This window comes from Coregonus clupeaformis, chromosome 6 (assembly GCF_020615455.1).
Source record: "Coregonus clupeaformis isolate EN_2021a chromosome 6, ASM2061545v1, whole genome shotgun sequence".
Taxonomy (NCBI): Eukaryota; Metazoa; Chordata; class Actinopteri; order Salmoniformes; family Salmonidae; genus Coregonus; species Coregonus clupeaformis.
Window position 1 is genome coordinate 38470559 of NC_059197.1, and position 52446 is coordinate 38523004.

Sequence of the window (52446 nt, forward strand, 5' to 3'; positions counted from 1 at the left end):
TTGACCGCTGGCTATGTCCCTTCCGTCTTCAAGAGAGCGAGAGTTGCACCCCTTCTCAAAAAACCTACACTTGATCCCTCCGATGTCAACAACTACAGACCAGTATCCCTTCTTTCTTTTCTCTCCAAAACTCTTGAGCGTGCCGTCTTTAGCCAACTCTCTTGCTATCTCTCTCAGAATGACCTTCTTGATCCAAACCAGTCAGGTTTCAAGACTGGTCATTCAACTGAGACTGCACTTCTCTGTGTCACGGAGGCTGTCCGCACTGCTAAAGCTAACTCTCTCTCCTCTGCTCTTGTCCTTCTAGACCTGTCTGCTGCCTTTGATACTGTGAACCATCAGATCCTCCTCTCCACCCTCTCCGAGTTGGGCATCTCCGGCGCTGCTCACTCTTGGATTGCGTCCTACCTGACCGGTCGCTCCTACCAAGTGGCGTGGCGAATCTGTCTCCGCACCACGTGCTCTCACCACTGGTGTCCCCCAGGGCTCAGTTCCTAGGCCCTCTCCTATTCTCGCTATACACCAAGTCACTTGGCTCTGTCATATCCTCACATGGCCTCTCCTATCATTGCTACGCAGACGACACACAACAAATCTTCTCCTTTCCCCCTTCTGATAACCAGGTGGCGAATCGCATCTCTGCATGTCTGGCAGACATATCAGTGTGGATGACGGATCACCACCTCAAGCTGAACCTCGGCAAGACGGAGCTGCTCTTCCTCCCGGGGAAGGACTGCCCGTTCCATGATCTCGCCATCACGGTTGACAACTCCGTTGTGTCCTCCTCCCAGAGTGCAAAGAGCCTTGGTGTGATCCTGGACAACACCCTGTCGTTCTCCGCTAACATCAAGGCGGTGACCCGATCCTGTAGGTTCATGCTCTACAATATTCGGAGAGTACGACCCTGCCTTACACAGGAAGCGGCACAGGTCCTAATCCAGGCACTTGTCATCTCCCGTCTGGATTACTGCAACTCGCTGTTGGCTGGGCTCCCTGCCTGTGCCATTAAACCCCTACAACTCATCCAGAATGCCGCAGCCCGTCTGGTGTTCAACCTTCCCAAGTTCTCTCACGTCACCCCGCTCCTCCGCACACTCCACTGGCTTCCAGTTGAAGCTTGCATCTGCTACAAGACCATGGTGCTTGCCTACAGAGCTGTGAGGGGAACGGCACCTCCGTACCTTCAGGCTCTCATCTGTCCCTACACCCAAACGAGGGCATTGCGTTCATCCACCTCTGGCCTGCTGGCCCCCCTACCTCTGCGGAAGCACAGTTCCCGCTCAGCCCAGTCAAAACTTTTCGCTGCTCTGGCACCCCAATGGTGGAACAAGCTCCCTCACGACGCCAGGACAGCGGAGTCACTCACCACCTTCCGGAGACACTTGAAACCCCACCTCTTTAAGGAATACCTGGGATAGGATAAAGTAATCCTTCTACCCCCCTTACCCCACCCCAAAGAAAGAAAAAAAAAAACATATTGTAAAGTGGTTATCCCACTGGCTATAAGGTGAATGCACCAATTTGTAAGTCGCTCTGGATAAGAGCGTCTGCTAAATGACGTAAATGTAAATGTAAATATAAGCATTCCAGGTACAAACAGAAATGTCCTCACATCAGAACATTTTTGTGAAGTGATTGTTCAAATTATCTAGCTTCAAATTACTGTCTATTTGAGTCTTTGATGTACATGCTTTACATACTGCATATGTTTCTTTATCCAGTTGTGAAACTATTTCTTCTCTGCCCCCAGGTGTTTTTCAGGGCAGCCCAGCCAGTACTTGCCGATGGACCTGGGGTAAGGAGGGCTGGCTGGGTCCACTTTCTTGGTCTTCAGATCCACTCTGTAGTATTTATCTGGAAAACAATTACAGAGAATATATCTGGTGGATTTCAAGTTGTTCTGTGCCCTTAGGGTGTGTGTGTGTTTAATGGGGGGCTAGGTTAAAAAGCAAAATGCAAAAGCACAATAAAGTGTCCTTCCTGACCTCCCTTGAAGAAGTAGACGCTCTGCACTGGTTGGCCTTTGTTGACAAACTCCCAGTAGGCACTTTCGTCAGCGTTGAATCTGGAGTTATAGTTGTATCCATCTCTTCTCCTGTCCTGTTCGTCCCTCCTCCTATCCTGGTCATCCCTCCTTCTATCTCTGTCTCTGTCTTCGTCCCTAGCATCCGTCCGGCGCATGTCCCACCCTCCAAACATCCCCTCTATAGCCATCCCCGTCTCCGCCAGATTCCGACCGAGATCCATCTCCCTCTCAGCGAATCCTTTCTCCATATCCATCCACTTCTCTGCGAACGCCTGCCCCATAGCCATTTCCGTCCCGGCACCCCAGTAAGACTGGTGTCTATTTCTGCGTCGGCCCCACTGCTGGTCCCACTGCTGTCCATTTTGTTGCCCTTGTTGTCCATAGTGGCTAGCTTTGCACTTGGCTAGCTAACAGTAGCTGCTAGGGGTAAGTCATAACCTACATTTGTGTTTTGTTTTTTACATATTGATAGCCCGAGTCGTTCAAGGAATTTGGGACATGGGTGACTAGTTAACGTTAGTTTGGCTCTCTCTGTGTGTTCGTGCCGTGAAAGGAGGGGTTCTTCTTTGTCTGAAAGCAATGGCTAGCTAGTTTGCTAACTATTCTAGCTAACTAACTGGCTGAATAAGTTGACGACGGACTCGCTCAAGCTGTCGGGACTAACCCACAACGTTAGACACGGACACGAACGATCTGCTTGCGTGTTGATACACTGGTGGTTTGTTGTGGCAGAGTATTGGCGCTAAACCGTGTTGCTGGAGTCCGGCATGCTAGCTGGCTGTGGCGTCATATGACTTGATGCCCGGACGATTTTCACGGAATAATACTGCACCTAGTTAGCTAGCTGAATAAACTGAGTTAGTCTATTCCTAGAAACATTGAACCGCTGTAGTTTACAACAATTATAGTTTCTGAGGTGGAAGTTGGGAGAGTTATATTTGGGAGTTGTGCTGAGGGAGGCCCCGCTCTCTCCTTTCCCAGATGTTTAGTTCATTTCATTCCGATCTCCTCTGCATTATTGTAGCCATTTGCTGCAGCCTGTCAACTATGCCTCTGCCTATCCCTGTTCTCTCCTCTCCGCACAGGCTACACAAACGCCTCACACCGCGTGGCTGCTGCCTCTCTAACCTGGTGGTCCCTGCACGCACCACCCACCTGGAGTTCCAGGTCTCAGGCAGCCTCTGGAACTGCCGTTCTGCTGCCAACAAGGCAGACTTCATCCCAGCCTATGCTACCCTCCAGTCCCTCGACTTCTTGGCGCTGACGGAAACATGGATTACCACTGAAAACACTGCTACTCCTACTGCTCTCTCCTCGTCTGACCATGTGTTCTCGCATACCCCGAGAGCATCTGGTCAGCGGGGTGGTGGCACAGGAATCCTCATCTCTCCCAAGTGGACATTCTCAATTTTTCCCCCTAACCCATCTGTCTATCTCCTCATTTGAATTCCATGCTGTCACAGTCACTAGCCCATTTAAGCTTAATATCCTTGTCATCTATCGCCCTCCAGGTTCCCTTGGAGAGTTCATCAATGAGCTTGACGCCTTGATAAGTTCCTTTCCTGAGGATGGCTCACCTCTCACAGTTCTGGGGGATTTCAACCTCCCTACGTCAACATTTGACTCATTTCTCTCTGCCTCCTTCTTTCCACTCCTCTCCTCTTTTGACCTCACCCTCTCACCGTCCCCCCCTACTCACAAGGCAGGCAATACGCTTGACCTCATCTTTATTAGATGCTGTTCTTCTACTAATCTCACTGCAACTCCCCTCCATGTCTCCGACCACTACTTTGTATCCTTTTCTCTCTCGCTCTCCTCCAACACTACTCACTCTGCCCCTACACAGATGGTAATGCGCCGTCGCAACCTTCGCTCTCTCTCTCCCGCTACTCTCTCCTCTTCCATCCTATCATCTCTTCCCTCTGCTCATCCTTCTCCCTCCAATCTCCTGATTCTGCCTCCTCAACCCTCCTCTCCTCCCTTTCTGCATCCTTTGACTCTCTATGTCCCCTATCCTCCCGGCCGGCTCGGTCCTCCCCTCCAGCTCCGTGGCTTGATGACTCATTGCGAGCTCACAGAACAGAGCTCCGGGCAGCTGAGCGGAAATGGAAGAAAACTAGACTCCCTGCGGACCTGGCATCTTTTCACTCCCTCCTCTCTACATTTTCTTCATCTGTTTCTGCTGCTAAGGCCACTTTCTACCACGCTAAATTCCAAGCATCTGCCTCTAACCCTAGGAAGCTCTTTGCCACATTCTCCTCCCTGCTGAATCCCCCCCTCCTCCCTCTCTGTGGATGACTTCGTCAACCACTTTGAAAAAGAAGGTTGACGACATCCGATCCTCGTTTGTTAAGTCAAATGACACTGCTGGTCCTGCTCACACTGCCCTACCCTATGCTTTGACTTCTTTCTCCCCTCTCTCTCCAGATAAAATCTTGCGACTTGTGACTGCAGGCCGCCCAACAACCTGCCCGCTTGACCCTATCCCCTCCTCTCTTCTCCAGACCATCTCCAGTGACCTTCTCCCCTACCTCACCTCGCTGATCAACTCATCCTTGACCGCTGGCTATGTCCCTTCCGTCTTCAAGAGAGCGAGAGTTGCACCCCTTCTCAGAAAACCAACACTCGATCCCTCTGATGTCAACAACTACAGACCAGTATCCCTTCTTTCTTTTCTCTCCAAAACTATTGAGCGTGCCGTCTTTAGCCAACTCTCTTGCTATCTCTCTCAGAATGACCTTCTTGATCCAAACCAGTCAGGTTTCAGGACTGGTCATTCAACTGAGACTGCTCTTCTCTGTGTCACGGAGGCTCTCCGCACTGCTAAAGCTAACTCTCTCTCCTCTGCTCTTGTCCTTCTAGACCTGTCTGCTGCCTTTGATACTGTGAACCATCAGATCCTCCTCTCCACCCTCTCCGAGCTGGGCATCTCCGGCGCGGCTCACTCTTGGATTGCGTCCCTACCTGACTGGTCGCTCCTACCAAGTGGCGTGGCGAGAAGCTGTCTCCGCACCACGTGCTCTCACCACTGGTGTCCCCCAGGGCTCAGTTCTAGGCCCTCTCCTATTCTCGCTATACACCAAGTCACTTGGCTCTGTCATATCCTCACATGGCCTCTCCTATCATTGCTACGCTGACGACACACAACTAATCTTCTCCTTTCCCCCTTCTGACAACCAGGTGGCGAATCGCATCTCTGCATGTCTGGCAGACATATCAGTATGGATGACGGATCACCACCTCAAGCTGAACCTTGGCAAGACGGAGCTGCTCTTCCTCCCGGGGAAGGACTGCCTGTTCCATGATCTCGCCATCACGGTTGACAACTCTGTTGTGTCCTCCTCCCAGAGTGCGAAGAGCCTTGGCGTGACCCTGGACAACACCCTGTCGTTCTCCGCTAACATCAAGGCGGTGACCCGATCCTGTAGGTTCATGCTCTACAACATTCGGAGAGTACGACCCTGCCTTACACAGGAAGCGGCACAGGTCCTAATCCAGGCACTTGTCATCTCCCGTCTGGATTACTGCAACTCGCTGTTGGCTGGGCTCCCTGCCTGTGCCATTAAACCCCTACAACTCATCCAGAATGCCGCAGCCCGTCTGGTGTTCAACCTTCCCAAGTTCTCTCACGTCACCCCCCTCCTCCGCACACTCCACTGGCTTCCAGTTGAAGCTCGCATCTGTTACAAGACCATGGTGCTTGCCTATGGAGCTGTGAGGGGAACGGCACCTCCGTACCTTCAGGCTCTGATCAGTCCCTACACCCAAACGAGGGCATTGCGTTCATCCACCTCTGGCCTGCTGGCTCCCCTTCCTCTGCGGAAGCATAGTTCCCTTTCAGCCCAGTCAAAACTGTTCGCTGCTCTGGCACCCCAATGGTGGAACAAGCTCCCTCACGACGCCACCTTCCGGAGACATTTGAAACCCCACCTCTTTAAGGAATACCTGGGATAGGATAAAGTAATCCTTCTACCCCTCCCTTACCCCAACCCACACCCCCCCCAAAAAAAAAAAACATTGTAAAGTGGTTATCCCACTGGCTATAAGGTGAATGCACCAATTTGTAAGTCGCTCTGGATAAGAGCGTCTGCTAAATGACGTAAATGTAAATGTAAATATTGTTGTCCATATTGCTGTCCATTTTGCTGATCCTGTTGGCCATACTGTTTGCGATACTGCCCCCACTGTTGGTCCCATGGCTGGCGCCTCCCGTCGTTGCGGTCCCGTAAAGGGGGTAAAGGTGGGGACAGGGGTGCGGCCAGTGGCCTGGGGGTGATGTAGAGTCTGCCTGTCATAACAGCGTCCACTGGGGCCTTGATGCCGATCCAGTCCTTGTTGATGAACCGATGCCCACCATGGTGGTTGGGGACTGCGGGAGAGAGAACGACAGATGAGATGTAGGATCAGTGGCGGCTGGTGTGAAAAATATTCTCGGTGGGGCTGTGCCATCTTTTTTCCTGTAACCATCGCGATATATTTTAACACAAACTGCAGGACAGCAGTGCTCAGTGAAACATTCAGTAATTATTTAATGCCAATATTAAAAAGTTGAGGCATTCTTACACAAAAACATATTACACAAACCCAAGCCTTTCATTTGCATTTAAAGTGAACTTTTCACCATTGGTAGTAAACAGGCAACGCAACAGGCATGCTGTCAGAACAGAGTGGAAAGTGGACAATAACAATGAAATTATTATAAAGTTTATAGGAAATCTTACACTGTATGAAAGGATGTATAATATAGAAATGGATATCAAGTGGATGAACTCAAACCTTTGACTGGAAGAATAGCATACAGTATTTTATGATCATACTAAATGTGACTAATTGTTAATGTGCTCCAGAACTGCAACAATTAATTGATACAAAACAACATATATACAGTAATATTAGCAAAGACACTATTAAGACTTTCTAGAGTACCATATATAACTGGATTTTTTATGCTAAGGTCAACTATATACAAAGAAACATGCGGCCAGAGCTGCTCTGTGTGTGTGTGTCTGTCATCTTATTTGTACAGGAATTTTGCCCGTCTGTCCTTCTGAGTGGCAAACCTCTCAATGACCCTTTGATTAAAGTCAGGAATGTCCCTGACAAGTTTCTTCTCCATGGAGAGCATGGCCAGAGCGTTCAGGCGATCCTGTGTCATGCTGTTTCTCAGGAAGGTCTTGATCCTTTTCAGTGTAGAGAAGCACCTTTCTGACTCAGCAGTTGTCATGGGTGTGGTGATGAGGATCTTGAGGAGGCTGGCAGTCTCTGTGAAAGTGCTCTGAAGGTTGTTCTCCATGAAGAACTGGTACAGGGGCACTGCACCACTACAAGCCTTGAACTCACTGTTCTCATAGATGAGGGACAGTTTGGTTTTGAGCTTGGCCTTGTTCAACATGGGGTACGCCTCCACGGTTGTTTCAAGCGCTGTATCGGGGAACTTCACACTGTGTTGTGGGAACAACTCTCCGTGCAATAGTGTTGCGCTGATGAGGTGCTGGGTGAAGGAGAACCTCTCTTTGGCATGACTCAGGATGGTATCACATACCTGTAAAAGATACATCATCAGCTTTAATTTGCAATTAAGCTATTTTGATGCAAGTGATCCTGACTGACACATGCCTATGTCCAACTCAAGTATATGATTACCAAGGTGCTGATTGTTTCAGGGTTTTGGCTACATACTACCAGGCCTGAAAAAAGTTCTAGGTGGGAAACACTGACAATTACATCACAACTTACCCCTCTATAGCCAACCTCTGTTGTTCTCCCGGGTCCCAGCATCCTCCGTCGCTTGATGGGCTGTTGCTGCTCGTCAGATGCGCTGTCCCCACACAAAGAGGGAATTGAGGCCCTGGGTCCAAAAATAAAGTTTAATTTGATAACTTGCAATCAGACTTCTTAACTCACTGTAATTCCCCCTCAACACACAACCAGTGACTTATATATATATATATAGACAGACAGACAGACAGACAGACAGACAGACAGTGTGTATATACACACAAACTATGTCTAGTAACTGCTTTTAACCTGTGATGTACATAATTAACTGATGTTATTACGTTTTAAAGCCTTTTTTCTATTACATTTGTGAGAGGGATGCAACATAATTTTGTTCTGCTGTTCACTTAGCAATAAAGTTAATATTCAATAACAACTAGGCCTCTTCTAGAAATTGACCTGGTGGACACCTGAATAATTATTACAAACTGTGTAGTACTTTCCTGCATTATTATCAACGTCTGATTGTGTCTTCTCTTTCCTTTTAAAATACTAAAACAAATATAATTGTGACGGCTCTATGATAATCACTCACACAAGCACCAACTGGCAGTGGGTGGAAACGTCAGTCGTCTCCGTCAGCTTGAATGGCGATAAAATCAGCACTCTTTACTTCCTCCAGGATGTAATCCTTAAGCATTGACAGCATACAGTCCAACAGCTCGTTCTGTATCGTCTTTGACGTGCCCTTAAAAACGGTAGCTGTCTTCAGGTGCTCCTCCAGCACACTGTCGAGGGAGGCAACAAAATCCACTAAGCCCCGGAAAATGCCGGGGTGTTGCCTGAGGAGTCAGTCTCCTCGTGCCCACGCAAGGCCAACTCCAAAAGCCCCACAGAACTTCACACAATCGATAATTTTGGATAGAATGTGCCTGTTTTTATCCACCTCCTCATTGTGTTTCCTCACCGCAATCCTGTGGCCGTCATCCAGCTGCGTAGCAATGTTCACCCTTCCTAATACAGCTAGCTTTACAGAGTTGTCCATGTGTGCCCTGGTGTTCTCATGTTTCTTTACCTTCTCTGACAGGTGCTTCATATCCCTCACTCCGGTACCTGTCCATGCTGAATCTGACCCCGCTGTTTAAAAAGCAAGCACGGAAAGCAAAATAAAGCATTAGCATCAGTGCACCCAGCTAGCCAAGCCTTCCTGGTGTACCAGCTACGGGAGAAGCCGCGCATATACTGCTTCCCTTTCTCGCTAGCCTGCTGTCTGATTGAGAGGTCAGGTTGATCTGGGCCCAGCTCTTTCACCCGAATTTCTCTGACAAAGTTCTCCTCTCAAACGGATCTTGGAGGAGAGATTTCACCGAAGTTAGGGTTGGGTCTTGAGGAGTAACGCTTATGCGTGCCATTGTTGTCTAGTAAAATGGCGTCACTGGACCCCGGTCCTTATTTTATCAGGGGCGAGCTTGGGAGTAAAATAATCGCCTCCTTGGATTCGATTTAAGATCGCTTATTGACTACATTTTATGTCATACATTCATATCTTAAATTAGCAATTGGCTTAACGCTACGTGAGACCCGCCTCCTCGGGGCACTTTCTGTATCGCCCAGAGCTGACGAGGCGTTTGACAGGCAGAGGAAAGGTTGCGAATATGATTTTCTATCATATCTTACACATATTACTGTGTGCATTCCATATTTCAAACACACAAATATTGACATACTGATGTTTTTATTATTATTATTATTATTTTTATTTTTTATTTTTTAAAATAATTTTATTTAAGGCGGCGCGCGCTAGCGCCCTCTATCGGCCAGCCGCCACTGTGTAGGATTAGATGGTGGGGCCTAGCTTTAAAACTATTCTTGTTTGTTAAGCAACCATTTTCTTAAAGTAAACATTGTGCCATTAATGATTCCTTATATCCTCTTTCTTCACCTCTTCAATATGCATTGGATGAGAAGGTCCGCAGGTAAGAGAATTGGATCTTCTTCTCCAATGCGTTTTGAGAAGGAGGAATGGAAAGAGGACACAAGAAAATATCATTGAGAAAGAGCTACAGCCTCTTACTGCCTCTGAAGAGCATGTTGAAGAGTTCCTCCCAGTTGTTGTGGTAGATGTCAGTGTAGGCTGTGAACAGAGCAGAGGGAGACCCAGCTGATGTCTTGATACACTCCTCATGTGATGGCTGGTGCTTGAACTCATACTGGTAGTACTGGTCACCTGGGAACACAGACAAACAACTGGTCTGTTAACAAAACAGATTAGAATGGCGCCGGAGGAGATGGCTGCCGTTTTACTGGCTCCTAACCAATTTTGCTATTGTGTGTGTTTTTTCGCGTTAATTGTTACTTATTTTGTACATAATATTTCTGCCACTGTCCCTTATGACCGAAAAGAACTACTGGATATCAGGACAGCGATTACTCACCTCTTACTGGACAAAGATTTTTTCTTTAACGAGTCGGACACTAAGGATTTTCTTCAGACATCTGACAAGGCCCAAATCCCCGTCATTCGCATGAGTAAGGATCCGACGGCGAGTGGGTAATCTGCCTCTACCATCAGTCCAATTAGCCAATGTACAATCATTGGATAACAAAATAGATGAACTATGATCACGGATATCCTACCAATAGGACATTAAAAACTGTAATATCTTATGTTTCACCGAGTCGTGGCTGAACGACGACATGGATAACATTCAGCTGGCGGGATATATGCTGCATCGGCAAGATAGAACAGCTGCCTCCGGTAAGACAAGGGATGGCGGTCTGTGTATATTTGTAAACAACAGCTGGTGCACGAAATCTAATATTAAGGAAGTCTCAAGGTTTTGCTCGCCTGAGGTAGAGTATCTCATGATAAGCTGTAGACACACTATTTACCAAGAGAGTTTTCATCTATATTTTTGATAGCTGTCTATTTACCACCACAAACCGATGCTGGCACTAAGATCACACTCAATGAGCTGTACAAGGCCTTAAGCAAACAGGAAAACGCTCATCCAGAGGCACCGCTCCTAGTGGCCGGAGACTTTAATGCAGGGAAACTTAAATCCGTTTTTACCTCATTTCTACCAGCATGTTAAATGTGCAACCAAAGGAAAATAATACTCTAGACCACCTTTACTCCACACACAGAGATGCGTACAAAGCTCTCCCTCGCCCTGCATTTGGCAAATCTGACCATAACTATATCCTCCTGATTCTTGCTTACAAGCAAAAACTAAAGCAGGAAGCACCAGGTACTCGGTCAATAAAGAAGTGGTCAGATGACGCGAATGCTAAGCTACAGGACTGTTTTGCTAGCACAGACTGGAATATGTTCCGGGATTCTTCTGATGGCATTGAGGAGTACACCACATCAGTCACTGGCTTCATCAATAAGTGCATCGATGAAGTTGTCCCCACAGTGACCGTATGTACATACCCCAACCAGAAGCCATGGATTACAGGCAACATACGCACTGAGCTAAAGGGTAGAGCTGCCGCTTTCAAGGAGCGGGACTCTAACCCAGACGCTTATAAGAAATCCTGTTTGCCCTCCGACGAACAATCAAACAGGCAACGCGTCAATACAGGATTAAGATTGAATCATACTACACCGGCTCCAACGCTCGTCAGATGTGGCAGGGCTTGCAAGCTTTTACAGACTACAAAGGGAAGCACAGCTGCAAGCTGCCCAGTGACACGAGCCTACCAGACGAGCTAAATTACTTATATGCTCACTTCGAGGCAAGCAACACTGAAGCATGCATGAGAGCATCAGCTGTTCCGGACGACTGTGTGATCACGCTCTCCATAGCTGATGTGAGTAAGACCTTTAAACAGGTCAACATTCACAAGGCCGCAGGGCCAGACGGATTACCAGGACATGTACTCCGAGCATGTGCTGACCAACTAGCTAGTGTCTTCACTGACATTTTCAACCTGTCCCTGACTGAGTCTGTAATACCAACATGTTTCAAGCAGACCACCATAGTCCCTGTGCCCAAGAATACTAAGGTAACCTGCTTAAATGACTACCGACCCGTAGCACTCACGTCTGTAGCCGTGAAGGCTGGTCATGAAGGCTTTGAAAGGCTGGTCATGGCTCACATCAACACCATTATCCCAGAAACCCTAGACCTACTCCAATTTGCATACCACCCCAACAGATCCACAGATGTGCAATCTCTATTGCACTCCACACTGCCCTTTCCCACCTGGACAAAAGGAACACCTACGTGAGAATGTTATTCATTGACTACAGCTCAGCGTTCAACACCATATTGCCCTCAAAGCTCATCACTAAGCTAAGGACCCTGGGACTAAACACCTCCCTCTGCAACTGGATCCTGGACTTCCTGGCGGGCCGCTCCCAGGTGGTAAGGGTAGGTAACAACACATCTGCCATGCTGATCCTAAACACGGGGGCCCCTCAGGGGTGCGTGCTCAGTCCCCTCTTGTACTCCCTGTTCACCCATGACTGCATGGCCAGACACTCCAACACCATCATTAAGTTTCCCGACGACAGTGGTAGGCCTGATCACCGACAACGATGAGACAGCCTATAGGGAGGAGGTCAGAGACCTGGCTGTGTGGTGCTAGGATAACAATCTCTCCCTCAACGTGATCAAGACAAAGGAGATGATTGTGGGCTACAGGAAAAAGAGGACCGAGCATGCTCGCATTCTCATCAACTGGGCTGTAGTGGAGCAGGTTGAGCGCTTCAAGTTCCTTGGTGTCCACATCACCAACAAACTATCATGGTCCAAACACACCAAGACAGTCGTGAAGAGGGCACGACAAACCTATTCCCCCTCAGGAGACTGAAAAGATTTGGCATAGGTCCTCAGATCCTCAAGATGTTCTACAGCTGCCCCATCGAGAGCATCCTGACTGGTTGCATCACTGCCTGGTATGGCAACTGCTCAGCCTCCGACCACAAGGCGCTACAGAAGGTAGTGCGTACGGCCCAGTACATCACTGGGGCCAAGCTTCCTGCCATCCAGGACCTCTATACCAGGCGGTGTCAGAGGAAGGCCCTAAAAATTGTCAAGACTCCAGCCACCCTAGTCATAGACTGTTCTCTCTGCTACCACACGGCAAGCGGTACTGGAGCGCCAAGTCTAGGTCCAAAAGGCTTCTTAACAGCTTCTACCCCCAAGCCATAAGACTCCTGAACAGCTAATCAAATGGCTACACGGACTAACTTGAAACCGTTTTTATAGTTTCAATATGTCCAAATTGTGTTTTTTTATCCTAATTGAACATTGTATGAATATTGTATGCATATTACTGTAAATATTGATCACATTCCTTGTACAGTGGGGTATATACAGTGGGGAAAAAAAGTATTTAGTCAGCCACCAATTGTGCATGTTCTCCCACTTAAAAAGATGAGAGAGGCCTGTAATTTTCATCATAGGTACACGTCAACTATGACAGACAAAATGAGGAAAAAAAATCCAGAAAATCACATTGTAGGATTTTTTATGAATTTATTTGCAAATTATGGTGGAAAAAAAGTATTTGGTCACGTACAAACAAGCAAGATTTCTGGCTCTCACAGACCTGTAACTTGGGGGTGGAAACATCATGCTTTGGGGCAGTTTTTCTGCAAAGGGACCAGGACGACTGATCCGTGTAAAGGAAAGAATGAATGGGGCCATGTATCGTGAGATTTTGAGTGAAAACCTCCTTCCATCAGCAAGGGCATTGAAGATGAAACGTGGCTGGGTCTTTCAGCATGACAATGATCCCAAACACACCGCCCGGGCAAGGAAGGAGTGGCTTCGTAAGAAGCATTTCAAGGTCCTGGAGTGGCCTAGCCAGTCTCCAGATCTCAACCCCATAGAAAATCTTTGGAGGGAGTTGAAAGTCCGTGTTGCCCAGCGACAGCCCCAAAACATCACTGCTCTAGAGGAGATCTGCATGGAGGAATGGGCCAAAATACCAGCAACAGTGTGTGAAAACCTTGTGAAGACTTACAGAAAACGTTTGACCTGTGTCATTGCCAACAAAGGGTATATAACAAAGTATTGAGAAACTTTTGTTATTGACCAAATACTTATTTTCCACCATAATTTGCAAATAAATTCATTAAAAATCCTACAATGTGATATTCTGGATTTTTCTTTCTCATTTTGTCTGTCATAGTTGACGTGTACCTATGATGAAAATTACAGGCCTTTCTCATCTTTTTAAGTGGGAGAACTTGCACAATTGGTGGCTGACTAAATACTTTTTTCCCCCACTGTATATGATCATATATTTTGATACATTGAATGTTAATATTGTGAACCTATATTATACATTTTTTACCTCCTGTTTCAGGAAGTGATGTCACTGAGTACTGCCCCTATATATGACCTTCCACCCCCACCTGGGATATGGATGCCTGATGAAGACCTAAGGGTTGAAACGTTGTTATAAATAAATATCACCTGGGAGTATGAGCAGCAGTGTACAGCGTCTTCCTTTCTGTTTTTCATGAATTTACCTATAACTCCAGCACCTGCGGAAAGTACCTGGATGTGCCTATGTTCTTCAGCTTTTGTATATTATCTATGCATAGTCACTTTAACTCTACCTACATGTACATATTACCTCCATTACCTCGACTAACCTGTGCCCCCGCACATTGACTCTGTACCGGTAGCCCCTGTATATTGCCTAGCTACTGTTATTTTACTGCTGGTCTTTAATTATTTGTTATTTTTATTTTTTTGTTATCAACTAATGTTCTTCATTTAAGATTTGGTGTGACCTTTGAAGAAGTAGACCTTCTCTTTGGCGTGGTGTCCAGGGGCTGCTATGGCGAAGGCTGCGTTCACGCCGTCTGGTATCTTCTCAAAGCCCACATTGATATCCCTGGGATAGTCCTCCTCCAGCACACCATCATCAAACCGCCAGTACTTGTTCCCCTGTTGGAGGATTTGCAATTTAAAAAAGATATACCGTACATGTCAAATGTTTGGACACACCTACTCATTCAAGGTTTTTCCTTTATTTTTACTATTTTTTACATTGTAGAATAATAGTGAAGACATCAAAACTATGAAATAACACATATGGAATCATGTAGTAACCAAAAAAGTGTTAAACAAATAGCCACCCTTTGTCTTGATGACAGCTTTGCACACTCTTGGCATTCTCTCAACCAGCTTCACCTGGAATGCTTTTCCAACAGTCTTGAAGGAGTTCCCACATTTGCTGAGCACTTGTTGGCTGCTTTTCCTTCACTCTACTGTCTGACTCATCCCAAACCATCTTAATTGGGTTGAGGTCGGGGGATTATGGATGCCAGGTCATCTGATGCAGCACTCCATCACTCTCCTTCTTGGTGAAATAGCCCTTACACAGCCTGGAGGTGTGTTGGGTCATTGTCCTGTTGAAAAACAAATGATAGTCCCACTAAACCCAAACCAGAAGGGACGGCGTATCACTGCAGAATGCTGTGGTAGCCATGCTGGTTAAGTGTGCCTTGAATTCTAAATAAATCACAGACAGTGTCACCAGCAAAGCAGCCCCACACCATAACACCTACTCCTCCATGCTTTACGGTGGGAACTACACATGTGGAGATCATCCGTTCTCACAAAGACACAGCGGTTTGAACCAATAATCTCAAATTTGGACTCCAGACCAAAGGACAAATTTCCACCGATCTAATGTCCATTGCTCGTGTTTCTTGGCCCAAGCAGGTCTCTTCTTCTTATTGGTGTCCTTTAGTAGTGGTTTCTTTGCAGCAATTTGACCATGAAGGCCTGATTCACACAGTCTCCTCTGAACAGTTGATGTTGAGATGTGTCTGTTACTTGAACTCTGTGAAGCATTTATTTGGGCTGCAATTTCTGAGGCTGGTAACTCTAATGAACTTATTCTCTGCTGCAGAGGTAACTCTGGGTCTTCCATTCCTGTGGCGGTCCTCATGAGAGCCAGTTTCATCATAGCGCTTGATGGTTTTTGCGACTGCACTTGAAGAAACTTTCAAAGTTCTTGAAATGTTCCATATTGACTGACCTTCTTGTCTTAAAGTAATGATGGACTGTCATTTCACTTTGCTTATTTGAGCTGTTCTTGCGATAATATGGACTTGGTCTTTTACCAAATAGGGCTATCTTCTGTATACCCCCCCTACCTTGTCACAACACAACTGATTGGCTCAAACCCATTACGAAATACATAAATTCCACAAATTAACTTTTAAGAAGGCTCATCTGTTAATTGAAATGCATTTCAGGTGACTACCTCATGAAGCTGGTTGAGAGAATGCCAAGAGTGTGCAAAGCTGTCATCAAGGCAAAGGGTGGCTATTTGAAGAATCTCAAATATAAAATTAGTTTAACACCTTTTTGGTTACTACATGATTCCATATGTGTTATTTCATGGTTCTGATGTCTTCACTATTATTCTACAATGTAAAAAATGTAAACATAAAGAAAAACCCTTGAATGAGTAGGTGTGTCCAAACTTTTGACTGAAAGTGTATTTGGAATGGATAAATGTAATGTATATCTGTGAAGTTGGCAATTTATAACAAATGTATTACATTTATAAAATGTACAATAAATACAAACAGCTAGATATATCATTTCCATCTACCAACCTTCTACCATCCTACCAACATTTCATCTTTAGTCTACCCTCTCTAGCCAGGGTATTCATCCCACCTTGAACATGTGGGTATGTCTTGCCCTGGCAGTTGATACGTGTGAAGGCAGCATCTATAGGTCCTCTGATACCCCAGATGTCCTGGATCAGTTTGGGGTAGCCGGGCATCACCGACTACTCATCCAGCTCAAAGAACCACTCCACTAGGAGAGGACCCAAAACAAACACATACATAGAGATACAGATCAACAGAACCTCTCCTTGTGTTTTTCTCTGACCCAATGACTCCCTTCACACCTATAAAGGTGACGGGGTAAGACCCATGAAGACCCTTACCTCTGAAGCTGACGGGGTAAGACCCATGAAGATGGGATGTAGCTCAGTTGAGAGAGCATGGCGTTTGCAACGCCAGGGTTGTGGGTTCGATTCCCACGGGGGGCCAGTATAAAAAAATATATATATATGTATTCACTAACTGTAAGTCGCTCTGGATAAGAGCGTCTGCTAAATGACGTAAATGTAAATGTAAATGTAAGACCCTTACCTCTGAAGGTGACGGGGTAAGACCCATGAAGACCCTTACCTCTGAAGCTGACGGGGTAAGACCCATGAAGACCCTTACCTCTGAAGGTGACGGAGTAAGACCCATGAAGACCCTTACCTATGAAGGTGACGGGGTAAGACCCATGAAGACCCTTACCTCTGAAGGTGACGGGGTAAGACCCATGAAGACCCTTACCCCTGAAGGTGACGGGGTAAGACCCATGAAGACCCTTACCTCTGAAGGTGACGGAGTAAGACCCATGAAGACCCTTACCTCTGAAGGTGACAGGGTAAGACCCATGAAGACCCTTACCTCTGAAGGTGATGGGGTAAGACCCATGAAGACCCATACCCCTGAAGGTGATGGGGTAAGACCCATGAAGTCCCTTACCTCTGAAGGCGTAGACAGAGCCATTCTTGAGCTGCATGAGGGAGTCCCAGGGCCTGCCGCTGCATGACTCAGCATTTGGTTCTACTACCGGAGCCTTGGTGGCCGTCACCACTTCCTCTGTGGTTGTCTCCACTTCCTCTGTGGTTGTCTTCACTTCCTCTGTGGTTGTATCCACTTCCGCTGTTGTGACTGGAGCTTCTGTTGTGACTGGTTCTGTTACTGTTGCTTTCTGGGAGACTGAGATTTTCTGTTGGATTGAGAGTGCCTGTGGGACTGATGGTGCGTCTGTGGCTTTAGCTGTCTCCGGGAGTGGGACTTCCACTGGGACCTGGCCTCTCTGTGGGCCTCTATCTGAGCCTCTACCTGCATGTGTGGCTAATGCTGCTTTGGTGGCTTTAGCTGCCTACGAGAGTGGGACTACCACTGGGACCTGGCCTCTCTGTGGGCCTCGAGCTGCGCCTCTAGCTGGCTCTGTGACTGGGGTTGTCTTTGTGGCAATTGTGGTAGGAGTAGGGGTGGTATTGGGTGTTCTGAAGTGTGTGGGTTGCCTACGTTGGCCCCATGAGGAGCTGGTCTTCAGGTTTGGTCGGGGAGACGGGCGTTGTAGGGGCAACTGGACCATAATCATCCTCTGCAAATTCAAAGGTGTCCCCACGTGCTAAAGGAAACAGAGGTCACATTAGATGAATCACACAATGAATTATAAGCACAATATGATGTGAATGTTGAACATATGCAACTCATCACCATGTTAATCAGTGGTGCATTATTCAATATGACCTTTAGAGGTTGTTAAAAGGGAAATCTGTAGCTTTTGTAACAATCAATATACGCACACACACACACACACACAAACACACACACACACACACACACACTCTCTCTTCTTACTTTTCATACGACAGGCGGTCTCATAGTCTGAGCAGCAGCTCTTGTAGTACCGACACATGGTGTCACACTGGCAATTCTTCTTGGAGTCGAAGCCATTCTCACAGCGGTCCATGCATGACTCTGACACACAAGGACAGCACAGAGAGGTAACTTATAAATGACCATGGAACAGCAAAAATGTTTGGGAATACTGCCACCAACTCCAATATACTGTCTCTAACTGAGTTTCCAAATGCTGTATCTTGAAATTCTTGAGTTCTCTTTCACCAGTAACAACTCAGTCAAACTTCAACCAAAATGTCACCACTACATTTTCAAGTCAACCTAGATTATATGTTTTTTAATGGTATACATACCCTCTGCAGCAAACACAGTAGCTAGCCCGGCTAGCAGGAGTATCAACCCGAGCCTCATGCTGTCTGTCTCTCTGCGTCTCTCTGGCTGTGTGACTGAGAGGACCCAGGGGATAGAGAACTGTGTGCTACTAATCAATGATCAATGCAATGCAGTGGCTACCAGTGTCATTCACCTCTACAGCATGTTTACTTAAACCTTGTTTTAACCTTATTTGAACCTTGTTTTTGTTGAAGCAATCAGTAAATAGTTTCATTCCAAAATCCTTTATATCAATTTTCAAAAATGTTGGTAAGTTAGCTTTTACCATGTAAAGAACTTATGAAACAGATTCAACCACAAAGACCAGGGAGGTTTTCCAATGCCTCACAAAGAAGGGCACCTATTGGTAGATGGGTAAAACATTTTTTAAAGCAGACATTGAATATCCCTTTGAGCATGGTGAAATTATTAATTACACTTTGGATGGTGTATCAATACACCCAGTCACTACAAAGATACAGGCGTCCTTCCTAACTCAGTTGCCGGAGAGGAAGGAAACCTCTCAGGGATTTCACCATGAAGCCAATGTTGACTTTAAAAAAGTTACAAAGTTGAATGCCTGTGATAGGAGAAAACTGAGGATGGATCAACAACATTGTAGTTACTCCACAATACTAACCAAAAGAGGGAAGTCTGTACAGTTTAAGAAATATTCAAAAACATGCATCCTGTTTGCAACAAAGCATTAAAGTAATACTGCAAAAAATGTGGCAAAGCAATTCACTTTTTGTCCTGATTACAAAGTGTTATGTTTGGGGCAAATCCAATACAACACATTACTGAGTACCACTCTCCATTTTTTCAAGCATAGTGGTGGCTGCATCATGTTATACAGTTGAAGTCGGAGGTTTACATACACTTAGGTTGGAGTCATTAAAACTCGTTTTTCAACCACTCCACAAATTTCTTGTTAACAAACTATAGTTTTGGCAAGTCGGTTAGGACATCTACTTTGTGCATGACACAAGTAATTTTTCAAACAATTGTTTACAGACAGATTAATTCACTTATAATTTACTGTATCACAATTCCAGTGGGTCAGAAGTTTACATACACTAAGTTGACTGTGCCTTTAAACAGCTTGGAAAATTCCAGAAAATGATGTCATGTCTTTAGAAGCTTCTGATAGGCTAATTGACATAATTTGAGTCAATTGGAGGTGTACCTGTGGATGTATTTCAAGGCCTACCTTCAAACTCAGTGGCTCTTTGCTTGACATCATGGGGAAATCAAAAGAAATCAGCCAAGACTGGTTCATCCTTGGGAGCAATTTCCAAACGCCTGAAGGTACCACGTTCATCTGTACAAACAATAGTACGCAAGTATAAACACCATGGGACCACGCAGCCGTCATACCGCTCAGGAAGGAGATGCGTTCTGTCTCCTAGAGATGAACGTACTTTGGTGCGGAAAGTACAAATCAATCCCAGAACAACAGCAAAGGACCTTGTGAAGATGCTGGCGGAAACAGGTACAAAAGTATCTATATCCACAGTAAAATGAGGCCGCTCAGCGAGGAAGAAGCCACTGCTCCAAAACCGCCATAAAAAAGCCAGACTACGGTTTGCAACTGCACATGGGGACAAAGATCGTACTTTTTGGAGAAATGTCCTCTGGTCTGATGAAACAAAAATAGAACTGTTTGGCCATAATGACCATCGTTATGTTTGGAGGAAAAAGGGGGTTGCTTGCAAGCCGAAGAACACCATCCCAACCGTGAAGCATGGGGGTGGCAGCATCATGCCGTGGGGGTGCTTTGCTGCAGGAGGGACTGGTGCACTTCACAAAATAGATGGCATCATGAGGAAAGAAAATTATGTGGATAAATTGAAGCAACATCTCAAGACATCAGTCAGGAAGTTAAAGCTTGGTCGCAAATGGGTCTTCCAAATGGACAATGACCCCAAGCATACTCCAAAGTTGTGGCAAAATGGCTTAAGGACAACAAAGTCAAGGTATTGGAGTGGCCATCACAAAGCCCTGACCTCAATCCTATAGAAAATCTGTGGGCAGAACTGGAAAAGTGTTTGCGAGCAAGGAGGCCTACCAACCTGACTCAGTTACACCAGCTCTGTCAGGAGGAATGGGCCAAAATTCACCCAACTTATTGTGGGAAGCTTGTGGAAGGCTACCCGAAACGTTTGACCCAAGTTAAACAATTGAAAGGCAATGCTACCAAATACTAATTGAGTGTATGTAAACTTCTGACCCACTGGGAATGTGATGAAATAAATAAAAGCTGAAATAAATCAAATCAAATCAAATCAAATTTTATTGGCCACATGCGCCGAATACAACAGGTGCAGACATTACAGTGAAATGCTTACTTACAGCCCTTAACCAACAGTGCATTTATTTTTAATAAAAAATTTGGATAAAACATAAAAGTGTTGAGAAAAAAAGAGCAGAAGTAAAATAAAATAACAGTAGGGAGGCTATATATACAGGGGGGTACCGGTGCAGAGTCAATGTGCGGGGGCACAGGCTAATTGAGGTAGTTGAAGTAATATGTATATGTGGGTAGAGTTAAAGTGACTATGCATAAATAATTAACAGAGTAGCAGCAGCGTAAAAAGATGGGGTGGGGTGGGGGGCAGTGCAAATAGTCCGGGTAGCCATGATTAGCTGTTTAGGAGTCTTATGGCTTGGGGGTAGAAATTGTTGAGAAGTCTTTTGGATCTAGACTTGGCACTCCGGTACCGCTTGCCGTGCGGTAGCAGAGAGAACAGTCTATGACTAGGGTGGCTGGAGTCTTTGACCATTTTGAGGGCCTTCCTCTGACAACGCCTGGTATAGAGGTCCTGGATGGCAGGAAGCTTGGCCCCAGTGATGTACTGGGCCGCACGCACAACCCTCTGTATTGCCTTACGGTCGGAGGCCAAGCAGTTGCCATACCAGGCGGTGATGCAACCAGTCAGGATGCTCTCGATGGTGCAGCTGTAGAATTTTTTGAGGATCTGAGGACCCATGCCAAATCTTTTCAGTATCCTGAGGGGGAGTAGGCTTTGTCGTGCCCTCTTCATGACTGTCTTGGTGTATTTGGACCATGATAGTTTGTTGGTGATGTGGACACCAAGGAACTTGAAGCTCTCAACCTGTTCCACTACAGCCCCGTCGATGAGAATGGGGGCGTGCTCAGTCTTCTTTTTTTTCCTGTAGTCCACAATCATCTCCTTTGTCTTGAAATCATTCTCTCTACTATTATTCTGACATTTCACATTCTTAAAATAAAGTGGTGATCCTAACTGACCTAAGACAGGGAATATTTACTAGGATTAAATGTCAGGAATTGTGAAAAACTGATTTTAAATGTATTTGGCTAAGGTGTATGTAAACTTCCGACTTCAACTGTAGGTATGCTTGTAATCGTTAAGGATTGGAGAGTTTTTCAGGATAAAAAATAAACAGAATGGAGCTAAGCACAGGCAAAATCCTAGAGGAAAACCTGGTTGCATCTGCTTTCCACCAGACACTGGGAGATGAATTCCCCTTTCAGCAGGACAATAACCTAAAACACTAGGGCAAATCTACGCTGGAGTTGCTTACCAAGAAGACAGTGAATGTTCCTGAGCGGCCGAGTTACAGTTTTGACTTAAATCTGCTTGAAAAATTTGACAGAGCTTGAAGAATTTTGAAAAGAATAATGGGCACATGTTGCACAATCCAGGTGTGGAAAGCTCTTAGAGACTTACCCAGAAAGACTCACAGCTGTAATCGCTGCCAAAGGTGCTTCTACAAAGTATTAACTCAGTGGTGTGAATACTTATGTAAATGAGATATTTCTGTATTTAATTTTCAATAAATTTGCTAAAATTGCTAAAAACATGTTTTTACTTTGTCATTATGGGGGTATTGTGTGTAGATGGGTGAGAAATTTTTTCCATTTAATCAATTTTGAATTCAGGCTGTAACACAACAAAATGTGGAATAGGTTTAGGGGTATGAATACTTAGCCTATATCATGAATTAAAAAGTTGCAGATTGCCCCTTTAAACAATAGTAAAAGGCCTAATGACTATAATGGACAAAATATTGTTATTTGTTTCTGCTGATATACACTGTATATACTAAGGCACTGCATCGCAGTGCTAACTGTGCCACTAGAGATCCTGGTTCGAATCCAGGCTCTGTCGCAGCCGGCCGCGACCGGGAGACTCATGGGTGGCGCACAATTGGCCCAGCGTTGTCCAGGGTAGGGGAGGGAATGGCCGGCAGGGATGTAGCTCAGTTGATAGAGCATGGCGTTTGCAACGCCAGGGTTGTGGGTTCGATTCCCACGGGGGGCCAGTATAAAAAAATATGTATTCACTAACTGTAAGTCGCTCTGGATAAGAGCGTCTGCTAAATGACTAAAATGTAAATGTAAATGAGTGGATTCGGCTATTTCAGCCACATCCTTGCTGATAGGTGTATAAAATCGAGCACACAGCCATGCAATCTTCATAGACAAACATTGGCAGTAGAATGGCCTTACTGAAGAGCTCAGTGACTTTCAACGTGGCACCGTCATAGGATGCCACCTTTCCAACAAGTCAGTTTGTCAAATTTCTGCCCTGCTAGTGCTGCCCCGGTCAACTGTAAGTGCTGTTATTGTGAAGTGGAAATGTCTAGGAGCAAGAAGTGGTAGGCCACACAAGCCCAGTAGAACGGGACCACCGAGTGTTGAAGCGCGTAGCGTGTAAAAATCGCCTGTCCTCGGTTGCAACACTCACTACCAAGTCCCAAACTGCCTCTGGAAGCAATGTCAGCACAAAACTATTAGTCGGGAGCTTCATGAAATGGGTTTCCATGGCTGAGCAGCCACACACACAAGCCTAAGATCACCATGCGCAATTTCAAGCGTCGGCTGGAGTGGTGTAAAGCTCGCCACCAGCAGTGTAAACGCGTTCTCTAGAGTGATAAATCACTCTTCACCATCTGGCAGTCCGACAGACAAATCTGGGTTTGGCAGATGCCAGGAGAACGCTACCTGCCCGAATGCATAGTGACAACTGTAAAGTTTGGTGGAGGAGGAATAATGGTCCAGGGCTGTTTTTCATGGTTCAGGCTAGGCCCCTTATTTTAATTGAAGGGAAATCTTAACGTTACAGCATACAATGACATTAGACGATTCTGTGCTTCCAACTTTGTGGCAACAGTTTGGGGAAGGCCCTTTCCTGTTTCAGCATGACAATGCCCCCGTGCACAAAGCGAGGTCCATACAGAAATGGTTTGTCAAGATCGGTGTGGAAGAACTTGACTGGCCTGCACAGAGCCCTGACCTCAACCCCATCAAACACCTTTGGGATGAATTGGAACGCCGACTGCGAGCCAGGCCTAATCGCCCAACATCAGTGCCCTACCTCACTAATGCTCTTGTGGCTGAATGGAAGCAAGTCCCCTCAGTAGTGTTCTAACATCTATAGAAAAGCCTTCCCAGAAGAATGGAGGCTGTTATAGCAGCAAAGGGGGAACCAACTCTATATTAATGCTCATGATTTTGGAATGAGATGTTCGACGAGCAGGTGTCCACATACTTTTGGTCATATAGTGTAGCAATTGATGTGCACTGTTTTATCTTATTGTAGCTCCATAATAACCTATTTAGCACAGTTGATGTGTGCGCCACCTTACGGCAGGTAGCTTAGTGGGTAAGAGCGTTGTGCCAGTAACCGAAAGGTCGCTGGCTCTAATCCCCGAGCCGACTAGGTGAAAAATCTGTCGATGTGCCCTTGAGCAAGGCACTTAACCCTAATTGCTCCTGTAAGTCGCTCTGGATAAGAGCGTCTGCTAAATGACTAAAAATGTAAATGTAAATGTATTGATTATGCTTCTACCGTAATCCACAAGGGGGCATAGTGGAGATGAGCACCATACTGGTGCTTTGTTGCCCTCGGCATGACATGTCTGTCTGTAAATATATCCTGAAGGCAATGGGCGGTCCTAGCTTCGAGGACGCTCGAGGATGCTGATGTAAGCTTGTTAAGGAGAGAGGCTATTTTAAGAATACGTAGCCTAAATAATATATATTTGTAATGGATTAAAGCATAACAAGCCGAGAGACAGAAGACAACAGAGCTGTTTATATTTCTCCATCCAGCTGGTAAACGTCATTTGATGTGTAATGGGCTTTTTGAGACAATTGTTTTCCATGTCTAGCAGTTCTCTAAACATCCGCAGTGTTGATACATAATCTCATAGTGGACACAGTGGAGGCTTGATAATTTATTTGGAGTCGGGTTATTCTGAGTAGACATAATTTGATCCAAGAAGGCCTTGTGTAAATGATATGAGAAAACGGAGGACATCCGTGTTTAAATGCAAGCATAGTGTGACGGCTTGGTCATGATGATGCGAGATGAGTCTTTATCCACTTATTTTCAAAGATGACATCAGTGTGATGATGATGCAATTTAATGAAAACTGTCATTTTGAATTTAAAGTTTAGCATCCAGTTCAGATGATGGGATTGTAATTTCACCTATTGTGGTTTGTTTATGTATCTAAAAAAAAAAAAAAAGACAAACATTGTTTCCCATTCAGTTATTACCAGGTTATTACGCACACGTTTATTTTTCAAGAGAAACTGGCCTGATCATTAATCTGTTATTGATCAGGGCCTGCGACAAGCCCTCTTGTCAGAGATTGGCGGTGGATGCTCTTATCTCTAACCGTTTTCCTCTGGAGACGCTATCGATACCTCTCCATGTTCAGCTCCGAAAGACTCACGGTACCGGAATATGTCAGCTGGATTGGGAACCGGAGGTCGGGCAGCTCGAGCTCATCCTCGGAACCGAAAGCACCACCGGTCTCACCTGGTGTCCACGGTGCCGACGTCCAGGATGTTTTGGATACCTCGCTCCCGGCCCTGCGCTCCGCTATCAAGACACTGAAATCAGCCAAAGATACATCGGATCTAGACGAGACCCGCAGTGCCATCGCAGATACGTTCCAGTTAGTGGAGGAGGCCTGGGTTCTGCCCACTGTGGGCCGGCAGGTCGCAGAAGAGATATGCAACAGGATACGACTGGACGGAGGACTGGAGCTGCTCCTGCAACTCCTCATGACACCTGCTGTGGAGATCACTTATGAGTCTGCCAAACTACTGGAGCAGATACTGGTCTCTGAGAACAGGTGTGTGTATTCACTACAGGCCTACACGCACTTCTTCTGTAATACAAAATATTGCATTGGTCTTAACCTTTAGGGCCAGTTTCCACGACCCAGATAAGTCTTAGTCTTTATAAACCTAGTTATATACTCATCTTTTTGTTTACCCTCTTCACCTCTCTCTCTCTTCCTATCCAGAGATTATGTGGCTCGCATGGGTCTGGGGGTGATTCTGAACCTGACGAGGGAGACAGAGGACGCCCAGCTGGCCCGCAGCGTCTCAGGCATCCTGGAGCACATGTTCAAACACACTGAGGAGACATCCACCCAGCTCATTGCCAACGGCGCCCTGGATGCCCTGCTCTTCTGGTGCCGTGGTACCGACCCCACCGTCCTCCGCCACTGTGCTGTGGCACTCGCCAACTGCGCCATGTACGGCGGCCATCACTGCCAGCGGCTGATGATCGAGAAGCAGGCGGCTGAGTGGTTGTTTCCATTGGCGTTCTCCAAAGAGGACGAACTCATCCGCTTCCATGCGTGTTTAGCGGTGGCCGTGCTCGCCAATAACCGGGAGATCGAGCAGGAGGTGGGTCCTGTGTGGCTCAGTTAGTAGAGCACGGAGCTTGTAACGCCAGGGTGGTTGGTTTGATTCCTGCTCGGGCCACCCATACGAAAACATGTATGCGCACAACACTGTAAATTGCCTTGTATTAAAGTGTCTACTAAATGTATTATAATAGGTGGTGAAGTCGGGGACATTGGAGCTGGTGGAGCCCTTTATTGCATCTCTGGACCCTGATGAGTTTGCCCGGAGCTTGCTGGACAGTGCAGACAGCATGCAGGGGAGGACGGCTGCCGACCTACAGCAGCTCCTGCCACTACTGGATGGGGCCAGACTGGAGGGGAAGTGTATCGCTGCCTTCTACTTGTGTGTCGAGACCAGCATCAAGACACGCCAACGCAACACCAAGGTCAGTATCAGGGAACAAAAGCACACCTGGTTCAACCTTGATAAGCAGTTGATTTGCTGAATCAGACGTGTTAGTGCTGGGCTGGAACAAAAGCCTGCACGCCCTCCCTGTGGCTCTCCAAGTCACAACCATGTTTGGTGACCACTACGCATTAGTGCAGAGTTTCCCAAACTTGGTCCTTGGGACCCCAAGGGGTGCACGTTTAGATTTTTGCCCTAACACTACACAGCTGATTCAAATTATCAAAGCTTGATGATTAATTGATTATTTGAATCAGCTGTGTAGTGCTAGTGTCACGCCCTGGCTCTGGGGACTCTTAAATGTTGAGCCAGGGTGTGGATTTTTCTATGTTTAGTTTTCTATGTTTTTTGTTCTAGATCGTTTAGATCTATGTTGGCCAGGGTGGTTCCCAATCAGAGGCAGCTGTAGCTCGTTGTCTCTGATTGGGGACCATACTTAGGCAGCCTGTTGGCACCAGTTAGTTTGTGGGATCTTGTTCCGTAAAGGTTTGTGTTGTGTAACCTCAGGACTTCACGTATCGTTTTGTTGTTTTGTTCGTGTGTTGTGTACGAAATAAAATGTACGCATATCACGCTGTGCCTTGGTTCTACGAGTCATCAGTCAACGTCCGAGACAGAAGATCCCACCAAAAAAGGACCAAGCAGCGTGTCCAGGAACAGAGCCTGGACTTGGGAGGAGATCCTGGACGGGAAGGGATCCTGGACTTGGGAAGAGATTCAGGCCGGAATGGATCGCCGTCCTTGGGAGGAGACTGTGGAGGCGCGCTACAGAGAGGAGCAGCGGCATCGCAGAGGGTACCGGCCGAGGAGGAAGCCCGAGAGACAGCCCCAAGAAAAAAAATGTGGGTGGTTGGCGGAGCCAGCCCGGTCCGGCCTGTTCCTGTCCCTCGCACCAAGCCAGATGTAGACTAACAATGAAATGCTTACTTCCCAACAATGCAGAGAGAAAAATATAGAAAAATAATAACACAAGGAATAAATACACAATGAGTAACGATAACTTGGCTATATACAGGGAGTACCAGTACAGAGTCGATGTGCAGGGGTATGAGGTAATTGAGGTAGATATGTACATATAGGTAGGGATAAAGTGACTAGGCTACAGGATAGATAATAAACAGTAGCAGCAGCATATGTAATGAGTCAAAAGAGTGCAGAAAAGGTCAATGCAGATTGTCCGGTTAGCTATTTGGTTAACTATTTAGTAGTCTTATGGCTTGGGGTTAGAAGCTGTTCAGGGTCCTGTTGGTTCCAGACATGGTGCATCGGTACCGCTTGCCGTGCGGTAGCAGAGAGAACAGTCTATGACTTGGGTGGCTGGGGTCTTTGACAATTTTTAGGGCCTGACACCTTCTGGCATAGAGGTCCTGGATGGCAGGGTGCTCGGCCCTAGTGATGTACTGGACCGTACGCACTACCCTCTGTAGCGCCTTGCGATTGGATGCCAAGCAGTTGTCATACCAAGCGGTGATGCAGCCAGTCAAGATGCTCTCAATGGTGCAGCTGTATAACTTTTTGAGGATCTGACGGCCCATGCCAAATCTTTTCAGCCTTCCGAAGGGGAAGAGGCATTGTCATGCCTTCTTCATGACTGTGTTGGTATGTGTAGACCATGTTAATTCCTTAGTGATGTGGACACGAGGAACTTGAAGCTCTCGACCCGTCCACTATGGCACCGATAATGTGGATGGAGGCGTGCTCGGCCCGCCGTTTCCTGTAGTCCACGATCAGCTCCTTTGTCTTGCTGACATTGAGGGAGAGGTTGTTGTCCTGGCACCACACTGCCAGATCTGTGACCTCCTCTCTATAGGTGGTCTCATCGTCGTTGGGGATCAGGCCTACCACTGTCGTGTCGTCAACAAACTTAATGATGGTGTTGGAGTCGTGCCCAGCCACGCAGTCGTGGGTGAACAGGGAGTACAGGAGGGGACAGCATGGCGGATGTGTTGTTGCCTACCCTCACCACCTGTGGGTGGCCCATCAGGAAGTCCAGGATCCAGTTGCAGAGGGAGGTGTTCAGTCCCAGGGTCCTGAGCTTAGTGATAAGCTTAGAGGGCACTATAGTGTTGAACGCTGAGCTGTAGTCAATGAACAGCATTCTCACATACATTTACATTTACATTTACGTCATTTAGCAGACGCTCTTATCCAGAGCGACTTACAGTTAGTGAGTGCATACATTATTTATTTTTATACTGGCCCCCCGTGGGAATCGAACCCACAACCCTGGCGTTGCAAACGCCATGCTCTACCAACTGTGTTCCTCTTGTCCAGGTGGGAGAGGGCAGTGTGGAGTGCAATAAAGATTGCGTAATCTGTGGATCTATTGAGGCGGTATGCAATTTGGAGTGGGTCCAGGGTGTCTGGGATGATGGCGTTGATGTGAGCCATTACCAACCTTTTAAAGTATTTCATGGCTAATGATGTGAGTGCTACGGGCGATAGACATTTAGACAGGTTACCTTGGCGTTCTTGGGCACAGGGACTACGGTGGTCTGCTTGAAACATGTAGGTATGAATATGTATGCACTCAATAACTGTAAGTCGCTCTGGATAAGAGCGTCTGCTAAATGACTAAAATGTAAATGTATTACAGACTGGGTCAGGGAGAGGTTGAAAATGTCAGTGACGACACCCGCCAGCTGGTCAGCACATGCTCTTAGTACATGTCCTGGTATCTGGCCCCGCGGCCTTGTGAATGTTAACCTGTTTAAAGGTCTTACATCGGCTACGGAGAGCGATATCACACAGTCGTTTGGAACTGCTGGCGCTCTCATGCATGGTTCAGTGTTACTTGCCTCGAAGTCAGCATAGCATTTAGCTCGTCTGGTAGGCTCTCGTCACTGGGCAGCTCACGGCTGGGTTTCCCTTTGTAATCCGTAATAGTTTGCAAGCCCTGCCACATATGACGAGCGTTAGAGCCAGTGCATTAGGATTTGAGCTTAGTCCTGTATTGACGCTTTGCCTGTTTGATGGCTCATTGGAGGTCATAGCGGGATTTCTTATAAACAACCAGATTAGTATCCTGCTCCTTGAAAGCAGCAGCTTTAGCCTATAGCTCAGTGCGAATGTTGCCTGTAATCCATGGCTTTTGGTTGGGATATGTACGTACGGTCACTGTGGGGATGCACTTATTAATGAAGCCGGTGACTGATGTGGTAAACTCCTCAATGTTATCGGATGAATCCCGGAACATATTCCATTCTGTGCTAGCGAAACAGTCCCGTAGCTTAGCATCCGCTTCATTGGACCACTTCCGTATTGAGCGCGTCACTGTTACTTCCTGTTTTAGTTTTTGCTTGTAAGCAGGAATCAGGAGGATAGATTTATGGTCAGATTTGCCAAAGGGAGGGCGAGGGAGAGCCTTGTATGTGTTTCTGTGTGTGGAGTAAATGTGATCATAAATGTCGTAAATGTTGCCTCTAGTTGCACAGGTGACATACCGGTAGAAATTAGGTAAAATTATTAAAATGTTCCTACATTAAAATCACCAACCCTACAATATCAATGGACATACAATTGAATGTGTGTACATTCTTCCTCCCAGATCTTCCAGGAGATAGGTGCGGTGCAGAGTCTGAAAAGGATTGTCATGTACTCCAGCAACGGGATGGCCTGTGCCCTTGCCAAGCGGGCACTGGGGATGATGGGGGAGGAGGTGCCACGACGTATCCTCTCCTCCGTGCCCAACTGGAAGGGCGGTGAGGTGCAGAGATGGCTCCAAGTGATTGGATTCAGCGCTTACACTGAGCGCTTCCAGGTGTGTGTTTCTGTGTCTCAGTGTGTGTGTGTGTGTTTGTGTGTGTGTGTGTGTGTGTGTGAGAGAGAGAAAGAGAACTAGAGATAGCGATAGCAAAAGACAAGATTTGAACAATAAACAATGAGAATTATCTTCTATAGTCCTTGTAGAGATGGTGACAAAATAAGGTGAATGTTTGGTTTCATATCTATTAGATATGGATACCTACAGGTAACTGCCAAAATAATGGAAACACTTGAGTAAATGAGGGATACAAAGTACATTGAAAGCAGGTGCTTTCACGCAGATGTGGTTCCTGTTAACATATCATCATGCTTAGGGATATGTATAAAAATGCTGAGCAGGCCATTATTTTGGCCATTATTTTGTCTACCATGGCTATGCCCCCATAGGATGACAATGCCCCCATCCACAGGACACGAGTGGTCACTGAATGGTTTGATGAGCATGAAAACAATGTAAACCATATGCCATGGCCGTTTCAGTCATCAGATCTCAATCCAATTAAACACTTATGGGAGATTCTGGAGTGGCGCCTGAGACAGCGTTTTCTACCACCATCAACAAAACACCAAATGATGGAATTTCTCATGGAAGAATGGTGTTGCATCCCTCCAATAGAGTTCCAGACACTTGTAGAATCTATGCCAAGGTGCATTGAAGCTGTTCTGGCTCGTGGTGGCCCAACGCCCTATTAAGAGACTTTATGTTGGTGTTTCCTTTGTTTTGGCAGTTACCTGCATTTCTCCTTAGCCTCTTGCTCACTATATTCACTCAGTCTTTCTCTCTCCTCTCTCTGCCCATCCTTCAGGAGCTGCAGGTGGATGGTGACCTACTGCTGAACATCACAGACCAGGAGCTGAGCACTGACCTGGGCATGACCGCAGGACTCACTCGCAAGAGGTTAGTTCAGTCATCTGTGAAGTTTATAGCAAGCTTATAAAACGTCTGGTACACCAGTCAACATCAGTGAAATTGAGCATTGAAATAAAATCCCCACCTCACCCTGCCCACTCCATTTTGTGTTGTCTTCTAGGTTCCTCCGTGACCTGCGCGTGCTGAAGACCTACGCCAACTACTCGACCTGTGACCCCAACAACATGGCAGACTGGCTGGGCGAGGTGAACCCGCACTTCCGCCAGTACACCTACGGCCTGGTGCAGTCTGGCGTGGACCGCAAGAATGTCCTCCACCTCACCGACCAGCAGCTCCAATCAGACTGTTACATAGGTGGGTTGTGAGCCAAAAGCCACATTTATGTTCCCTGCAAAACAATCAGAGGTGTGGACTCGAGTCATGTGACTTGGACTCGAGTCAGACTCGAGTCATGAATTTGATGACTTCAGACTCGACTCGACAAAATGTACAAAGACTTGCAACTCGACTTGGACTTTAACATCAATGACTCGTGACTTGACTTGGACTTGCGCCTTATGACTCGAGAAGACTTGCTACGAGGACTTGTAATGACTTGCAAAGGCTTGCTAAGAGGACTTGAAATGACTCGAAACTAAAATGTAGGACTTTGGACTCGACTTGAGACTTGATGGCTTTGACTTTTGACTCGACTTGGGACTTGCCTCATCTTTGACTCGACTTGACTCGGGACTCGAGGGCAAAGACTTGAGACTTACTTGTGACTTGCATAACAATGACTTTGTCCCACCTCTGAAAACAATGGAGAATAAAGTATTCCTTTTCTCCTTCTAGAGAATGGCATCCATCGCGCCAAGATCCTGGCAGCCAACCGTAGGCTGATTAAGCCATGTTTGACCGATGCCCAGCCCCCTGGACCGGACGTATTTATTAGCTACCGCAGGACCACTGGTTCCCAGCTCGCCAGGTATGCAGAGAGGGAGAGGAAGAGGAAGAGGGAGAGGGAGAGGCATGGATAGGGAGAGGAATAATAGTCAGGAGAGAGGGAAAGCTAGGGAGCTTTGGAAGACAAACAACTTTTATCAGGTTTGTCAGGATTATCTGGAGGCTAAGATCTATAGATCGTCAATCATTACTCTCTCCCCACCTCTTTCTCTCTCTCTCTCCCCTCCCCTTCCCTCCCTCTCTCCCCCCAGTCTGTTGAAGGTCCACCTGCAGGTCAGAGGTTTCAGTGTGTTCATTGACGTGGAGAAGCTGGAAGCAGGGAAGTTTGAGGACAAGCTGATCCAGAGCGTCCAGCGGGCACGGAACTTCATCCTGGTGCTGTCTGCCAATGCCCTCGACAAGTGCATGGGCGACACTGGCATGAAGGACTGGGTACACAAGGTCAGACATTGACGGATCTAAACATCGATGGGTGCTGCATACAGAACAATATACACTGAGTATACAAAACATTACTTTTTCCATGACATAGACTGACCAGGTGAATCCAGGTGAACGCTATGATCCGTTATTGATGTCATTTGTTAAATACACTTAAATCAGTGTAGATGAAGAGGATGAGACAGGTTAAATAATGATTTTTAAGCCTTGAGACAATTGAGACATGGATTGTGTATGTGTGCCATTCTGAGGGTGAATGGGCAAGACAAAATATTTAAGTGCCTTTGAACGGGGTATGGTATTAGGTGCAAGGCGCAATGTTTTTTGTCAAGAACTGCAACACTGCTGGGTTTTTCACGCTCAACAGTTCCCTGCATGTATCAAGAATGGTCCCCTACCCAAAGGACATCCAGCCAACTTGACACAACTGTGGGAATTATTGGAGTCAACATGGGGCAGCATCCCTGTGGAACGCTTTCAACACCTTGTTTCACGTGGATTCGCCTGGTCAGTCTGTCATGGAAAGAGCAGGTGTTCATAATGTTTTGTTCACTCAGTGTAGGTCCAATAGTATCTAGATGGAATTCAACGTTTTTTCTATGTGTATAATCCTGTCACCCTAGCCTTTACATGTCTAAATGTTCCATCTATATGTTGGTGATATACAATATTAGACATAGAGAGGACCCTGCATCAGTGGCATCATTTCAGCTAAACTTAGGCCATGGCAAAGTTGAAGCTCCAAGGAATTTATATAAAGTTGAAGCTTATGTACTCCATTGCTACACAATTTAAAAACACTAAAAACAAATAGCAAAAAATGTACTTGACATTATCACCTTGCTGCTGTAGCTTCATTCACCTCAGTCCATAAAGGACTTAACATTCTACAAACACATAGTACAGCAATTAGCTGCTACTGTACGCACTAGCTCAGCACCGGTATTAAAAACTGCAGTTTAGTTTCATGTCAAGTCAAACAGCAATTACCTAGCCATCTATAGCCATCTTCCACCTCTGCAGTGTTTTGAGAGAAAAGTCGCACTGTTCACTGCAGCTGCGTCGATGCGCTCTCTCAAAGGCATCCAGCCGGACAAACACCCTTCTCGCACGCTCCAAGGCGTGTGCGTGGTCCTAAAGCCAGCCCGCTAATACCGCATTTGCCTTGGAATGATTTTAGTAGCCTATTGTAAATAGTTGGTGATGAGCTAGGGTATGGCGACTGCCATTCTCTGCCATAGCCTATTGACGCCCCTGCCCTGCATACAGAACAATGTTACAGTTGAGAGATTATTTTCCCCAGATACCCCTGCCCCTTACATGTCTAGACATTCCATGTCTGCGTAGACATTCTGTGTGTCTGTGATTTAACGTACCTCTCATAAATCTTGCAGGAGATAGTCACAGCTCTCGCTGGGAAGAAGAACATCGTCCCTGTCACTGATAACTTCATGTGGCCTGACCCAAACTCTCTGCCTGAGGACATGAAAACCATCCTCAATTTCAACGGCATCAAGTTAGTCAGACAGAGACGGCAGACTGTTTGAGAGAGATTAGTAGTTTGAACACTTATCCAAAGTGCACTTCTCTGGAGTGGACTGTATCTTACATTTTCTTTCCCCCTCTCTCTGTCTTGCTCTCTTTCTCTTTCCTTCTCTCTATCTTTCTCTATCACCACTTTCTTTCTCCCTTCCTCTTTCTCTTTCTCCCTCTTTCTCTCCCTCCCTTTCTCTCTCGATACAGGTGGTCCCATGAGTACCAAGAGGCCACCATTGAGAAGATCCTGCGTTTTCTCAAAGGCAAGCCCAGCCAAGACCAGACAGACTGTCCCAAGACAGACTGCTCTAAGGGGCTGCAAGGGCCACATAAGAAATAAAGGCCCTTGAGTGGAGCTCTGGTCTGTGATGATGTAAAATGGTGCCCATTAGTGATCAGTAATCAATAATGCCAAACAGAGCATCCTCTGCGCTCTGGTTGGATCTGCTCTACCCCTGTGCATGTGAAGACAAGTTTAATAGTCTGTATTTAAATCATATGCTAATTTGACATTTCAGAACTTGTAAATACCACGTAGTGCTCTCCAAAACTGCAGTGCCAATGTCATAAGCTGTTATTAGCGTGGCCAGGTATATTGTTTGTCTCTCAGGAAATAACCAGTGTGAAAAGTCAGCCATCAATGGCATCCAGCATTACACATAATAAAAATGTGGAGTATCTCTGTTTCCTCTCCATAGCACTGCTCTCTCATCATTATAAATACGCCCATACTTTCAAAGACAAGACAACATCCTGGTTTATAGTAGCCTGAGTACCAGTCTGTTTGTGCTATCATTCCAACTCCTTGACATGTTAGGCTTGGATTTGGCAAGAGCACAAACAGATCTGGGACCAGGCTAGGTTTTTAGTAATGTTCCTGTGTAAAGTACATAGTGTATGCAAAATACTTTATATTACTTTATATTAATATCTCTTTTTTTTCTTCTCATGGTGCTTAAATGGATCCTGCAAGCTCATTGGTGGTCGACTGTTGCATTGATTTGATGTGTATTTACGATTGTGTAACCTGGGCGCTAGCAAACAGCCTATTCCAACAGAGATTACCTCTGACCTATACAGATCTAGTCTGGTCCCAGATCTGTTTGTGTGCTGTTTTGCCAACTCCAATGGTCCTTGTCATGAGAAGGACCATATGAGTTGGCAAAACAGCACAAGCAGATCTGGGACCAGGCTAGAAGAGGTCTACAATAGCTATACTCATTATCCACTTACACTCATCTGCCTAGCGACAATCAGGGGTTCACAAAGAACTCTCTCTCAACCAAGCTTGAGGCAATGAAAAATACCATTATCAATGCATCTTGCTCATGTGATAACGGATAGACGCTTTCTCTCACTGTTCACAAAGATACAATCAGTTTACTACCCCTTAAGGCTGAAGCTACTCCATGAAAACACTTCCATCACCTGCCTGTCAGAAAGTCTTGTAGTATACAGTCACAACACGCTGCATTACTTTGTTTGGCTAAACTGCTGTAACTACAATGCTGATTTGAGGTTTGATTCCTTCCTAACACAAAGAGATTCTGTAATTGATTTGGCTGCTTGACAGTCAGCCTTAGTTCACTGGCTTGTATCTATTGGATAGAAGCAGTTCAGTAGATAAATGATATCACATCGAGGGCAGAGCTAAATACTGTATACATGGCTCACATTGAGGATCCTTTTTAGACATGTACCAGCATGCACCACCCCTGTCTAAATCACTTGAAGTCAATACTATTATCTGTGACAAGATCAGAAAAACGTCTAACAAAACAATCATGCAGTATCTGATTATCAGTTTAGATATTATTATGTAAGTGTTGCAAAATCACCACAGAAGTCATAAAATCATCAGGTTATTGTATTTATAATTCAATGAAGTGGAACGGTAACACTTTACTTTAAACATGGAATTATTCGGTTATTAGTGACATGTTTGTTTTGTAGATTCATATAGTGATGTAGATACTGTATGTACCCACACAGTGCTAAATGGTGTGGGGGAAAGGAAAACTAAAAATGTCACCTCAGTCTAAAGCTACAGTATTTGCTCTCAGCACTGCTAGCTATATCTTGTCACTGTTTTGATGGCTCTTCTGGGCTATTTCCCCTGTTGCCTTAATATATGTGTTGCTCTCAATACAGGTATGTTGATTAAATACTGTATACATGGACATGTTCTTGTTAAAAAAATTTATTCAAGATTTAGGCAGTGTTGTCATTTTACAATACAGTGACGCAATAAAAACAACTAACCTGATACAGTAAATCTGTGATTCGTTCTGTGTACTTGAAATGGATCCCTATGAAGCGTTATATTGCCATATTATTATTAACATATTCATAGCAGCTAATAGATGCAATCATTGATGCAATCGTAATGAAACTACAGACTAAATCAGTAAGGCATGAGGCAGAAGGCCCCTAGTTGTGAAACGCTCATGATATACCATGAGCTTTTGTGGCTTGCTTTATTGTAGAGTTTCATATGTTCCCAGTCTGCATCTACAAGGTGCTATGAATGCTTTATAAGTGTTGTCAAATATATAATTTGCATGATTCAATCATTAATTCGTTCCCTTTTTAAAATATGATAAATATCATTCACAGTATCTAAAAATACTGTACGGTGCAGACAATAAAATCAATTCACAATATTTTCTCACAACATTTACATTTTAGTCATTTAGCAGAAACTCTTATCCAAAGCAACTTCCAGTCAGTGCATTGAACACATTGGTTACATGATTTCAGAAGACAGGAAGCCAGTAGGCCTATCACAGGCCTTCCTTCTCCCTAACAGCCAATCAAAATATATCATCCCAAATACTGAGTGACAGTAATGCTTCAACTCTTCCCCTGGCCGTAATCCCTCAGTTCCAGTTGCATCCTTTTAAATGTGTTATAAGAGATCTGGTTGCCCCCTGTGCTACTGAGGGTTGAACCCAGGTCAGTGAGTGTGGTGTGTGTGAGCTAGCTGTGGCCTTGTGCTCCGGGGTTATCATGTGTTGCTATGTGAGAACACTTTAGGGAGCAGGGAGTTTAGACTAGGCCATCTATTGGCACACACACAGACTTGCCTTGCCTATCTGTTGTATTGTATGGAGGGGTGACAGGGTTGCTGTGTGAGTGCACTTAAGGGGTTAGACTGGGCTATCTGTTGAATGGAGGGATGACAGTAAACTGTAAGCAGTGTAACTCAGTACTCCCTGACTGCTGTTAGAAGCCGATGGGTCTCGTTTTGTTAAGAGATACTAATGGTTGAGTCTGGACAAGTTGGGCTAAAGCCGATCTATCTGCTGCTCGCATGCTTTGGTGACATCGAGATGCACTGTTATTGAATTTCATATTTTCTGAGTCATGTATTTTCTGCCTGCCCTTGGATAGTTTGATATAGTACTGTGGGTATTATTTGACCACAATTGTATGTCAGCTCACATTAGATTTTCAGTTTAAAATACAACAGGGAACCCAGACCTCTTTCTCTTCTTGTCTCACATGATGTAGCGCACAGTGATGTCTGTCATGGGGGGTTGGCTGGTGGTTCCAGCTTTTTGGTCTTTTGGTGTTGAAGCCACGGAATCTAACCTCTGTGTGGTCGAATGACAGTCAGCTACCTCTCCTACACACTGGTGAAAAGGTGTATGTAGGGCAGCAGAGGCTGTGGCCTTCCAGAGGCTCAAGCTGTGATGTGAGGAAGTTTATCTACTACCTGTCTGTCTGGCTGTCTGTCTGTCAGTGTCAGGATGTTGCAGAGTCCTCTCTTCTATCTGTCCTTTGATCCCGACACTCCACTATCCTAAACACACAACAAGGTGTTTATGGCCTCAGTGTTTTAAATTAGGAAAACTGAAATTTCAGGTAAGGAAGGACTTACCCAATGATCCCTGTGGGGATGAGGAGGAGGAGGGCTCCGAACAGGAAGGGGAATCCCTTCATGATGTGCAGGGTGGCTGGGTAGAGAGAGTTAAAGAGGCCGCTGGCCACCAGGGAACACAGCCCCTCCACACAGGCCACCGACGCAAACAACGCACCTGAAACACACAGGACAGGACATAGAGGATGTCTGTAGCACTTAAAACATATTCTTATGAAGTGTTATGCTACCTTATGAACATTTATAGCACCTTATAGATGTAGTCATAGAGCACTATGAAACTGTATACATGAGAGTTCGTGACATATTGTGAATATATCCCAGCTAAGGGCCCTCTTTTGAAAGCTCTCTCTCACCTTGTTCTTCAGGCCCCACCAGCTTGGACAGCTTGGCCCTGAGGACTGGAGTGGCTGCCATGTAGAGGAAGCACAGCCCATAGCCTGTTAGAGAAGGGGAGTGGACACACACTTACCTGTTAAAGGTACACTACGGAAAGTTACTTGGGGAATGGAGACAAAACAATGATGATGGGCATGTTCCATGTATAATCTATCACCATCACTAGAGGGCAGTGAATAAGCGGTGAGTTTTGCAACCTTTACCCAGCTGTGTGATCTCTGTGGAAGAACGAGACAGGAGGAGAGAGAAAACAGAAGTCGTCCAGGGCAGGCTTATTGATCTAGTACTCTGGGACACATGTCTTACTGTGTGCTACTAGAGCGTTTCTCCCAGTGCACTGTTCTCAAGACACCACCAGGTAATGCTGCAAAGACTTATACTGTTGATAGCTGAGCCAAGAGCACATGTTCACTAAGACTAATAATACACTGTGAAAAAGGTCATAACAATAAACAAATCTAGTCAACTCTAAACTGATTGTAATCTGGTTGTAATGATGTCAATTTAACTTGTTTTGTCTTCTGGGATAGCCTCTCACCTGTGAACATGAGTTCAGTAGTGTTGGCCAGTGAGATGACCACCAGGCCGGTCATGTTTGAGGCCAGTCCCACCAGAGACACCCAGGAGTCCTCTAGACATCGCTGCATGGTCCTCAACCCCAGGAGGCTGCTGAGGTAGGCCAGATTCAGGGCTGCAGACCCCCAGCCAATCAGCCCTGGGCCCCAGCACAGCGGAGAGCTCAGCTCATACAGAACATACAGCTCCCGGCTGCCAAAGTGGACCGTCACCACCAGGAAGAAGCAGAAGGTGTAGAGCCACAGTTTGTACCTCCTCCATTTTGTGTGACTGCCGACCTCGGTGGGGTCGCCTAGTGCAGAGTAGAGGCGGTAGATAGTGCGGTGGTGGCGGGTGGTGAAGAGTTTGGCACTGGGGTCAGGGGTGATGGACTCGGGTACAAACAGGTAGGCATAAAGGGCAGCAGCCAGGTTAGTGGCCAGCACCAGCCAGAATGGGTTAATGTACCTGGAGAGGAAAATAAAGGGTGGGGATTTCAGTTATTTCAGTATGGATCAAGTCCCCATGAGAGGTATAAGTGTTATCCAGTTACATTACTGTATCACAAGTTTAGAAGCTTACAAACATACTGTAATCAAAAAATGAATTGAAGAAGACTATGAGAGTGATATGTTTTTCATCCACAGATAGCTAGCTACCTTGGGCCATCTTAACATGATATAACCTACCCTTGTGCCTGCCGCCACTGCCCCCCTATGATACTAGCCAGCATGCCAGCCAGTCCCAGACAGGCCTCCAGCACTGCCACCCTGAAGGTCAGGGAGCCCCTGTCGCTGGTGTCAGCCACATAGGCAAAGCAGCCTGCCAGGATGGTGTTGAAGTCGCCTGAGAGTAAGGATGAGTTAATTGATGCATCGATAAGTCAGTCAAGGATACCCACATTGATAAAAAAAAAAAATGTTTTAAAAAAGCGGATTAATTGGTTAATTGGCCCTAGCAACTAATTGATTCTGAAAAACTTGAGTTGGACTTAGCATGATGTATTATCCGGTTGTATCTTAGTAAAGATGTTCCTGAAGCTAACATAATGGTGTCCCATCTCCTTATCAATACAGGACTTATCCCTACCTGAGAGGCCTGAGAGCAGCCTGCCCAGGAGGAACCAGACCACGGGCAGCTTGAGGTACATGACCACCAGGTAGACCCCAGCCTGCAGGGCCAGACCCAGGCTGGGCAGGATGAGCACGGGCCGCCGGCCCCCCTGGTCGCTCCAGGAGCCCAGCAGAGTCACCACAAACAGCCCCACTGCAAAGCCTCCCAAATTGATGTACAGGTTCCAGTGCGCTGTCAGGGTCTCCACCTCCTGATGATGAGAGGATATGGTTTGAGTTATGATGAAAGCAAACAGTTCATTGTTATGGTCAGTTATTTGCAAGCCAACCTAAAACTCCAGGACCTGGTGTCAAGGACAAATAGATGAACAGGTTGTTGAGACATGTAGTTGTTTCTAGTTGTCACCTGATGTCACTAGTTGGCGTTGCCTTATGTAAGGAACGATGCTGTCTTACATGAAGTATTTTGATACTGTTATTGGCCGTCTTTTGATGTATTGCACAAAAAAAAAATTTGAACTTGTGTCATGTACATGTTCTTTACTGACGTGCTGCTTTTAATATTGATGTACTGTATCTTCGTCTGGTTGATGTCATGTGCCTGTTTGTCTGAAACTGATCCTGGATTATTAAGATGCTACACGTGATGTTAGGTTATTATTTTATGTTTTCAAACAACCAATACATTATTTAATCATCATTCAAGACCTTTATTTGCTGAACCAGCTGTGTTAGTGCTGGGCTGAAATAAAAGCCTGCACACAGTGTGGGCCTCCAAGAACAGGAGTGATCAAATCAAATTGTATTTGTCACATGCGCCGAATACAACAGGTGTACCTTACAGTGAAATGCTTACTTACAAGCCCTTAACCAACAATGCACTTTTAAGAAAAATAAGTGTTAAGTAAGAAATTGATAAGTACAAAATCTATTAAAGATCAGCAGTAAAATAACAGTAGCGAGGCTGCAGGGGTGATAGAGGATTGTCTGTTTCCCCCACCTTTTGAAGTGGGTCTGGGGGCCCAGAAGTGTTGGCACATCCCCCTCCTTTTGTTCCATTGTAACCGACGTCTTCACTGATGCGGTCCCATAGGTACTGCGTAGACAGCGGCCACTGAAGAGACAGCGAGAACATCGATAAGAACAACACGGGTTCAACAGAAACCGAAAGCGGGCAAGCGAACGGCGGCCGTCTAGAGCAAATGTGTCCCTTCTTCTCAACCTCCTCGTTTTTAGAAAATGTGTCATTTATCGGTATGTCGTCGTCTGCAGACGATAGAGTATCTTCGGGAAGAATTGCTCTGGTGTCCGAATCTTCCATTGCATTGACAGTGTTGTAGGATACTAAAAAAATATTCCTATTCAAGATTTTCGGTTCCTTGTTATTATAGACTCGTTTTCGCAAGACTGAATAGTTTGCGGACAAAATCTTGAAATAATCCACTTATTTTGTTCAGAAACAAAGTCATAACGTACTTAAACTGTAAGTCTGTAAATAAAACCTCTAGAAGTTAATATACAAGTCTTGTCCGCGTAATGGTCTCGAGATTGCCCCATCTGGACGAAGCTTTGAACTGCACATTTACATTTACGTAATTTTGCAGAAGCTCTTATCCAGAGCGGGGGGTATCGTGGGATCGTGACACAGATTTCACTTTAAAATGTACTGTATGTCAAACAAAAACCAATGATTGCAAAGTTAAACAAACCACACACTCTATGCACAAGGACTACTTTTAACAATTTTCACTGAAAAATGTACAAAAACACATTTACTTGAAGAACAGTGCAGATGCAAAGTTTGGTAACAAAATGAAGGTTAGTGCTGTCAAAGATTTTTGGAAGTAACCACAGCCTGACGTTTCCAATGGGAGCAAATTAATAATAGTAGGCAGAACAAGCAGCCAAGCACGAGCTAGCGAGAGCCTATTGGCGCATTATAGCATGTATTTGCATATTTCCGTTAGGGAACGCCTACTCTGTGAAGTGCGCATGTGCAATAACTCAATTCGCCCTCGCACTCCTTCGAAGCAACACATTTTTTGGAAACTTTGGCAAAGGGTAAAGTCTACTAAACTTAGTCCACTCTGTTCGTAACAGATTATAGTTTGGGAAACAGAACTGTATTGAGATCAAATGTTTTATCGATGAAAACATTTGCAGAATGTCGGCCAATATCCATCTCCCTCCATCTTCTCCCAATGCCGGCCACTGGGCTTCCTCTCACCACCATATTTGGTAGTGAGTGGTAAAGGCCAACCGGATGCTTCATATTTATACATCAATGTTATATCTGTGGCTCTGTCATTCTGTTACCAAACTTAGCATTTGCGCTGTTCTTCAAGTAAATTTGTTTTTGTAAAAATTTCTGTGGGAATTGTTAAAAGTAGGCCTTGTCCTTGTGCATGGAGTTGTATTGTTTGTTTAACTTTGCAACAATTGGTTTTGGTTTTATATACATTTTAAAGTGAAAAATCTGAGGCTGTGTCACTCTGTTTCTTTGGAATTGCCTATCATCAAATTGTCACAATGTCACCACATGCATTTGTTTTATTTCCTCAAATAATTACAAACTAATGGTCAAACATTTAATCTACAAATGATTACTCATTCTGCACTCTTTATGTTATTAGATAGTTATTACACATGTAGCCTAAAAATAGGCCTGCATCATTGGATAAACTGACATTTATTCAAAAACGTTCCTTAAAAATACATTTGTTTCTATAAAATCCAAGTCTGTTTTTTCCCCTCTAACAATTGATTTGATTTTGCTGCGAAGAGACACAATCATTAGATCATTTGTTTTGGTACTGTCCATTTGTAGCTTGTTTTTGGACACAGGTCCAGGAATGGCTAAAGGATTGCAATATTTACCTGGAGCTAACCCTGCAGATAGCATTACTGGGTGATCTGAAAAGTCATAGTCAATCGATCAATAATATAATAATACTTTTAGCAAAAATGTTTATTTTCCATTTACAATCTGTAGAAACAATGAGAATAGAAGAGTTCAGAACTTTTGTAAAATATCACAGTACAGTTGAAAAATACATGGCAAATAGAAATCCAATATGGATGGTGTTGAGAGATAGATGGGAGGTGTTGAATGGAGCTGAAGGATGGAACTAATAACAATTAACAACAACTAATAACAACAAGATAACTAAAAATGTAAAGCATACTGTGTCCATAATACGTATATAGGTTATAGGTTGAGAGCTTTTGTGAAAGAGCACAGTTAGAAAGATATGGCATATAGAAGCAAACCGGATGGACATCATGAAAATGATCGGAGAGGTTGAGGTTGAGGGTAGAGGAAGTTCAGGAGTAAAAACAAACAAAAAATAATTATTGTAAAATTGACTGTGTCCATAAAATGTATATAATAATATAATAATATGCCATTTAGCAGACGCTTTTATCCAAAGCAACTTAGTCATGTATGCATACATTTTTATGTATTGGTGGTCCCGGGGATCAAACCCACTACCCTGGCGTTACAAGCGCCATGCTCTACCAATTGAGCTACAGAGGACCACTATATAGTATGTATAAGCTGGAAGTAGAGGCCTAAGCGTTGCTGTTCACTAGTTTACTCCAATTAGGGAAGGGATGGTGTGGTTGTAAAGTAATAAAGGGAAATATATTTTTTTTAAGGATATGTATATGTGTGTGTATGTGTATGTATATATATATATGTATGTATGTATATATAAACTCAGGAAAAAAAGAAACGTCCTCTCACTGTCAACTGTGTTTATTTTCAGCAAACTTAACATGTGTAAATATTTGTATGAACATAACAAGATTCAACATCTGAGACATAAACTGAACAAGTTCCACAGACTATGTGACTAACATAAATGTAATAATGTGTCCCTGAACAAAAGGGGGGGTCAAATCAAAAGTAACAGTCAGTATCTGGTGTGGCCACCAGCTGCATTAAGTACTGCAGTGCATCTCCTCCTCATGGACTGCACCAGATCTGCCAGTTCTTGCTGTGAGATGTTACCCCACTCTTCCACCAAGGCACCTGCAAGTTCCCAGACATTTCTGGGGGGAATGGCCATAGCCCTCACCCTCCGATCCAACAGGTCCCAGACATGCTCAATGGGATTGAGATCCGGGCTCTTCGCTGGCCATGGCAGAACACTGACATTCCTGTCTTGCAGGAAATCATTCACAGAACGAGCAGTACGGCTGGTGGCATTGTCATGCTGGAGGGTCATGTCAGGATGAGCAGCAGGAAGGGTACATGAGGGAGGAGGATGTCTTCCCTGTAACGCACAGCGTTGAGATTGCCTGCAATGACAACATGCTCAGTCCGATGATGCTGTGACACACCGCCCCAGACCATGACAGACCCTCCACCTCCAAATCGATCCCGCTCCAGAGTACAGGCCTCGGTGTAACGCTCATTCCTTCGACAATAAACACGAATCCGACCATCACCCCTGGTGAGACAAAACCGCGACTCGTCAGTGAAGAGCACTTTTTGCCAGTCCTGTCTGGTCCAGCAACGGTGGGTTTGTGCCCATAGGTGATGTTGTTGCCGGTGATGTCTGGTGAGGACCTGCCTTACAACAGGCCTACAAGCCCTCAGTCCAGCCTCTCTCAGCCTATTGCGGACAGTCTGAGCACTGATGGAGGGATTGTGCGTTCCTGGTGTAACTCGGGCAGTTGCAATTTATTGCCCTGGCCACATCTGCAGTCCTCATGCCTCCTTGCAGCATGCCTAAGGCACGTTCACGCAGATGAGCAGGGACCCTGGGCATCTTTCTTTTGGTGTTTTCAGAGTCAGTAGAAAGGCCTCTTTAGTGTTTCTATAACTGTGACCTTTATTGCCTACCGTCTGTAAGCTGTTAGTGTCTTAACGACCGTTCCACAGGTGCATGTTCATTCATTGCTTATGGTTCATTGAACAAGCATGGGAAACAGTGTTTAAACCCTTTACAATGAAGATCTGTGAAGTTATTTTGATTTTTACGAATTATCTTTGAAAGACAGGGTCCTGAAAAAGGGACGTTGCTGAGTATATACAGTGGGGAAAAAAAGTATTTAGTCAGCCACCAATTGTGCAAGTTCTCCCACTTAAAAAGTTGAGAGAGGCCTGTAATTTTCATCATAGGTACACGTCAACTATGACAGACAAAATGCGATTTTTTTTCTCCAGAAAATCACATTGTAGGATTTTTTATGAATTTATTTGCAAATTATGGTGGAAAATAAGTATTTGGTCAATAACAAAAGTTTCTCAATACTTTGTTATATACCCTTTGTTGGCAATGACACAGGTCAAATGTTTTCTGTAAGTCTTCACAAGGTTTTCACACACTGTTGCTGGTATTTTGGCCCATTCCTCCATGCAGATCTCCTCTAGAGCAGTGATGTTTTGGGGCTGACGATGGGCAACACGGACTTTCAACTCCCTCCAAAGATTTTCTATGGGGTTGAGATCTGGAGACTGGCTAGGCCACTCCAGGACCTTGAAATGCTTCTTACGAAGCCACTCCTTCGTTGCCCGGGCGGTGTGTTTGGGATCATTGTCATGCTGAAAGACCCAGCCACGTTTCATCTTCAATGCCTTTGCTGATGGAAGGAGGTTTTCACTCAAAATCTCACGATACATGGCCCCATTCATTCTTTCCTTTACACGGATCAGTCGTCCTGGTCCCTTTGCAGAAAAAACAGCCCCAAAGCATGATGTTTCCACCCCCATGCTTCACAGTAGGTATGGTGTTCTTTGGATGCAACTCAGCATTCTTTGTCCTCCAAACACGACGAGTTGAGTTTTTACCAAAAAGTTATATTTTGGTTTCATCTGACCATATAACATTCTCCCAATCCTCTTCTGGATCATCCAAATGCACTCTAGCAAACTTCAGACGGCCTAGACATGTACTGGCTTAAGCAGGGGGACACGTCTGGCACTGCAGGATTTGAGTCCCTGGCGGCGTAGTGTGTTACTGATGGTAGGCTTTGTTACTTTGGTCCCAGCTCTCTGCAGGTCATTCACTAGGTCCCCCCGTGTGTTTTGAGGCCATACTGTGTTTGTTTACAATTACATTGTTTACAAACAATGGAGTAAATCATGCATATATTTCGGATTCTGATGGGGTATGACAGTTGTACTCATGAGGCATTTATACGTTTTCAAGAATTGTACTCAGTGTACAAAACATAGACTGACCAGGTGAATCCAGGTGAAGGTTATGATCCCTTATTGATGTCACCTTTTAAATCCACTTCAATCAGTGTAGATGAAGGGGAGGAGACAGGTTAAAGAAGGATTTTTAAGCCTTGAGACAATTGAGACATGGATTGTGCATGTATGCCATTCGGAGGGTGAATGGGCAAGACAAAATATTTAAGTCCCTTTGAACGGGGTATGGTAGTAGGTGCAAGGCGCACTGGTTTGAGTGGTTAAGAACTGCAACGCTGCTGGGTTTTTCATGCTCAACAGTTTCCCATGTGATTCAAGAATGCACCTTGTGGAGCAGAGGGGGACTGTGAAGAGACACACACAGGTATAGACACACGCATATGCACATCGGCGCTAGCACACACACTCTACTCACATGTACATTGTAATTGTAATATTGTTGTATGGTGGTATCATACATTTTGTGTTGTAGATATGTAGTGGTGTAACAATGTTATATGATGTACTGTTTTATCTTTTGTTTTAGGTGTAATGTAAGTGCCTTATTGTGTTTGGACCCCAGGAAGAGTAGCTGCTGCCAAATACAAATGGTCCACCACCCAAAGGACATCCAGCCAAGTTGATACAACTGTGGGAAGCATTGGAGTCAACATGGGCCAGCATCCCCATGGAACACTTTCGACACCTTGTAGAGTCCAGTCCATGCCCCGACGAACTGAGGCTGTTCTGAGGGCAAAGGGGGGTGCAACTCAATATTAGGAAGGTGTTCTTAATGTTTTGTACACTCAGTGTATTTCTCAATTGGTAATTGAAGCGCGCTTACCATTCGCCATTCAAGTTCATAGAGGAAACAGTAGGCAGGCTTCAGCGCGTCACACCCTAATGTTTTGTATACTCAGTGTATATGTAATACATTTAAATGTCCAAAAATGGATGTATCAATCGCAAATTGACCTTTTTTAAGTAATTCACTGAAAAAAAACTTTATTGGGGGATGATTTATCATTTTCAATAGCCTTCTGGATGCTGACACAGTATTGCTTTAGCTTTAATGTGCTACCAGTTGATACAGGTATTTGATACAAGTCCAATTCCGCTCTCCTTTTGCCAAAGTTTAAATGTATTTATTTGAGTATAAGGGAATTTTCATCCTGCATGTGCCCTCACACGTTTCACCAATCCCTCTCAGAAATATCCTCAGATATGCTGTTGTATTAAAGGTGCGTTCCATAACATTTCCAAATAATGTCTATCATACAGTATCTGTGCAGTAAAGGCACAGAATTCCAGAACATCATTTGAAGCTAGTTTACTAACAGAATGGCCGAAATAGCCCCAAATTAAGCAATCAATCTTATAGATGAAAAAGTACTTTCCATCATTGCAGTTCAAATTCCACTATTACTGAGAACAAAAGGCTTGTTGGGAGAAAGGGAACTTTGACTTCCAGCTGCAGCAATTTAAGTGCATTATTAAAGAGGTCATATAAAGACTTTTCTGTGCTGAAGGGTCATTTCAACTCAATTCAAGGCTGTCTTGGGCAATGAAGTATATATGTAAGGTACCGTAATGTACCATTTATGTAGCATAGTCTTAACATGGGAGAGTTGACATGAAAACTCTGACTTTTCCTCGGTTTACATATTGTGGTACACACACATGCAGGCAGGCAGGCACACGCAGGCAGTCACACACAAACACACACACAAAAACACACACATAGCCACACACACACACACTTACTATCTGGGAATCTGAGTTATTGAGTTATGGGTGGCATGGAGGAATATTCCTTAATGTTTCTAAACAGTGGTGTGTGCACTTTGCCCAGAGATGACGTAATGACACCATGTAATGACAGTGGTTAAAGCCATGTAATGACAGTGGTTAAAGCACCAAACATGCTTAGAAGCTTACATTTCTTAGTCTAATGTGATGTATTCACTCTGAAAACATAGTGGCCTAGGGTTGTTCCAACAACTATTATTCTACTGTACAGCAGACAACTGTTGTTATGGGACAATAAACTGGCTTCAGCAGAAAAGAGCCAAGAAACACATCATTTTTTTTGTTCCCTTGGTTATGGTTATGGATAATAGTCTGTCACTAATCAGATTTATGTCCAACATGTATTATTTTGTACGTGCAGTTTTCCTCCTGTCCAAGATGTTTACAATAAAATAAGAGGATAAGATGTAATTAGATGAATAAACAGTTCAGTCTCAGTTTAACTCAGAGAATATATTTACCTGAAGATCATTTTCATTGATTTAAATGGAACACACCCACCCACATTCAGTCCTTGAACTGAGCTGCCAAGAGATGAGAATTATTGTCTTATCTCATATCTGTCTACACATTGTATTTTAAAGTACATTTACATTACATTTACATCATTTAGCAGACTCTCTTATCCAGAGCGACTTACAAATTGGTGCATTCACCTTATAGCCAGTGGGATAACCACTTTACAATGTATTTTTATTTTATTTATTTATTTTTTGGGGTGGGGTAAGGGTGGGGGTAGAAGGATTACTTTATCCTATCCCAGGTATTCCTTAAAGAGGTGGGGTTTCAAATATCTCCGGAAGGTGGTGAGTGACTCCGCTGTCCTGGCGTCGTGAGGGAGCTTGTTCCACCATTGGGGTGCCAGAGCAGCGAACAGTTTTGACTGGGCTGAGCGGGAACTGTGCTTCCGCAGAGGTAGGGGAGCCAGCAGGCCAGAGGTGGATGAACGCAATGCCCTCGTTTGGGTGTAGGGACTGATCAGAGCCTGAAGGTACGGAGGTGCCGTTCCCCTCACAGCTCCGTAGGCAAGCACCATGGTCTTGTAGCAGATGCGAGCTTCAACTGGAAGCCAGTGGAGTGTGCGGAGGAGCGGGGTGACGTGAGAGAACTTGGGAAGGTTGAACACCAGACGGGCTGCGGCATTCTGGATGAGTTGTAGGGGTTTAATGGCACAGGCAGGGAGCCCAGCCAACAGCGAGTTGCAGTAATCCAGACGGGGAGATGACAAGTGCCTGGATTAGGACCTGTGCCGCTTCCTGTGTAAGGCAGGGTCGTACTCTCCGAATGTTGTAGAGCATGAACCTACAGGATCGGGTCACCGCCTTGATGTTAGCGGAGAACGACAGGGTGTTGTCCAGGGTCACGCCAAGGCTCTTCGCACTCTGGGAGGGAGGACACAACGGAGTTGTCAACCGTGATGGCGAGATCATGGAACGGGCAGTCCTTCCCCGGGAGGAAGAGCAGCTCCGTCTTGCCAAGGTTCAGCTTGAGGTGGTGATCCGTCATCCATACTGATATGTCTGCCAGACATGCAGAGATGCGATTCGCCACCTGGTTATCAGAAGGGGGAAAGGAGAAGATTTGTTGTGTGTCGTCTGCGTAGCAATGATAGGAGAGGCTATGTGAGGATATGACAGAGCCAAGTGACTTGGTGTATAGCGAGAATAGGAGAGGGCCTAGAACTGAGCCCTGGGGGACACCAGTGGTGAGAGCACATGGTGCGGAGACAGCTTCTCGCCACGCCACTTGGTAGGAGCGACCGGTCAGGTAGGACGCAATCCAAGAGTGAGCCGCGCCGGAGATGCCCAGCTCGGAGAGGGTGGAGAGGAGGATCTGATGGTTCACAGTATCAAAGGCAGCAGACAGGTCTAGAAGGACAAGAGCAGAGGAGAGAGAGTTAGCTTTAGCAGTGCGGAGAGCCTCCGTATTCACACACACGCGCGCACACACACACACACACACACACACACACACACACACACACACACACACACACACACACACACACACACACACACACACACACACACACACACACACACACACACTATCTCTGTCGCTATCTCTCTGATGAATGTGTAGACACCAGTCAGATAAGGGAATGATGCAGGGAACTGTGCCTGTTGCTGTTGGTGATTCATACATATTACATTGACTAGCTTACAGTTATAGTTGGCTTGCTTAATGTTTAAGTAATGCAAGGTTAATACAAAGCCATTTCAGGGGTTACATTTTGTTTTGCTCTGGGATCAATCATTTGTAATCTCTTCAAAGAGGTTCGGATGTTTTGAAACAATTCACTCTATCAGAAAAGGTTGATCGTATTCCAAAATCTGTAATTTGCTCTGTCAGGAAAAAAAAAGTTTTGTGGGAGGGAGGGGGGAGGTGTGCTCTTACATTACAGTTTTTTACGATTGCTTACACACTAAAATTAATATTTTCCCACAATTAGCAAAACCTTACACTCAAGGAGCAAAACACAAGGCTAGATTTGCACAACTGTAAGCACATTGTCAGCTTCACACTATTTGCAAAACATTACACACAGTGATTTGCAAAACACTAAACACACTTGTATACATCAGACACAGAAGTATATCATGATGTCACGTCCTTGCAATTCCAAAGCACTGACTGTCAAATTACCACACCTATGAGCCAATCTGTTAAACACAGCCATCAGGTGCACAAACAAATGATTGCTAAATTGTAGACACACCAAACAGGTTTAAGCTCTATAAAAATGCAGCAGGTAGGTTCACCTGCCTTCAACCAAAATGGAAGGAGTCAGAAGAAGAGTGAGGGTGAGAGGAGGAGTACACAGAGGAGGAGAAGGAGGTAGAGGAAGAGGCAGAGGCAGAGGCCGAGCCAGAGGTCGAGGAAGACCTGAAGCAGGAGGAGAACGTGCACAAAGAAGAAGAGGACCAAACTTATCAAATGACATTCGTGCAACACTAGTGGACCATGTTGTGAACCACGGATTGACGCTGAGGGAGGCTGGACTGAGAGTTCAGCCAAATCTTAGCAGATATACAGTGGCATCTGTCATAAGGACTTTTCGACAGGAAAACAGGTAAAAGAAGATCTGTCTACAGTTACAGTAATCAGCCGTTTATTGTATGCACCATATCAGCACTTGTGATACCCCTTCCTGTAGAGTAAGTTACATGTATTATTCTCTACATAGGATTGAGGGTCGGGAACGACAAGGAGGAAGGGGGCCCATATTCACGCAAGAACAAGAGAGAGAGATAATAAACATGGTTTTGGCCAATAATGCTATCAGGCTCAGAGAACTACAAGCCAACATTATCGGTGACCATGCCATTTTCAATAATGTCCATCAAGTCTCTCAGTCAACACTGGCACGCATCCTGAAAAGACATCAGGTTCAAATGAAACAACTTTATCGAGTGCCTTTTGAGCGGAATTCAGAGAGGGTCAAACGGCTGCGGCATGAGTATGTGGAGGTTTGTATTGTTCACTTTAGCACTGTGATGTTGCATACTGCACACATTACTTTTTTACATTGAATGTATACTAGACCTATCCTGAACTACACAATCTTGTCTTTCACTGTATTTCAGAGAGTTTTGCAGATGGATGCTGAGGAAATCCTGCATGAATTCATATATATTGATGAGGCAGAGTTCAACCTCACAAAAGCAAGAAGGAGAGGCAGAAATATCATTGGCCACAGGGCTATAATCAATGTCCCAGGGCAATGTGGGGGTAACATCACCCTTTGCGCTGCCATTTCACAGCATGGGGTTCTCCTCCGTCATGCCAAAATGTGCCCTTACAACACACCTCACATTCTCACATTTTTGGACCGATTGCACCACATCGTCACAGCAGGTAATGAAATGCACCAGATGCAATACACTGTCATCTGGGACAATGTGTCATTCCACCGCTCTGCTTTGGTCCAGAACTGGTTTCAACACCATCCACAGTTGACAGTACTATACCTTCCACCATACTCTCCGTTTCTAAACCCTATCGAATAGTTTTTCTCTGCACGGCGGTGGAAGGTTTACGATCTCCAGCCCCAGGCTCAGGTACCCCTCATTCAGGCCATGGAGGACGCCTGTGACCAAGTCGACGCCGCAGCTGTGCAAGGATGGATTCGACATTCAAGACGGTTCTTCCCGCGTTGTCTTGCTAATAAGGATATTGCTTGTGATGTTGATAAAATTCTTTGGCCAGATCCAGCTAGGCGAAGAGATAATGTATAGCATGTTTACTGTAGTATTTTCTGTACAATATTGTCAGTTTTTTTCAGATTATTTTTTATGTTTGTTGTTGTTGTTATTTACTGTAATTGTAACCTGTACTGGATACAGTATTTTACGTTTGTCTGTTGTTTGCTGAG

The 52446-nt window shown here is 45.2% G+C and overlaps 3 protein-coding genes across 4 annotated transcripts; 1 reads left to right on the forward strand and 2 right to left on the reverse strand.

Moving 5' to 3' along the window:
* Nucleotides 1-1507: 1507 nt before the first annotated feature.
* LOC121568165 (vitronectin-like) lies at nucleotides 1508-18640 on the reverse strand. Its single transcript, XM_045216837.1, is given in 12 exon segments — nucleotides 1508-1854; nucleotides 1986-2424; nucleotides 6079-6395; nucleotides 9819-9971; nucleotides 14502-14658; nucleotides 16344-16346; nucleotides 16415-16551; nucleotides 17283-17685; nucleotides 17730-17769; nucleotides 17835-17940; nucleotides 18174-18293; nucleotides 18530-18640. Coding segments are annotated over 12 exon segments (2058 nt in total). The 5' UTR covers nucleotides 18588-18640; the 3' UTR covers nucleotides 1508-1729.
* Nucleotides 18641-24482: 5842 nt separating this feature from the next.
* LOC121567894 (NAD(+) hydrolase SARM1) lies at nucleotides 24483-34902 on the forward strand. Of its 2 annotated transcripts, XM_041878256.1 has the most exons (10): nucleotides 24483-25682; nucleotides 25857-26244; nucleotides 26399-26629; nucleotides 30197-30409; nucleotides 31221-31312; nucleotides 31446-31639; nucleotides 32120-32252; nucleotides 32482-32671; nucleotides 34066-34187; nucleotides 34415-34902. In XM_041878256.1, the coding sequence occupies exons 1-10, from the start codon at nucleotides 25204-25206 to the stop codon at nucleotides 34545-34547; spliced, it is 2175 nt and encodes a 724-aa protein (XP_041734190.1). In that variant the 5' UTR covers nucleotides 24483-25203; the 3' UTR covers nucleotides 34548-34902. The 2 variants fall into 2 exon arrangements, with proteins under 2 accessions (XP_041734190.1, XP_041734191.1); XM_041878257.1 differs by lacking the exon at nucleotides 34066-34187 and having other exon boundaries at nucleotides 34415-34550.
* A 1489-nt stretch (nucleotides 34903-36391) lies between these two features.
* Nucleotides 36392-41658, reverse strand: slc46a1 (solute carrier family 46 member 1). Its single transcript, XM_041878258.1, has 7 exons — nucleotides 41118-41658; nucleotides 40134-40368; nucleotides 39734-39890; nucleotides 39028-39512; nucleotides 38447-38530; nucleotides 38091-38247; nucleotides 36392-38012 (listed from the first exon to the last, which is right to left on the reverse strand). Exons 1-7 carry the CDS (start codon nucleotides 41436-41438, stop codon nucleotides 37955-37957), a joined length of 1497 nt encoding a protein of 498 aa, XP_041734192.1. The 5' UTR covers nucleotides 41439-41658; the 3' UTR covers nucleotides 36392-37954.
* Nucleotides 41659-52446: the final 10788 nt, after the last annotated feature.

Bases quoted from the DNA above. Each gene is read 5' to 3' on its own strand.
- LOC121567894 (XM_041878256.1), top strand. From the start codon at position 25,204: ATGCTCTTATCTCTAACCGTTTTCCTCTGGAGACGCTATCGATACCTC. The intron at 25,683-25,856 runs GTGTGTGTATTC...CTTCCTATCCAG, and splicing joins ATACTGGTCTCTGAGAACAG to AGATTATGTGGCTCGCATGG. The intron at 34,188-34,414 runs GTTAGTCAGACA...CTCTCGATACAG, and splicing joins CTCAATTTCAACGGCATCAA to GTGGTCCCATGAGTACCAAG.
- slc46a1 (XM_041878258.1), bottom strand. From the start codon at position 41,438: ATGGAAGATTCGGACACCAGAGCAATTCTTCCCGAAGATACTCTATCG. The intron at 39,891-40,133 runs GTAGGGATAAGT...CCTTACTCTCAG, and splicing joins GCTGCTCTCAGGCCTCTCAG to GCGACTTCAACACCATCCTG. The intron at 38,248-38,446 runs GTGAGAGAGAGC...TGTGTGTTTCAG, and splicing joins GGTGGGGCCTGAAGAACAAG to GTGCGTTGTTTGCGTCGGTG.